Here is a 72089-nt window from a genome sequence, read left to right as displayed (position 1 = left end):
AGAATATAAGAAACCAAAAATTACAAGTAGTGTGTAATCAGATAAGTACAATAGAGATAAAGAGTGCTTTGAGGATCCCATGAATGTTTCCCAAAAGATTGAAACGGCCGACTCTTATTTTCCTAAGAATACATATGATTTTAAAAATGTCCACATAAAGTTGGTAAATTCACAGGTTTGTATATTTGTATCAACGTATTTTTTATTCAAAAAGAAAAATTATAGATATTTTTATTGTATATAAGTATTTTCAAACTTATATTATATGTGTACTTTATTTCCAAAAGTACTTGTTTTATTGTATATAAGTATTTTCAAACTTATATTTTTATGTGATTTTAGGGGTGATTATCAATGTTACATGAGTTCCCTTAATCGAGCTACTGACGAGTTGTTGCCCCTCACAACGCTTCATCGAACGTTGTATTGTTTAGACAGTTATCATCCGTGACTTGACCATCGATGGTTCTAGCTAGCAACCGCAGGTGGAGGTGTCATCCTGTATAGACCTATACATAACTTTCTCGCTCACGTAAGATTTAATGATTATAGGTATTGCAGTTAGGTGATGAATGTGTCTCATGTAAACCCTTGAATGTGTAGTACTAAAAGTTGTAGTCTTTTAACCATGCATCTTTATGTTTACCAGTTTATGTTATATAATTATAAAAAGATTTTTATTATTATATCGTTAAATAATTTTGTAAAACTTAAATAGCAGAGTAACAGCAGTATGTAATAATTTATTCATAGATTAAATGCAATGCATTATATAGTTTTATATTATGTAGGTAGAGTAACGACAATGCATAATATAATTCATATTATGTGGGCAGACTACGACAATGCATAATATAATTACATATTATGTGAGTAGCGTAGCGACAATGTTTACTAAATTTATATAAACGATTATTTTAACAGTAAATTGCTATAACGATTATATAACTAAATAATATAAGCGATAAAAACAATTTACGATTTATATAAACAAATAATATATATATATATATATATATATTCCCCCGAAAAAGGATAAAAACATTAAAATGGAGGCGTGAAATTACTTTCTAAGAGTGCTTTTATGATAAACTTCTATTAGAAAGCGGTCAGAAACTTGGATAATCAGCCTCAAGGGGTGAGGTGAATTTCAGAGAGTTGCGATTTTTTATGTAAAGAAAATGGAATCGTTTGCATTCTATTTATACTAAATTTTTAACCGCCTTACATACATTTTAAATGTTTAGTTGTTTCTTTCGATACATATCCATTTTGCGTGAGTTACTAATAAAATTGTTGCTTACACTATTTTATTAATAACTAGGTGTAAAACTTGTGTATTACACGGGTTGATTAAAAAAATAAAATATTAAAATGTAAATAATAAATATTTTTTTAAATAAAATTTTTAAATAAAGAATAAAGAACATTAATTGCAATTTGTTATAACATTTATTACATTTGAAACTTTACATATATATACGTATAAGATTTTGGGGTTTTTTTAATTTTAAAAATTAACAAAAGCCATAAATTGACATGTGGATATTATTTATTTTAAAAATATAACAAAATGACATGTGTCAAAATTTATTAGAGAATGACATGTGACAAAATTATTTTCATTTATTATAGTAGATATGGATGTAATACGTACTACATATGTAATCGAAGTGAGTAACCTTTTGTTTTGATAGAATTTATAAGGTTCAATGTAATAAATCATCCTTGGTCACCGTATTAAATTTGTTATCATAATATCTATAGTTGATGAAAGCAATTTATTAAATATGAATATAAACATACGTTTATTTCAATATATATATATATATATATATATATATATATATATATATATATATATATATATATATATATATATTAGATTTTGAAGCTTGAGAGCAAGTATCACAAGTGTAATACCTCTAATCACTACCTTTATGGTGCCCGGTGTACCATATACACAGACCATAAAAGCCTGAAGTACCTTATGGATCAGCCCAACCTGAGTATGACACAGAGGAGATGGTTGGATGTAGTGAAAGACTACGATTGTGAGATTTTGTATCGCCCTGGCAAGGCTAATGTGGTAACCAAAGCCCTGATTCATCGAGCTTTAAGTGCTCCGATCCGAAACGTGTGCATGAGGATGACGGTGATGACTCCAGTCTTAGATAGCATCGGAGACACCTAGGTGGTGGCCGTGAGACCAAAGAACCGTAAGAGAGAGCGGGTGATCGGGCAGATTTCTAAGTTTGGGACGGATAGTCGGGGGGCTTATGACCTTCTGTGCGCGGATATGGGTGCCATATACGGGTGGAGCTCGACGTATTTTGACGAAGGAGGCCCATAGGTCGAGATTCTCGATCCATCCGGGAGCCACCAAGATTTATTTGGACTTAAAAAGGGATTATTGGTGGCCCTACATGAAGAGGGATGTGGCATGGGTAGTCGAGAGATGCTTGACCTGTCGTCAGGTCAGGCGGAGCACCAACATCCACAAGGCCCGTTGCAGCCTTTAGAGATTCCCCAATAGAAGTGGGAACATATTTCCATGGATTTTATCACCAAATTACTGAGGACCGTGCGAGGTGTCAATGCGGTATGGGTGATTGTAGACCGGTTGACGAAGAGTGCTCACTTTCTGGCTATCAGTGAGAGCTCTTTTGCAAAGAAATTAGTCGAGATCTACGTTCGAGAAGTGGTGGCACGGCATGGGGTGCCGACATCGATAGTGTCAGATCAATATGTGTGTTTTACTTTCAGGTTCTGGAAGAAATTTCATGAGGATTTGGGTACCCGGTTGCACTTAAGTACCACATATTACCCACAGACAGACGGGCAGAGCGAACGGACGATTCAGACACTCGAGGACATGCTACGTACATGTGTTATGGACTTCGGTGGAAGTTGGGACACTTACTTGCCCTTAGATGAGTTTTCATACAACAGTAACCATCATTCCAGTATCGATATGCCTCCCTTTGAGCTCTTATATGGGAGGAGGTGTCAAACTCCCATCTGTTGGGGAGAGGTAGGGCAGCGAGTGATAGGGGCACTGAGATAGTGTTCAAGACGACAAAGCAGATCTAGCAGGTCAGAAAGAGGTTACTGACATCCTTGAGTCGCCAAAAGAGTTACGCAGACCGGCGACGTTAGGAGTTAGAGTTTCAGGTCGGATATTTTGTCCTCCTAAAGGTATCCCCATAGAAAGGGATGATCTGATTTAGGAAGCGGGGCAAGCTGGGCCCTTGATACATTGGTCCTTTCAGAGTGATCGCTCGAGTGGGTAAAGTAGCTTATCGGTTGGAGCTGCCTGCAGAGTTGAGCCAGATTCATAACACCTTCTATGTGTCCCAGTTGAGGAAATGTGTAGCCAATGAGACGGCAATGGTCCCTCTGGAGGACATTCAGGTTGACGAAAGCCTGAATTACATTGAGAAGCTAATAGCGATCTTGGATAGGAAGGTGAAGGTCTTGAGAAATAAAGAGGTGCCCTTGGTTCAGGTTCAGTGGCAACATTGAAAGGGATCCAAGTGGACTTAGGAGCCGGAGTCCGAGATACGGGAGTAGTACTCAGAGTTGTTTCCAGAGGATGACTTCGAGGGAGAAGTTTGATTCTAGTAGGGGAGAATTGTAACATCCCGACTCCCAGGTATAATGTTTAATTAATTTACATTCATAATGTCAGAGCAACTCGACGAGTTGGATGCCCCAACTCGCCGAGTAGATGAGTTAATGATCGCGTGATTTTTAGAGTCTACTCGACGAGTTGGAGGACCCCAACTCGACGAGTAGGAGCTGAGTGAGAAAACCCTAATTTTCAGTGTTTGTGTCCTATTTAAAGGACCTTAAGCCTTCATTTCCGCCTCCCTTATCATCTTAACACTCTGAGAGAAATCCTAATCGAGCTATTTCCTTGTATGAGAGAAATAGAGGCTAATATTGCAGATTTTAGTGCATTTTTGGAGGAAGATTGAGGAGCAAAATGCTTAGGATGAGATAGAGCTCTTGGATCCGGTGTTCATTCATTCCTAGCTTCTGTTTGAAGGTAAAAAGCTACCACATTGCTCATTGTTTGGTTAGATCTCTTTTCTAGGGAGTTTGGGGCCTTTTCCATCATTCTTTGAGTTCCAGAGTTGTTTGAGCTTTCCATGGAGTTGAGACTTCGAATATGGACAATATGAAGTCCCTTGACCCCAAAGATCCAAGCTTTATCAGGCGAGTGGCAAGCTTTTAGGCATTAAACCCCATATAGAGCTTGTTCTGGCATTTCGAGCCCTAGATGCCATGCAAGGACGTAAATCTTGCAGCTGTATGTGGTATTTCATCCTTGGGAGGCTAGATCTAGAGTTTGAGACATTATTTCTGCCTAGAATCATCGGAAAGATAATTGGTCTAGAGGGACTCAATAGTGCATGAGCCAACTCGACGAGTCAGCTAGGGTTTTCGTCGATAGACTGGACACACTACAACTCGGCGAGTTGACAAGACAACTCGACGAGTTAACGAGACAACTCGACGACTTGAGTTGGACTTCCCCGATACTTTAGAGATAACGAAAGAACTCGACGAGTCGCATAGATGCACTCGACGAGTTTAGTCAACATGGATTGTTGACTTGAGCATTGACTTATGTTGACTTTTAGGGTTTGGTCAACTGTGGACCTTGGAGACCATGGAGGGGCAAAATGGTCATTTCATCCTTTTTGAGATTTAGTGGAGGAGTTAGCTTAACATCTCGGAGTGGTTATTACTAATTGTTTATTACAGATAATTATATTATGTAGGCGGATTCTAGACTGTTCATGGGGTACGAGATCTACTTGCTTACTTACGAGATGAGTCTTCTCACTATACTTACCTGAGTGGTAATACTGTGTGACCGTACGGTCTTATTTGAGTTATTGACCGGAGGGACCTATGTGCATATACTGAGTTATGTGATATTATGCATTTTGTCTTTATGATATATGCTATATTATTTTGTGCCTTACTGAGTTAGGACCGGAGGGTCCAAAACGAGTTGTGAGACCGGAGGGTCTTCATTGAGATACATGACTAGAGGGTCCAACCCGAGCTGTAATACCGAAAGGTCTTCATTGAGACACATGGCCAGAGGGTCCACACCGAGCCGTGAGACCAGAGGGTCCTCACCGAGACGCATGACCAGAGGGTCCATGCCGAGCTATAGCCATGATAGGCCTATTATTTGTGTATGTGGTTTTTTAGGGAACTCACTAAGCTTCGTGCTTACCGTTTTGTGTGTTATGTATTTTAGGTACTTCTTAGGATCGATGGAAGGCGCCAGCTTGATTGTACACACCTGTTTGAGATTATGTTTGAGGATTTTGGGATATTATCAGTTGTTTTGTTGATGTGTGTTTTTGACAATTGATACATTATGGTTTTGAGAAAATGTGATATTGAGTTTTATGTGATTTAAAAACGATTTTTTTTTGAAAATTTAGAGTGTTAAAGAGTTTCCTTATCGATTTTAGCGGGTCAAAGACACCAATGTCGGCCCATGTTTATGTTACACTAATAGAATGCTAGCTGTCTTTTTGACTCTTGCATGGACCTATGTTTATATGCTATTAGACTAAGGTCCGATGTCGGGCGAAGCCCGATGACTGTCTGTATGCTGTTTATATTACATGTGTATGTGTTTATATGCTTTCCGAGCTCAGCTCGATGTCCGGCTGGGGCCCGATGACCCGACTGGATCCGATGATCGGGCTCGATGACTGGACGAGGACTACTATATGTTTGGTATGTGGTATTTTGGGGGAACTCACCATTGGGATTTTGTTATGATATTTTACTCTGACTTGTGACAAATTGATACATTGGTTTATTACAAATGTTTAGATGATATGGAAGTTTACTATTTTATTTATTATTTAAATCGAAAATGTTTGGGACCATATTTTTTGATGTTTCAACAAAAGCATGGAAATCCCACATCTCATATATGTAAACAAGTGGAAACTAATACCATTGTTGGGATATGAGGGTATTTTAGGCAACAAAAGAGACAACGGAAGCATGCATATAATCAAAAATCATAACTCATATAGGAACATTGTTCAACCAGATCTAGACAACTAATATAAAACTAAAATAAGAGGGACAGAAAAACATACACTTGTGTTCTTCGATTTCTTTGATTTATCCAGGTGATCGGACTTTGAGGATCCAACGGAAAATTCCTCTTTCGTGATTGCACCGAAGAAGCAAACAATAGACCGGAAAACACCTAAACAGAAAGCACTCTAAAAACTAGAATGATTTGAATATGGAACACGGCTACGCGGTGCGTGAGTTGAGCTACACGCTGTGTGAAGCTGCTTTTAGGGTTTTTCTGGATCTCAAGAGCACCACCGAATTTCTTAGGGTTTTGGCTAATTTTTCTAATGTATGAGATGAGCTACACACCTCTTTATTTATAGGGCAAAGAGTTAAACCCTAAAACATAAATATCATGGCTCAGTATAATTATCTTTAATTTTGGTAATTATCTGATATTCAAATCCTTTTATTTGGAACATTCCAGAACTCCATGTTTCATTTAGTTAATTAATTAACAAATTGAACCTTATAATCTAATATTTTTTCCAGTTATACTAATATTTGTTCTTACGTGTAATACAAAAAGATATTGGTGTTTGTAATAATATTGTCGATTTGTTGTGACTATGGGCACCATCTTCCAAGATTTGGTCCCTAATATATTTTTTTCACTCGGACCATCCTTGTTGTAGATTTCGTTGCATTTTTTGTCCCCATCACATGTAAAAAGACTATTTTTGCCTTACTAAATTTTTTAAAACTATTATATTTATTAATGTTATGTTTTATATAAATATTAAATACCTTGGCCTACTCCACATCTAATAATCTTCTTTATTCTCTTTCTACTTTTCTCTTCCAAGAAGACCATCAATCCATCTTTTTCTTTCTGACACCAGAGATGCCGCCATAGTCACAGTTATCGCCAACCCTGTCACAACATCACCACCTACATCCACCTGCATACTGCTTTTAACTATTTCTTATTCCTGTCGTCTCTCTCGACACCATCTACTTCAAAAAACAACCTGCCATCTCCTTAGGGCAGATGTACATTATATTCATTGCCTCTATTCCATTAGAGATCTTATTTGCTTCAAAAAATGCATATTAGGAGCTAAAGAACCCATATGTAAACTTACGATTCAAATAAATCATATACCAAACCTCTCATCTTCCTCGTTTCTACCCTTTCCATATTTGCTTGTTTGAAAAATCGAGCTTAAATACCCACTAGAAAACCTAACAGTCTCTTTGAAGCATATTTGCTTTTTCCTCCATCTCTCCCTCCCCCTCTCTCTCTAGATCTAGGTTTTTTGTGAATGTTTAAGCATCATTAGGGTAGATTGTTGGCAATGGTGATTAATGATTGTCGATGACAGATATGGTGGTGCATGATGATGGTGGTGATTAATGCTAAATTTTCTTGGATTTGATTTCAGGTTTCTCAAGTAGGTGTGTTGGTGAATTTGATTCAGGTTTCCCTAAAGATTTCTCTAGAATGTTTCGGTGGCAGGTGTGGTGGTGGTTGTTAGTGACTCATGGGGTAGTGGTCGTCGGTGTTTGGTGGTATTGTGGTTGTCGGTGACTGGTGTTAGTGGTGGTGGGTAGGAATGGGAGTGAGTCCCTTCTACGTATAAATATATTTTTTTAATTTAATAAATAATAAACAAATAATAAAATACTAAAAAATAAATATAATGGATAATTTAGTCTTTTCATGTTTGTACGAAACAAAAAACATAAACCACATGGATGATCTACATGCAAAGAAAAAGAACAATCATACATTTTAATCAAGGATAATTATTGAAAGTTTGAAGAGAAAATTCGGTAAATGACCAAAAAAGAGGGGTTCTTTGAAAAAAATGACCATGAAAAAATGGATTTCAGAATCTGACCATAGGATCCGCAGAGCACCCTCTGCGGATCGAGTAATCCCTTTGAGGAAATGGAACATCTCTATGGATCTTGGTTTTTTTCGTTTATTAATATTATTTTTTTTAATCATATAAGATATGATGTGATTATTATGTAAAAATTTTGACAAAAAAAGATAAAAATAATGAACTTATGTTTAATATCAGTCCACAAAACTATTTGGGAATCCACATAACTGTTATTAGCGGATCAATGTACAGCTCTACGAATCAGTGTACACCTCTAGAGATCAGTGTATAAATTGTCATATCGGTTAAATATTGTATCAACTTACCTCGGTATTGAAAAATATAGAAATGACCTCCAATTCACAAACTTCTACGAATGCAAATATAGAAATTTGAAGATGAACTCATATTATAAAAAAATGCAACTCTTTACGAAAATTGAATGAATGAAGTTTATTTTAAAATGTGTTTATTATGAAGTTTGTATAAGACAAAAAAACTAGTATTCCTACAAAGTACTGTTAATTCCACAGCAAAGTACTATTAATTCTGCAACACTGGTTCGATATGCATTACTATTTCATCAACTCCGCAGCAAAGTACTGTTAATTCCGCAATACTGTTTCGTCTACTCTGTATCAAATAGTGTTCAATCCACAGTACTAATATTTTACTATAAATTCACTTTAGACGCGTATGATTTCATCTAATTTTCACCCTTTCTTTCATTCACTTTTCTGGACACCATCAAATTTTCACTCACTTTGGGTTCCAGACCATGGAGAACTGAGGAGATCGTACGTCTAACACGTGCGTATATTACTGTGTACAAGAGCATCAGTGTGAATGATTCAAGTTTTTCAACCCATTTAACTTATACCTACAACGCTGATCCTCAAACCGCTGCAGGAAACTATCGTAACATCGTTGTTTTCACGGCTAAACGGTATGAAGTAAAAACAGAAATTTTGTTATTCAACAATCTTTATAACAAAATTGATGATGAACGACTCAATGAAGATGAGGAAGTGATATTGGAGGCGGCGAAATAGGAATACAAATCCATTAGCGATGAGTCAGAATTCGAGTATGAAGCCCATTGGAATCTTATAAAAGATCTCCCGTACTTTTAATGTTTTTGTAGTATGTTATTTTGATGTAGTTGGTTTTTATTATGTTATTTAGATGTATTTGGTTATTTTAAGGTTATTTATATGTACTTCTTTGTATAAGGTTATTTTTATGTAATTGGTTTTTATTAGGTTATTTTCATCGTCTGCGTAATACATGGAAACAAATACAAAAACTTGATTCCTTAAACTACAAACACTAGAAATACATGGAAACAGATTAGACAACCCTTACAAATAATAAGATAAAGAAGTAGCAAACATTACGCATAAAATATTACAGTCTACATGAAATGTTGGTTTTTTTCACTACATTCCAAACATCATCATATTCGAACTCACTTCCATCATGCTCCATCATGTAATGCTCTTTAACAACTTGTAAAAGTTCTTTTTCATCTGCGTAAAAACGTGGCATATTTTTAATATAATTATACCATCGGTTGAATTATGTGACTTTTTCCTTTAATTCCGTCCACTTAGTAACATCTTCTTTAAGGCGGTGTTGTCCTTCTCCCATCTCATGGTTGAACAAACATGTTATGCGGGTCAATTCATCACCTAAAAGGCAATGAGGCGGAGCTATTGGTGTCACACCCTCGTTAATGTTCATCCAACATCGTGTTAGGACTATCACCTCTGTTGTCGACCATGGACGTGGAGCATCTGCTGATGTCGCTGCATTTGAAGAAGTTGGTACATTAGTGGCTATTTCAGAATAAAGGTGTGAGTTTATTGAAGAATGAATGATGATTTAAATAATATAAATGACTCTGCGGATTGACAAACAGCTATACAGACTGACAATAAGCTCTGTAGACTTGCAAACAGCTTTGTGGACTGACAAACAGCTCTGCGGACTAACAACAAGCTCTGTAGACTTGCAAACAGGTCTGTGAAATGACAAAAAAAACTCTGCGGACTGACAAACAACTATGCGGATTAGGATACAAATTTCATTTAAATTGGACAAGCCTTTTAATTTTGAGAAGTTGTGAAAATGTGTTCCTTCAATGAGGTTTTAAAAAAAAGTTTCTCCAACCTACCGATTTTCTATCATAATCTGCAAATAACCAATCCTAACACCTTCACGTGCATTAAGAAAGATATGTACGATCATTTCTGTGACAACCCGAAATTTTCATTCGGTCAAACCCTAAAAGTCAACCACTTCGTATCATAAATTAATATCATTATTTCTTATTTTTAAGAAATATAAAGTTCGTTTGATTATTTTAATATTATTTTTAAACGAACGGGTGAAAGAAAGTGTCGTCTTGGGTTTTCATTTTTGAAAACCGCAAACACTTCGCGTATTAGAATCACCCGACCAAACTTTTATGTTTTGGGTTTAGGAATCACCCAAAAACCGTAAACTCATGCCTATGTATGAGTTTACTCCCCAAGAAACTAGTCATTTGTGTTTACTCCCCAATAGTCAAAAGAGTAAACTCTAAAAACTCTCTCAAGTATCATCCAACATTTAATTCCAAATCTTCGATCTTGTAAGTGTTCTAACCATTTCAAGTTAGTAAAACACTTAATATAGTGTTTGTGTATCTATTTATCCATTCATTTATGTATTTTGTTTAGATTTTCTAAAACACCAAGAACACACACTAAGTGTTCTTGGCCTTTTAGCTCAAATCAAGCTTCATTATCGTAAGTACTTCCATCCTTGAGTGCTTGTAAGCTAGTATTTCAATTAAACACCAAGAAAATCGGTCAAGAACACCTTGCTTGAGGTGTTCACGGTCCAAGGTGATGCTTGGGTCGTAAACACCATAAAGACCCCCAAAATGAACCTAAGTCCCATGTTTAGCCCTAGTTTGATGTTTAAGACTTACCTTAACATGTTTAAACCTTCCATTGATGTGTTTAAGCCTTGAAAAACACCAAATGCTAATATTATTAGGTGTTTACGGTCTAAGGATCTCCCAAAACCGTAAACACCCTAAAAGGTGTTTAAATGGGTCATTTTCCTTCCTTAGACCTAAAAGCTAACATAGACATTTACCTAGTTGTGTTAAGGACTTGAAATCATGGCAATATCCTTTCCCATAAGGGTTTACGGTAGTAAACCCAAAGGAAAATGCCCTTAGGCCGTAAACTCCTCAAAGAGGGTGTTTTGTGGCCCTAGTCCATTCCAAAGGCTAAACCACTTAGTAGGATTGCTTCAAAGGACTTGTTAAACCTCCAAACAACACATGGTTGCAAGGAGTGGAGTTTAGACCGTAAACCCTTGAGTTTACTACCGTAAACTCCTAGGGTAAATGTCATTTAGACCGTAAACTCCCAAGGAGTTTACCCTTGGACCCCAAACACCCTAGTTTTGCCCTACTAACACTTGGATGCAATCCTTGTGATCTTTAACACTTGAAACAAAGTGTTTTCATGTTCTAGAGTGTCCCAACTCGTTTTATTAGTTATAATAAGGCTAATTAGTTATATATATGTTCATTATATGATAACTAGGCTCGTGCGTGTGTACAAGTCTTCTATTGTCACCTAGCACCGTAACCGACACTTCAATCCAATCCACTCACCACAAGTGAGTTTATACCCCTTTAATTAACCTTTGAAATACTTTTAAATGTTTTAAATGCTTTTATGGGGGGGGGGAATACAAGTTGAATACTTATAGTTATTACATCAATCACATGTGATTAATAACTATAAAACCAATGATTTTATTACTGTTCAAACTGTTTATCAAACTGTTTTACTTCAAACTGCTTTGCAAACTCTTTTACTTATCAAATACTTTTATTTAAACTTTATTATATAAGCAATGTTTAAAAGGCTTAGGAAGGCCGTCCGCCCTATTTCCTTTTCCTCGATTTGGATGTGGTTTGGTGGGATGTCGGGTAGCCGTCCGAGGGTCATTTCAATATTAATTATATATCATATGTGCATATATAGACATAAAAGTACTTCCATATTCATACGTATCAGTTACATCATTAGTAAGTTACCATCGGGGTAACACAGGATTACACTTATACTATTGCTAGATCAATGAGTCAGTTCATTCATGAGTCAGTACTTAGTACTATGAGAACATATACATTACATTACTATGAGAACATATACATTACATTACTATGAGAGCATATACAACTATACTAGAAGAAGAACATATACAACTATACTAGAGAAAGAACATATGCAACTATACTAGAAAGAGAACATATACAACGACACTAGAACAAGTAACAATACATTACATATACATATATACATTGACAAAATTGTGGTCCACTGTATCGGAGCATGCCTTAAATGTCATGGCCCGAGTTGTAGCCAGAGTCTCTTGGAGGGAGAGCATGAGTTTGCGTATATATCTATACTGGATTGACTATCCTACACCTTGCTGCTAGCTACAGCCGGACCTGCAGATCTGCGGGTGCCAAACGTCATTTCTTTTTACGACCATCTGTATGTCGTTACCAATCAATAGTATGGTGCAATTAATCACATGATACCTTAATATAAATCCGGTTTAAGGTAGTTAGTACAGTAGTAGTTCCTATATTACAACACTACAGTACTACAGTAGTTTATCCTTTATATACATTTTGTGATCATTTCACTTAAACAAAAATGTACAAACTATATTTTGATAATGATAGTTACACTTGGGAAAATTACACACTTTTACGATAAACGAACATACAAAACAGTGAAGCCTTGGTAGAAGGCTACTTTAATTAGAAAATATAGGTTTTTCTGAGAGATTCAAACTTTTACAAACACGTACAAACATTCACATACTTTTATTACCAATATTTACAAGCTATTGTTTAAAACGATGTTCAAACGTTTTGATACAAACAACGACACTAAAATACTTATGAACTCACCAACTTAATGTTGATAAACTCTTTCAAAATAACTTGTATTCTCAGGTCATCAGTAGACAGGTACCGAAGCCAGCTTGTGAGAAGATGGAGCGCATCCAAGACTCATCTTATTATTTTGATTCACATTATTTTTGGTGTCTATAACTGTACAGACACGCTTGTATTAAAATTATATATTTAATGCAATGGATGATGTTGTTTGCTTGTTTACTTTTACTGTGTTGTGATACTTTACATGACGTCCTCCGCCCCATAACGTTTCCGCCGTTCTTGGTTTTGGGGTGTGACAGATTGGTATCAGAGCATTGTTTATAGTGAATTAAGTATATCAACCTATAAAAGATATACTAACTATAAACCCATTTGGGATTAAAACACTCTGACCAAGAGTCTATACTTTAAATACTAAAATATTTAATTAAGTATACTAGTCTGCATTCATACTAAAATCAGTGTCACAATGACAAGAACAAAAGTATTACGATTGTTAAATATCACAGGTAAGCTCAGGGATGTATGGTCAGTCCTGGGAATGGCATAGCCTGATCAACTATGCTGATCCGAGGAGTGATTAGCATATGCCCTAGAATGGTTGTGATATGTTAACAAGTCTAAAAACTTACCAACAATACCACAAGTAGATCAGTAGAACCTAAACTTAAAATACTATAGGAGTATTTTGTACTACTACAAGCTACTTATATACTATATTCTTATACCTCTCTTCTCACATAGATTCAAGATGGTTGGATTTCATCATGGCGACCCGTACTTTCCAAATGAAGGCAACGCAGGATGGCTCGAAGCAGAGTCCGATGATGAGCACCAAATCCCGTTGGATGATCATCAAGCAGAAGGCTTCTCGGATGGATCTGACTCTGAGCCCGAAGTCAACAACCTACCTCCAGTAGGTCAAGCCCCAAACAACAACCCTCGACCAACTTTTCTAGGTCCCACTCCCTTGTGGGTAAACAACTTGAATCGTTGGAGTGACGAACAGGGTCAACCCTTACCTTACTTTGGGGACCGAACCTTTTACCACGTTAGCGAAGGTGGCTCTGTGGATCGAGCTCTGCCCGTCATCATCCGCAGAATATCTCGTAATGCTGAGCAAGGTCGAGCGGCCATCGACCGGGTCATGGAGATTGATGCCAACTCTGGTGTCAACACAGTCCGCATCCGCCGTCTTGAAGAAGACATGGAACGGACCCAGAGAACCAATGAAACCCTACAGCAACAACTGGCTGCCTCCCGAGCTGAAGTTATGGAACTTCGAGCCCGTCAAAGGGCTCATGAGCGACACCTTCAAGAGGTGATTCGTCAAGTGGCAGACCTCAGGGTTCGCCCGAGGAATTCCCATCGCCGTTAGAAGATGTCTAGTACATCTTTGTCTTTTGATTAAGGAATAGCCTATAGTATATGTGCTCTAAGTAGCGCTTGTCTGTAAAATATTCCTAACTTTCAGTACTCTAACTAGGAATCTAGAAACTGTCAAACTTTTTCGTATGGTATGATGTAAGGCCTACTGTTAGGTCGATTTTCCTTGAACTTATTACATCAGTAATACCATTAATATTGACAGCTATCTAATCTGTGGGAAAATCTGTACACTTGTGTTTTCCTACTATTATTCCCTATTGTGATCTCAATTCGTACGCTCATTCAATTATTGGACTATGGCTATTTAGTCCACGTGTCACTCTCACCCTACCTACGATTGATTCTTACCACTTTGTTTAATCTTTATAAACTAATAGCTGAAAGATGCCTCCACGCAAGTCAACAAGGCGAAACCCTGCACCACCTCCACCTCCTCCTCCGGTCATCGATACTGCAGCCTTGAATGTTGCCGTAGCTGCAACAGTGGCAACTGCCATGGCTCAGTATCACAATACTGATGCCAGCAGAGGTGGAACCCCTATTGAATCAATTCCGGTTGAAACCCCTATGCGCTCGAGAGAGTGCTCCTACAAGGATTTCACCAACTGTAAGCCGAAGTCCTTTCATGGGACCGGTGGAGTCATTGCCCTCTCGCAATGGTTCGAGAAGACTGAATCGGTCTTCGAAATTTGTTCATGCCCTGCAGCGAGCAAGGTTAAATATGCCGCCTGAACCTTTGAAGGAAAAGCCCTGACATGGTGGAACGGCCACGTTAAAGCTCTAACTCTCGTTGGAGCCAACGACATGGGCTGGGAAACGATGAAAGACCTCATGATTGAGGAGTACTGCCCGAGGGGCGAAATTCAGAAATTGGAGCAGGAGCTATGGAGCCTGACCATGAAGGGCTCCAACATAGTCGCTTATACCGCCAGGTTCAGTGAAGTGGTGGCTCTCTGCCCCAATATGGTTCCCACTGAAGGGAAAAAGATCGAACGGTACATCTGGGGGATGGTGCCTCCGTATCAAGGAAATGTCCTATCATCAAACCCTGCTACTTTCGACAGTGCCAAACGACTGGCACATCGACTCATTGACCATGGAGTCAAATCCCCAACAGCAACAACAACCGTAGCCATCCCGGAACCTTCCAAATGCGCTGACACTAAGCAGAAGTTCTGGGAGGAGAAAAAGAAACAAAGGGCTGCCAAAAAGCAGCAAGTTGTGGCAGTGCATGCCGCAATAACCCCTACTGCTGCTACTGCTCCGTTGAAGCAGTATGCTGGAAGTTTGCCTAAGTGCAACAAATGCAACTTCCACCACAACGGCCCCTGCCGTGAAATGCAGTGTTCTAACTGCGAAAAGAAAGGACACACTGTCCGTTTCTGTAGATCTCCGGCAAGACCGATCACTCAAGTCCCTGGCTCTAGCGCGAGCCCGACCTGCTATGGATGTGGAGAAGCAGGCCACTATAAGAGGGACTGCCCCAAAGCTAAGAATGTTGGCGGAGCGGGAAGGGTACTAGCAATAGGCCATGGGGAAGCAGTTGCTGACCCGACGGTGGTGACTGGTACATTCCTCCTTGATAACTCCTATGCATGCATTCTGTTTGATAGTGGAGTGGAGTGAAGCTTCGTGAATCATAAATTTACTCGCATGCTTAAACAACCACCACATGCACTCAAAGAACAATTCACAGTAGAAATGGCTAATGGAAAAACAGAAAGCACAAATAGCATATACTTAGGCTGTACCCTAAATCTAGATAACCATTCATTCCCAATCGACCTTATGTCGGTCTCGATTAAACGTTTCGACGTTATCATCGGCATGGATTGGTTAAGTCTTCATCGCACCGACATCATGTGCTTTGAGAAAGCAGTCCGTCTAAACTTCCCGTCTAACGAAACTCTTATAGTCTACGGCGACAAACCCGGTGTGAGTCTTTGTATTATATCAAGTATTCAAGCACAAAAGTATCTACGTAAAGAATACCATGCATTCCTTGCTCACGTCGTCGATATGAGCCTCGAAACGAAAGAACTAAAGAACATACCAGTAGTGAGCAACTTTCCCGACATTTTCCCAGAAGAGCTACCAGTATTACCTCCGCAACGACAGGTCGAGTTCAGAATCGACTTAGTTCCAGGAGCTACCCCAGTAGCCAAGTCGCCCTACCGATTAGCACCAGCAGAGATGCAGGAACTATCTGGTCAACTTAACGAACTGCTCAGCAAGGGCTTTATAAGACCAAGTTTCTCACCTTGGGGAGCACCGGTCTTGTTTGTTAAGAAGAAAGACGGATCATTCCGTATGTGTATTGACTACAAAGAACTCAACAAACTGACGGTCAAGAATCGTTACCCTCTGCCTCACATAGAAGATCTATTTGACCAACTGCAAGGGGCGAACTACTTTTCCAAAATTGATCTAAGATCCGGATATCACCAGTTACGAGTGCTAGAGGAGGATGTTCCGAAGACAGCCTTCCGAACTCGTTACGGACACTATGAGTTCGTGGTGTTGCCATTCGGATTGACCAATGCGCCCGCAGTTTTCATGGATCTGATGAATAGAGTATGCTGACCGTACTTGGATCAGTTCGTCATTGTTTTTATTGACGACATCTTGATCTACTCCCGAAGTAAGGAAGAGCATGGCGATCACCTGCGACAAGTTCTAGGAACTTTACGAACGGAGAAACTCTATGCGAAGTTCTCTAAATGTGAATTTTGGATCCGAAGAGTCGAATTTTTAGGACACGTGGTAAGCGGAGAGGGAATCCACGTGGACCCATCCAAAATTAAGGCCATTGAGAACTGGTCAGCACTGAAGACGCCTACAGAAATTCGTCAATTTCTAGGCCTCGCTGGCTACTACCGCAGGTTCATACAAAACTTCTCCCGAATTGCGAAACCTCTTACAACCCTGGCCCAGAAAGGCGTGGCCTTTGACTGGGAAGAGAAACAGGAGAGAGCGTTCCAAACGCTCAAGCGAGCCTTGTGCACCACACCAATACTATCCCTCCCCGAAGGGATAGAAGACTTCGTAGTCTATTGCGATGCATCGAATCAAGGGCTCGGGTGTGTTCTGATGCAGCGAGGTAAGGTCATCGCCTACGCCTCGAGATAACTGAAGACACACGAAGTTAACTACACGACCCACGATCTTGAGCTAGGAGCAGTCGTATTTGCTCTGAAGATCTGGAGACATTACTTGTACGGAACGAAAAGTACTATCTTTACCGACCACAAGAGTTTACAACACATATTCGATCAGAAAGAGCTCAACATGAGACAACGACGGTGGGTCGAGCTACTCAGTGACTACGAAGGCAAAATTCGTTATCATCCGGGTAAAGCCAACGTAGTAGCGGACGCCCTAAGTCGGAAGGAATATTTTGGTCGAAGAGTCAAGTCATTGACAATAACTATCCATTCACACTTGTCTAAGCAAATTCAGGCAGCCCAGCTTGAAGCTATGAAACCTGAACGGGTGGCGAGTGAATCCCTCAGAGGAATGGATAAGAATTTGGAAGTCAAGGGTGGCGGAGCCCTATATTTCATGGACCGGATCTGGACCCCGAAACACGGTGGGTTCCGAGAATTGGTCATGATCTAGGTGCACAACACTCGGTATTCCGTCCACCCAGGTTCGGATAAGATGTATTTGGATCTTAAAAAGCTATACTGGTGACCTAATATGAAAGCAGAGATTGCTACCTTCGTAAGTAAATGCCTTACTTGCGCAAAGGTCAAGGTCGAATACCAGAAGCCCTCTGGTTTACTACAACAACCTGAGATTCCAGAATGGAAGTGGGAGCGGATCACTATGGATTTCATAACCAAGTTGCCCAAGACAACGGGTGGACTTGATACCATATGGGTCATCGTCAATAGATTTACCAAATCTGCACACTTCCTGCCTATCAAAGAAACTGACAAGATGGAGAAGCTTACGAGAACATACATTAGGGAGATTGTACGACTACATGGTGTACCTATATCCATTATCTCCGATAGAGATAGTAGGTTCACCTCAAGATTCTGGCAATCACTACAACACTCCCTGGGAACAAAGCTGGACATGAGCACAGCCTACCATCCACAGACCGATGGACAAAGTGAGAGAACAATCCAGATCTTAGAAGATATGTTGTGTGCCTGTGTAATTGACTTTGGAAATGCTTGGGATACCTATTTACCCCTCGTCGAATTTTCCTACAACAACAGTTATCACACGAGCATAAAGGCAGCTTCATTCGAGGCCCTCTATGGCCGAAAGTGCAGATCCCCTCTGTGCTGGGCTGAGGTGGGTGATACCCAGTTAGCTAAGTGATGAGTTCCCGAAAGCACTCTCACAGGTCTGGAGATCATTCGGGAAACGACAGAGAAGATCGTTCAAATTCGTGAACGATTGAAAGCCTCTAGAGACCGACAGAAGAGCTACGCTGATAAGCGAAGGAAACCTTTGGAATTCCAGGTGGGAGACCGAGTCCTTCTCAAAGTCTTACCCTGGAAGGGCTTGATATGCTTCGGTAAGCGTAGGAGGCTTAATCCAAGATATATAGGACCCTTCGAGATCCTCGCAAGGATCGGCCCCGTGGCTTACAAACTCAACCTGCCCGACGAACTTCGTAATGTACATTCTACATTCCACATATCTAACTTGAAAAAGTGTTTTTCTGACGAGACTCTCGTAATCCCACTCGATGAGATCGAGATCAACGAGAGCCTCAACTTCGTGGAAGAACCAGTAGAGGTCATGGACCGAGAAGTCAAGAAGACGAAGCAAAGCCGTATCCCGATTGTGAAGGTCCGCTGGAACGCCAAGCGAGGACCGGAATACACTTGGGAGCGTGAGGATCAGATGAAACTAAAATACCCTCATCTTTTTGCTTAGTTATGTGTAACTACTTTATTTTTTTAGACTTTAATTTCGGGACGAAATTCCCTTTAACAGGGGGATGATGTGGCAACCCGAAATTTTCATTCGGTCAAACCCTAAAAGTCAACCACTTCGTATCATAAATTAATATCATTATTTCATATTTTTAAGAAATATAAAGTTCGTTTGATTATTTTAATATTATTTTTAAACGAACGGGTGAAAGAAAGTGTCGTCTCGGGTTTTCATTTTTGAAAACCGCAAACACTTCGCGTATTAGAATCACCCGACCAAACTTTTATGTTTTGGGTTTAGGAATCACCCAAAAACCGTAAACTCGTGCCTATGTATGAGTTTACTCCCCAAGAAACTAGTCATTTGTGTTTACTCCCCAATAGTCAAAAGAGTAAACTCTAAAAACTCTCTCAAGTATCATCCAACATTTAATTCCAAATCTTCGATCTTGTAAGTGTTCTAACCATTTCAAGTTAGTAAAACACTTAATATAGTGTTTGTGTATCTATTTATCCATTCATTTATGTATTTTGTTTAGATTTTCTAAAACACCAAGAACACACACTAAGTGTTCTTGGCCTTTTAGCTCAAATCAAGCTTCATTATCGTAAGTACTTCCATCCTTGAGTGCTTGTAAGCTAGTATTTCAATTAAACACCAAGAAAATCGGTCAAGAACACCTTGCTTGAGGTGTTCACGGTCCAAGGTGATGCTTGGGTCGTAAACACCATAAAGACCCCCAAAATGAACCTAAGTCCCATGTTTAGCCCTAGTTTGATGTTTAAGACTTACCTTAACATGTTTAAACCTTCCATTGATGTGTTTAAGCCTTGAAAAACACCAAATGCTAATATTATTAGGTGTTTACGGTCTAAGGATCTCCCAAAACCGTAAACACCCTAAAAGGTGTTTAAATGGGTCATTTTCCTTCCTTAGACCTAAAAGCTAACATAGACATTTACCTAGTTGTGTTAAGGACTTGAAATCATGGCAATATCCTTTCCCATAAGGGTTTACGGTAGTAAACCCAAAGGAAAATGCCCTTAGGCCGTAAACTCCTCAAAGAGGGTGTTTTGTGGCCCTAGTCCATTCCAAAGGCTAAACCACTTAGTAGGATTGCTTCAAAGGACTTGTTAAACCTCCAAACAACACATGGTTGCAAGGAGTGGAGTTTAGACCGTAAACCCTTGAGTTTACTACCGTAAACTCCTAGGGTAAATGTCATTTAGACCGTAAACTCCCAAGGAGTTTACCCTTGGACCCCAAACACCCTAGTTTTGCCCTACTAACACTTGGATGCAATCCTTGTGATCTTTAACACTTGAAACAAAGTGTTTTCATGTTCTAGAGTGTCCCAACTCGTTTTATTAGTTATAATAAGGCTAATTAGTTATATATATGTTCATTATATGATAACTAGGCTCGTGCGTGTGTACAAGTCTTCTATTGTCACCTAGCACCGTAACCGACACTTCAATCCAATCCACTCACCACAAGTGAGTTTATACCCCTTTAATTAACCTTTGAAATACTTTTAAATGTTTTAAATGCTTTTATGGGGGGGGGGGGGGGGAATACAAGTTGAATACTTATAGTTATTACATCAATCACATGTGATTAATAACTATAAAACCAATGATTTTATTACTGTTCAAACTGTTTATCAAACTGTTTTACTTCAAACTGCTTTGCAAACTCTTTTACTTATCAAATACTTTTATTTAAACTTTATTATACTTCTTATAAATTGCATGCCCATATATGTATAGATATATAAGCAATGTTTAAAAGGCTTAGGAAGGCCGTCCGCCCTATTTCCTTTTCCTCGATTTGGATGTGGTTTGGTGGGATGTCGGGTAGCCGTCCAAGGGTCATTTCAATATTAATTATATATCATATGTGCATATATAGACATAAAAGTACTTCCATATTCATACGTATCAGTTACATCATTAGTAAGTTACCATCGGGGTAACACAGGATTACACTTATACTATTGCTAGATCAATGAGTAAGTTCATTCATGAGTCAGTACTTAGTACTATGAGAACATATACATTACATTACTATGAGAACGTATACATTACATTACTATGAGAGCATATACAACTATACTAGAAGAAGAACATATACAACTATACTAGAGAAAGAACATATACAACTATACTAGAAAGAGAACATATACAACGACACTAGAACAAGTAACAATAGATTACATATACATATATACATTGACAAAATTGTGATCCACTGTATCGGAGCATGCCTTAAATGTCATGGCCCGAGTTGTAGCCAGAGTCTCTTGGAGGGAGAGCATGAGTTTGCGTATATATCTATACTGGATTGACTATCCTACACCTTGCTGCTAGCTACAGCCGGACCTGCAGGTCTGCGGGTGCCAAACGTCATTTCTTTTTACGACCATCTGTATGTCGTTACCAATCAATAGTATGGTGCAATTAATCACATAATACCTTAATATAAATCCGGTTTAAGGTAGTTATGTCACACCCCAAAACCAAGAACGGCGGAAACGTTCTGGGGCGGAGGACGTCATGTACAGTATCACAACACAGTAAATGTAAATAAGCAAACAACATCATCCATTGCATTAAATATATAATTTTAATACAAGTGTGTTCTGTACAGTTTTAGACACCAAAAATATAATGTAAATCAAAATAATATGATGAGTCTTGAAGGCGCTCCATCTTCTCAAAAGCTGGCATCGGTACCTGTCTACTGATGACCTGAGAATACAAGTTATTTTGAAAGAGTTTATCAGCATTAAGCTGGTGAGTTCATAAGTATTTTAGTGTCGATGTTTGTTATCAAAACGTTTGAACGTGTCTCAAGTATAAGTTTGTAAAATGTATGTAAGTGTTTGTAAAAGTTTGAATCTCTCAGAAAATCCTATATTTTCTATTAAAGTAGCCTTCTACCAAGGCTTTACTGTTTTGTATGCTCGTTTGTTGTAAAAGTGTGTAATTTCCCAAGTGTAACTATCATTTAACAAATATAGTTTGTACATTAATGTTTAAGTGAGGTTATCACTAAAAATATGTAATGGGTAAATCATTGTAGTACTTTAGTTTTGTATTATAGGAACTACTGTTGTACTAACTACCTTAAACCGGATTTATATTAAGGTATAATGTGATAATTGCACCATACTATCGACTGGTAACAACGACATATGAATGGTCGTAATAACGGAATGACGTTTGGCACCCGCAGACCTGCAGGTCCGACTGTAGCTAGCAGCAAGGTGTAGGATAGTCAATCCAGTATAGATCTATACGCAAACTCACGCTCTCCCTCCAAGAGAATTCTGGCTACAACTCGGGCCATGACATTTAAGGCATGCTCCGATACAGTGGATCACAATTGTTAACGTATTCTTGTATATGTAATGTAATGTTTCTCGTTCTAGTATAGTTGTATATGTTCTCCTCCTAGTATAGTTGTATATGTTTTAGTAGTAATGTAATGTATAGACTCATGAATGAACTGACTCATTGATCTAACAGTTGTAGTAGTATGATCCTGTGTTACCCCGATGGTAACTTACTAGTAATGTGTATAGTACGCATGAATATGGAAGTACTTTTATGTCTATATATGTATAATTGGTATATAACTAATATTGAAATGACCTTCGGATGGTCACCCGAAATCCCACCAGACCACATCCAAATCGAGAAAAAGGAAATAGGGCGGATGGCCTTCCTAAGCCCTTTAAACATTTCTTATATATCTATACATACATGGGCATGCAATTTATAAGAAGTATAACAAAGTTTAAACAATATTATTTGGTAAGTAAAAGAGTTTGTAAAACATTTCAAAGTAAAGCAGTTTGATACACAGTTTGAACAGTGATAAAATCATTGGTTTTCTAGTTATTAATCACATGTGATTAATGCAATCACATGTGATTGGTTTCAATAACTATAAGCATTGAACTTGTATTCCCCCCCCCCATAAAGTATTTAAAACATTTAAAATCATTTCAAAGGTTAATTAAAGGGGGTATGAACTCACATGTGGTGAGTGGTTTGGATTGTAGTGTCTGATACCGTGCTAGGTGGCAAACGGAGACTTGTTCACACGCACGGGCCTAGTTATCATATAATAAGCATATATATAACTAATTAGCCAAATAATAACCTAATGAAATAAGTTGGGACACTTAGGAACATGTAAACACTTTGTATAAGTGTTATAGGTCCTAATGGTTGCATCTAAGTTGCTACGGGACAAGGCTAAAGGGGTTTAATGTACCAAATGACCTTGTATATGAGTTTACCACCCAACAAACCCCACCTTTGGAGTTTACGGTCGTAAACCCTTGAGTTTACGGCCGTGAACTCTTGACTTGGTGGTTTTGGGTGTTTTGAAGTGTTAAATGAATTCTAGAATAAGCCTAGCATTGGTGGTTTAATCCTTTAGGTAGTTTAGGGCCTTAGAATGCTCCTTTGAGGAGTTTACGGCCTAAAGACCATATCCCCTAGATTTTACGGCCATAAACTCCTATGGGGTGGGTGTTTTAATTCTTTTAAGCCTCTTGCACACAAAGGATAAATCCTAGACTTTTGTTTAAGGCTAAAGGGGACTTTAGGCACACTTTGGTGCCTTTACTTGGAGTTTACGGCCCAAGAGTATTTCTTGGCCATAAACTCCCCTTTAGGGATGATTTTGATGTAATTTACTCCCCATTCAAGTTACAAGTATTAGAGGGTTATTGTCTAAAGCCTTAAGGGGTGTTTAGGGCACTTTAAGCCCTTGAAAAATGGTGTTTACGGTCCAAGAAACTCTTGGGCCGTAAACTCCAAAAGCTAAGTGTTCTTGATTGTGTTCTAGCCTTAAAAGATCATACATAATGTCCTTATCTAGTTACCTAACAAGGAAATGGGACTAGGTAGCTTTTAGGCTTCGTTTTGGAGTTTACTCCCCAAGAACGTTCTTGGGCGGTAAACTCCCGGATCTTACAATTTTGACAACTAAACTATGTTATTAAGCATATAACATGCATTAAAACACATCTAGGAAAGTAGACTCACGATTTGGGATGAAAACCCGAAGATCCGTGAGAGAGAAATTGGCTTTTCTCTAGTTGGAAATGTGAATAATGAAATATTTAGTTCAGAAATCTATTTATAGTCCTGAAATATTTTGGCAGAAAATATTTTATTCTGGAATTGGACTCTAACATGATGAAGTGTTGAAATGCTCAAGTTTCACAAACTCATGAGCATCCACTCTCCTGATATCTCCTTAATTGTAAACCCTAATGTACACAAACTTATTCGGAAAAGTCTGAAGTTCATTGAAACTGGACTAGCTTCTATTGAATAGTCAAGGTTCGTACAAAATGGAAATTTCGGATTGTCACAAGTTAGTACAGTAGTAGTTCCTATATTACAACACTACAGTACTACAGTAGTTTATCCTTTATATACATTTTGTGATCATTTCACTTAAACAAAAATGTACAAACTATATTTTGATAATGATAATTACACTTGGGAAAATTACACACTTTTACGATAAACGAACGTACAAAACAGTGAAGCCTTGGTAGAAGGCTACTTTAATTAGAAAATATAGGTTTTTCTGAGAGATTCAAACTTTTACAAACACGTACAAACATTCACATACTTTTATTACCAATGTTTACAAGCTATTGTTTAAAACGATGTTCAAACATTTTGATACAAACAACGACACTAAAATACTTATGAACTCACCAGCTTAATGCTGATAAACTCTTTCAAAATAACTTGTATTCTCAGGTCATCAGTGGACAGGTACCGAAGCCAGCTTTTGAGAAGATGGAGCGCATCCAAGACTCATCTTATTATTTTGATTCACATTATTTTTGGTGTCTATAACTATACAGACACGCTTGTATTAAAATTATATATTTAATGCAATGGATGATGTTGTTTGCTTGTTTACTTTTACTATGTTGTGATACTTTACATGACGTCCTCCGCCCCAGAACGTTTCCGCCGTTCTTGGTTTTGAGGTGTGACAATTTCCAATTTTGGTTTGTGGCATTGGGATGTGTGGTATGTAATCCGTTATACTAAATTTTTGGTTATTTGAAGTTGTTAACTAGCTACTATTCTTATCTTTTATTACAGCTTCGTACGTTTCTCACGTCTAGGGATGAGCAATTTGTCCCAAATCCCGATCCCGTATCGATACCGTATTGGAACCGGTACCGAACCGTACCGAATTTAAAAATATGGAATGGTATTTGGTACTCCAAATATATGAAATTCGGGAATCGGTACCACCGATACCGGTACTAGTACCTAAATCGGTACCATTCCTAGTACCGGTACTCGTGATGTTAATTCGGTTCGATACTCGAGATTGACTTCCGATCAAATTCGATATTCAGGAAATCGGGAACGGGACGGGTCGGTACCGGTTCCGTCCCACGCTCATGCCTACTCACGTCTATGATACCAATCATATTCGTTTGTCACGTACCTCTAATTGGGACTTACATAGCATTCATGTACATTGCGGTTGCTTTAGATGGAAATCATGAAACCCTACTTATAGTAGTTGCTTTGGGAACCATAAACTGTGATGAGTCATGGGTATGGTTCATGAGAAGGTTGAAAGAATGTTTAGGTGACAATATGGAAGTTGGTTTCATAAGCCATATGTCTGACTCTATAGACTTCGCAGTACAGAGAGTATATCCTGATTCACATCATGGTTATTGTTGTAAAAATATAGCTGAGAAAATATGGGCTTCCACCGGAAACAATATAGTTGTGGAGCAGTTGTTCTGGAAGACATGCAAAAGGTATAATGTGTTTGATTTTTATGGGAGTTTGAACACCTTACAAAATGAGGTGAATGAGAATGATCTTCACTGGCTTGACAATATTGCCATTGCAAAATGGGTACGGGCATTTTTCCCTAAAGTACGTTTCAATGTGAAATTCATTGGCATTCCCGATGTCGTCAATTGGATAATGACAAACAAGCATGAGTTACCAATAACAACAATCATTCAAATGGTCCATGACTTCATGCAAGGAGTGTATGGTCAACGTGCTGCATTCGGAAGTAATAATGATATGTTTTAATATAAATTATTGCATCATAATTTTATTTGGTGATTCAGTTAATTTCAAATGGGAATTTTATGGTCTTCTGACCCCTTATGCACCTAAGGTGCTTCAAAAAGGATTTATCAACTCCGATGGTTGTAGGGTTAGGCATATTGTTGGCGACATATATGAAGTGAGTAAGTATTTAACCACCGAATCCGTGCAATTAGATCGTGACATTTGTACTTGCGGGAAATGGCAAAAGTGTAGCATACCTTGTCATCACGCTATAACATCACTACAAAGGTTTGAAATTGAAGAAATCCAACTTATGGTAAATTATAAGTTAACTACTGCGGTGTATCAAAATGCTTATCAAACTGAGATGGTGAATCCTATTCCAAACCTTATGCATTGGAAAATATCAGTTAAAAGTGTTGTTGTCTTACCTCCATGACAATTTACTTGAATTGTAATGCATGGATGACAACTAATATTAGTTTCTATTTACTTTTATGTTAACCTTAGTTTTGGTCCGTTGACGTTGTTATATTTTAATAAATACTGTGTACCTTTTAATTATTAATATTTACCTTTTAATAAAAAAATTTAATACATGGATCACAATTATTGGTTAAAGATAGCTCTACGGACGGACAAAAAACTCTAAGGAGTTGACGAGTGTATAAATAGTCATAGATGATCGTTGATTTTTTTATAAAGAGTTGCATTTTTTTTATTTATAATATGAGTTCATCTTCAAGTTTCTATATTTGCATTGAAGTTGGTGCATTGGAGGCCGTTTCTATATTTTTCAATACCGGAGTGAGTTGATACAATATTTAACCGGTATGACAATTTATACACTGGTCCGTAGATGTGTACACTGATCCGCTGATAACAGTTATGTGGATTCCCAAACAGTTCTGTGGACTGATATTAAACATAAGTTCATTATTTTTAACATTTTTTTGTCAAATTTTTACATAATAATCACATAATACCTTATGTGATTAAAAAAATTAATATTAAAAAACGAAAAAAAAAATTAAAAACCCAAGATCCGCAGAGATGATCCATTTCCTCAGAGGGCTTACTCGATCCGCAGAGGGTGCTCTGGAGATACTATGGTCAGATTCCGAAATCCTTATTTTCATGGTCTTTTTTTTTTTTTTTTTTTTTTTTTTTTTTTTTTTTTTGTCATTTACCGAATTTTCTCAAGTTTGAATGTGTATCCGACCCGTTGTTTTGAATCCGAACATTCCCATCCATAATATAAAGTAAAGGCCGTGAACTACGCGTTTTGATTCTTTTCAATTTTTGATCGACAAAATAAAGCAATAAGGAGTCATCGTCTCTCCTCTTTTCCCAAACGCAAACCCTAGAAAGAGGAAAAGAGAAAAGAGTCTCCTTTGTGGAGAGCCGAGAGAGCGAAGATGGTGTTCTACTTCAAAGCCCGACCAGAAGCCGGAGACTACACCATCTTCATGGGTCTTGACAAATTCGAGAACGAAGAACTCATCAAATACGGGTTTCCGGAAGATATATGGTATACACCCTCCCCCTCTCTATCTCTTTCATTAACTTCGTAATTCACATAATTTAAAACGTTAAGGAATCAGTATCTGTGGGTGAGGGTCTACGCTTATGTAAACTGGATGATTGTTCATTAATGTTCTTGATCCGATTGCTTCTATGTGTACTGAATTGTCCATTTTAATCGGTATGGATACGCATGTCGATCAAATTTACTATTTCTTTAGCTTTTGTGAAGGTAATAGTATTGTTGGAAAGGGATTGTGAAATTGTGCTCTTACATTACCCAAATTGCAATAAGTAGCAAGCTTCTTAGACTCATTTCTAATTTCTAATATGGTCGGGTTTGTAAATGATTACTAACACATCCTCAATCCACAACTCACAGAGGTGAATGTAGTCAGTAAAGTTTATTTCTTTGTTACATCACATAATTCAGTTTAATGAAGATGTTAATGTTTCTTTCTTTGTTAAAAAGTTAAAATTATTTTTTTTAGTAAATTGAATATCAAAAGATTTTAAGTCATATGAATGTCTTACAGTTTCTGATTGTTGTAATCTCTTTTATCTTACAATCTTCTTTTCTTTTATATTCTTTAGCACAACACAATAGAATCAAGATTTAATTTGCTAACATACCTACATCTTTTTGTTGTTCTTTTTGACTCAATGCAGAAAGAACGACTTAATAAAGGAAACTAGGGAAATGAGATTTTCCTTTAAGGCTTTAACTATACAAATTTCTTGGGTCTAATTCGGGCACAAAAACTAGAAATTTCTTTTTTTGGATTAATTATTTTCACCTTATATCTAGTTTATCATACAGGGTTTTTTCTACCTCAGGTTCCATGTGGACAAAATGTCTTCTGCCCATGTTTATCTAAGGATGCGTAAAGGTCAAACAATTGATGACATTTCTGAAGGACTTCTTGAAGATTGTGTTCAACTTGTCAAAGCAAATTCCATCCAAGGCAAGTCCAGTCTTATATAACAATCAAACATTTTTATTATTACCCATATTACCCTTTACTTTATCATAAATTTTATTTTCTTTACATATTTTTTTTGACAGGAAATAAAGTGAACAACATTGATGTTGTTTATACTCCTTGGCAAAACTTAAAGAAGACTCCATCCATGGATGTAGGTCAAGTTGGCTTCCATAACAATAAAGCTGTGAGTCACTTCATTTCTATTTTTATTTTTGATTAAAAAAAACACATCAAAGTTACTAAAAATAGAAAGTTTTTTTTGTGTGTGTGTGTTTAGGTGCGCACTGTGAGGGTGGAGAAGCGAATAAATGAGGTAGTTAATAGATTGAACAGGACAAAAGTGGAAAGAAAACCTGATCTGAAAGGTACTTAAAATAGCAACATACTTCCACTCTTTATTTCTAGTTTAGTTATTTTAACAGAAATTTTATCAAGATAATCAATTTTAAAAAAAATATGTTGGTTTTAGTAAAATGAATAGTAAAAGGTGTACTTAAGAATATTGTTATTTTCATTATAATTTAATCATTTATGTTGTCATGAGTTAATTTTCATGTTGTTTGTTTGTAGCTGAGCGTGAAGCAGTTAATGCTGCAGAAAGGGCAGAGAGGAAGCAGCAGCTGAGAGACAAAGTGAGTATATTAATAACATGTGGAATTATATTTTACATAAAAGCCCTTGAACTTTCACCGTTTTATCGATTTAGACGCTTAAATGATAAAGTGGTGAAAGTACAAGTGCTTTTCTTTGATATTTGTACAGAAAAGGAGAGAGGAGATGGAAAGGCTTGAAAAAGAGAGACAAGCGGAGGTGAGGAGCTACAAAAATCTAATGGTGGCTGACAAAATGACTTCCAATAAAGAGATTGCATCAACCCACAAGTCCTTACAAGAACTCGAAGAGGATTTCATGTAAAACATATCTTTCAAAAATACAACAACAACCAAACTGTTTTCTGACCATTTTGACCAATGGTTTTGGTTTTGGTTTTGGTTTTATTGATTGATGTAGACTTGTGGATTTCAAGTGTTATGATTATGATGATGATGCCCTGAGTCTCTTGGTTTTTGTGGATGTTTAATAAAAAGGTAAAATGGCCGGAATTCCACAATTCCAAGAGGGAGGGAAGCTTGGTTTGTATGAATTTGTTGTTTGCTACTTTTTTTTTTTTATGATATCATGATGATAAAGTTATCTTAAATTCTTGGTATGATGTTTGTGTATTTGCATTAAGTTATCTTGATATGCATGGTATGATTAGAATATCCTCATAGAAGTGATGTTCATGTTGTTTGAACTTGAGACTTCATTCAAATTGCTTTTGTTATGAAGGATGATGGTTTGAACAAGTTTTCTGAAGCTATTTTCGATGATAAAGATGAAAGGGGTATTTATGTCTTTACTTTGAACTGTGTGTGTATGTTGTTAGACTTCGGGACTTCACTTTATGAGATTGTTTTCAATGATAATGATGAAAGCGAGATTTACGTTTTACATGTTTGAACTTGGACTTGTTACAAAGGACAACGAAATAAATTAGTTTTTAGGGTTATTTTTAATGTTTAGGATGAAAAAAGGCATTTATGTTTTTACACTAGTATGTGATGCCTGAATGTGGCATTTAACTTAGATTGTGGTTGTTACAAAGGACAACGGACTAAACAAGTTTTCTAAGACTATTCTCATTGGCGGATTTCTTTCAAGTTGGTGTTAGACCATCACGTATATTCGTCATGATCCGGTTCGTGGTCTACATGGCCATAAAAGTGGTCCGTGCACGCCACCCCCGTATCTCATGGTCGGTCGTGCTAGTTGAGCCTCGTGCTCCAGGTAACGAACGCAAACGACGAATGGGAGAAGAGGAAGCAATTTAGCTAGTGAACGGTTACATTTTTTAAACATTTTTTTTAAATAACTTCTATTTTTACCAATAAATACCACATTTTTACATTCAATTTTTACACCATTCTTTTCTTTCTCTATACACAATACACACACAACAATTTCATATCAATCAAATGGATCCCAACCAACCCCCCCCCCCCCCCCCCCCCCCCCCCCTCACCAAAAAAAAAAAAACTTTAGAAATCGCAAACCCGATAACGCCTTTGGGTTAGACACAACCCCTCACCAATTCCAGACCATGGAATCATCTCAAGGTGGTTTTCTCAATTTGCTTCAAACCGGTTCCCCTATCCAACAAACAACATTTTTCCAACACCAATATTAACCTTTCTCGGCCTTCCAACAACAACACCTCACCTGCTAAAGTCCCATAGATAAAACTCTAGCCGCTGGATGGCGAGTCCTCGAACTGTCAATCATCAAATAACACCCGATCAGTAATTGGGTTTCCAAATATGTCTATAAGTCCAGGCTTGGGGTAGAAGACTACTTTACCCTTATCTTAGCTTGATTCAAGCTCCAGGCCCAATCCAAAGGCCCAAAGGTCAAACTGTGAATCAAAGCCCAACATATGGCCCAATTTTCCAAATTGGACCCAAACCTTTACATGGTCTTATTCAAAGGCTCAACCATTTAGTCCACTCCAACATTTGGCATTTCTAATGGCCCAATATCTCATAATCATGAAGGCCCAAACTATGACCCATTTATGGTCTAATTTTCCAAATTGGGCCCAAACCCCTTACACAGGCCTTACCCTAAAGCCCATTAAACTATTCTAGTCCATATACTTGATTTTGGATGGCCCATTTAATAGCCTAATCACCAAATCCCAATAGAAAGTCCCAACATAAAGCCCAAGTGAAAGTTGGGTTTTACATAAAATGACAATTAGGGTTAAGTGTTTCTCACTTAACCCATTAAGGACTTAATCCATTAAGTCCATCACTCTTCTAAATAAATCATATGGTGTAATTGGGTGCAATTTATAATTCCATTCCAATGGCCCAAATATGGGTCCCGATAAGTCCAAGGCTCATATATCCAAAATTAGGGTTTTCTAAACCCTAATTAGGGTTTCCAATCCAATCTCAACCCAATAGGCCCAATACCAAGTCCTTAGATCAATTAGGGTTTGTTAGGCCCATCAGGGTTTTGTTAGGCCCATTAGGGTTTTAGTCAATTTATCCAAACATCCCAACGAATCAAAACACAACAAGCACACCGCCACCCAACACGCCGGCTGGTGGCGGCAGGGGGCGACAGTCACCACCTCACGGTGGTGGTTTTGAGTTTTCTTTCCATTATTATAGCCACTATTACAAATTTACAATGAAATAACCCAAAATAAACACACACTCAAAATAATCACACCACACACACACATAACCACCCTTGTGGTGGCCGGTGGTGGTGGTGGCTATTCTCGATTTTCCGGCTACACAAAACACACACACATATACTTCAGATTGCATACTACACTCCAGCCACCAACTTGGTGGCTCACGCCAACGACAACAACAATTTGCGATAACAGCCACCACCTCATGGTGGTGGCGGCAGTTCTTTTGATTCCCAGACAGAAACACACGGCCACACGAACATGCTCGAAAAACGGCGGAACAGTAGCGTTACAATGGAGCTTATGTGAATGAGTTTGTATCGGTGTCGGCCTTCTTTTTCTAATGGCAAGCAATGGTCGGATGCAGCCCGATCGTGACGAACACTTGGTGATGGCGTCGGCGGTCGCGAACTGTCATGTTGCGACGGGAGAAACGGAGGAAGGAACAACATCAGCCATAGCAAACGCAACCCAACGCTCTGAACATCATGTCGGGGAAACGGCTCCCCCTCTTCGTTGGCAGTGAGACGGCGACGACGCTTCTGGTGGTCTTCGGCCTTAACGGCGGCGGTGATGACCTCAACGGAGGTGGTGGTGTGGCGTCGGAAATCTCGAGAGTGGAGGTGGTGGTTGGACTCACAACTAGGGTTAGGGTTACTCAGTAGAATATATACCCGACCACTCTATCAAACTTATCCCATAATGCCACCTTCGACTCCTCCCTTCCCTTTTTCTTTCAACTCAGCCCATATTTTACCTTTTTAACCCTGCCCTTTGAAATTCTTTTCAAATCAAGCCCAAAACTTACACTTTAACCCCTGGCCCCATAAAATCTTTTCAACTTTAATCCAATATTTACCAAACTGTCCCTGTCTTCGAAAATCCCTTCATAATAAGCCCATAATTTACTAAACATCCCTCAACCAGTGGCGATGCTATCGTAACTTAAGGTGGGTCATTTGACCCACCTAAAGAAAAAAATTGTGTTACAAGTAATTAATAAAAAAATTATAACCTACCTTAAAATTTGTAGATGACCCACCTTAATTTATTTGTCATGGACTTTTAGCCATATTTTGTATTTGAATTGTCTAATTTTAGTTTATTTCAAATATTTTCCATCAAAAAGTAACCCAATACCTTTTAAAATTAAATAAAGAAAAAATATACAAACTGAATGTGAATTGCTCGTTCGTTTCTAGCAAATATGCATGATGCAATCACACAAATCGTAAGGAACCAACAAAAGTCACTCTTATCGATCACTCGTTCAGGCCATATGTTTGCTTCCCTCCAGATGCTGACAACCTCACATTCATATTAGTCCCGACCCACAATCCGCATTGATTTCTTCTTCACATCGAGTTTTAACTTTGAAGGTTCTCAATTGTGAACTTGTGATTGATAATGATTGTCTTCAACGGGTTTACACTTCTTCTAATCTTCTTCATAGTTACGAATAAATATAATTAAATCAAAAGTTCAAGATATAATCAATTTAATACGTAATCTCTAATCTTGGTGCCATTGATAAGAGCATCTATTTTGACTTCTGCACAATAGGTTTTGTATGGTAGGTTTCATCACTTCATGTGGTATGTTTTAATACAGATTGCCTTTGATTCAATCTATCGTGAAATCAATATAGTTTTATTTGATGGTTTTTTTCCCAACTTAGTGGATAGTTTAGTGCCATATATTGAAAAAGTGTTTTAGATAGTATAAGTAATGATATGATTGTGGACATATATCAAGATATTAGACCTCTTCGGGTACAATTGTAATATCTTTAAAAAAATTGCTTATATGAATCGACCCATTACTAGTATTTTTTTTTAGCCATGTCATTTCTATCGGGATCACTTAAATAGTGACCCACGTAGGTTGCTGTTCTAGACTCGCCACTGCCCTCAACCTTCGAAATACTTTACAAACAAATTCAGAAATTACATTTTAACCCCCCCCCCCCCCCCCCCGGTAAACTTTCAATTATAACTTTTTAACCCACAAAACTAACTCCTTGCTACACTATTCCGCTTTTAGGGCTATTATTCATTTATTAATTCGTCTATTTATTTATTAAATAAACGGAGTGTTACAACTCTCCCCTACTTAAATTAGATTTCATCCTCGAAATCATTCCTTATCATTCCTTACACGCCCAACCACTCTAGTAACATGGTCACCATATTGGGCACACCCTAGCCTTCCCAGGGTAATTGTGACCAATCTTTGTAAAGCCCTAAAATCCGCAGGTGAACAAATTCCTCGCAACAAGATCACATGTACTCTGTCCAAAATTTGTTGTCTCGAGATGGTCTGAATCCCTGACAAACCACTCATCCTGAATCATTATCGTTGAACCCAGTCCGTTTATCCCTCAACTGACTACTCAGCTTCTGATAGCTTGAGTTTCCCACTATAAAACAGGATCATAGACCTAATTATCCCTCCATATCACTTATACCTGGTCAGGGCTCAGTTGATCCCGTTGTGAGTGACTTGTCACTTCCCAATCAACCAGCTATTATGTCCGTATTTGCAACTAAAAACACAAATACTAACACTGCGCAAATGCTAAAACTGTTCGAACACTGAACTGCCTGAAGCTTTCCATAATCTACCGAGACCTGCCTGGTCTCAATTCGTTCGCCAACCATCTAAAATATCGATTTCCGACCCGACTGCGAAGCCAAAGGACCCACAGGCAGTCGCTCCACGCGATTTCTGAACGAAATCCTTGTCTGTCAATAGTTGCCATTAGTTATCTTACCACTATGGCTCTAACAACCTCCTGATCCAATTGATCGGGTCCATGCATCGAATCTTGACGTCTCCAAACCCAGGGCTAAGAGTGATGGCTACATGACTAATGGTAGCCTTATATCATACACGAACCTAAGCAATACATTGCTTCCCTAATCTCATAAATGTAGTGGCGTCCCTACAGTCTTATCAATGGCTCCACTAGATCTAATCCATTTGGGTAATTCCATAATCCAATCCATGGATTTCCATATCCTCACTGCTGCACCCGAACTGGTGGGTACTCATGTTCCTTTCGCGTCCTAACAATGCTCATGATATCTACCAACCTAGTGAATGTTACGGCTACACCCGCAGACTTACAACACTCTAGCACTAACTGCCAACCCTTGTGAATGCTACGGCTACACCCACCGACTTACAACACTTCCCACGCTACCTGACCGCTAATGAATGCTACAGCTACACCACCAGTCTTACAACACTCTCCATACTATCTGATCGCTAGTGAATGTTACGACTACCCCCGCAGTCTTACGACACTTTCCATACTACCTGATCGCTAGTGAATGCTACGGCTACCCCTGCAGTCTTACGACACTTTCCATACTACCTGATCGCTAGTGAAGGCTACGGCTACCCCCACGGTCTTACAACACTTTCCATACTACCTGATCGCTAGTGAATGCTACGGCTACCCCCGCAGTCTTACAACACCTTCCATACAACCTGATCGTTAGCGAATGCTACGGCTACCCCCGCAGTCTTACAACACTTTCCATACTTGTCGAACACGCACTCGACCTAACACACAACTGAACTTAAGTCCTAACTAGAGCTCTAACATGGTTCCCGAAACTTGTTGTTTGAGAGTCTCGAAGGTTGTCTGTTGCTCAGGCCCCCAGCAAAAGGCCACCGACTTCTTGGTCGGTCGGGTCAAGGAACCGTAATCTCAGAGAAGTCTCGTATAAATCTCTGGTAATAACCCGTTAGACCCAAGAAACTCTGAATCTCATTTGGATACCTTGGAATCTCCCACTGCATCACGGCCTCTATCTTGGCCGAATCGACCAGAATATCCTTCTGGTTGACAAGGTGCCTAAGAGGTTTCACCTCGTTCAACCAGAACTCATGTTTGGAGAACTTTAAAAGAAGTCTTTCCCCCACTTAGATTCGACTAAGTCTTCACTACACATGAGAGTTGAAGGGTTCCCAGTCCTTCTTACTTCTAATAGTCCACTGTCAATAATCTGAGCTTACCAATGCTAACGATCAATTACCAGTCAAACCTCAAGATCGCCTATTATTTGAAATCCTAAAGAGTAACCTTGAGATCTAGTCCAGTATGACACCTCAATCCATCTCCCATGCTGACAACTAGAGGCCTTAATATTCACTCTGGCTGACGAGTCCTCGTTCCCACAGCACCACTGAACTCTAATCGGACACATCCCATGCGAGAAATGCAATTCTCTTGAACATCCAATGACCAAACACCCATGCATCTAACACTCACAACTGACTCCACTATCTTCATGCTACCAATCATCCCCTAGCAACGATAGTGCCTTGAACTCCGAAGTTCATTCCTAGACAATTGTCGACCATACCTAAACCATGATAAAACCACTAAACTCTGACTTCACTGGAGAACTATCGCTCTAACCCTGGCCGACTATCCTTTAAATAATACTCCTGCACAAATCCTGACAAAGATCCGAAATGATAACGATGCACGCGGAACCCACTCCGCAAGATGCATCCCTCTGTGGGTTCATCAAGGACTTTTCGACATGCATAATGGCATATATGATCCTTGATAACCCAGACGCTAGCAGGAAACCGACCCGAGATCTGACTTATCCAATCTCACTCACGATTCCAAATGTAACAGCCCAAAATCTCAAGTATTGTTAAGTTGCATTTTGGGGGTGTTTTAAGGGGAGACTCGACGAGTTGGAGCCAGACTCGCCGAGTAGGGTCGCAGGTTTGGTCGCGGGTTCACGACTGGACTCGACGAGTCCAGATATGGACTCGGCGAGTCGACGCTGTTCAGCGGAAACCCTAGCCGTTCAGTATTGGGTCGTATATAAGGGTTATTATGCCGTCATTTCACGACTTTGGATCGATTGGGAAGAACCCTAGGCGACTGGGGCGGCTAGAGCAAGTTTGAAGGCCATTGGTGACCTTGAAGGAATTGTTGTGCAAGGATGAGAAGGGTTTTGGCTAAAGGAACTACAGGGAGTTCGAGTTCTGAAGTTTGGGGACATGGAAGGTGCATCATTCAGGTAATAATTCGGATTACATTCTCCTGTGATTGATGTGTATATAGATTTAGGGTTTATGGAACCCATTTGGAGTCTAGATGGATTGTTGTGTTGTTATTCAACGTTTATAACCTTGTATTAGGACCCTTAGAGGTCCAGAAGGTCCCATGTTTGTTTATTCGAGAATATATGTATCCCAGGAAGCAGTTCGATCGACTGCATGGCGTGGACTCGCCGAGTCGGAGGATCAGACTCGGCGAGTAGCTTGAAGATTTACTGGGACTCGCCGAGTTGTTCTTCAGACTCGGCGAGTGGAGTCGGGGTGGCCCCGCGATTCTTCCAGGAGTGACTCGTCGAGTCAAAGAGGATACTCGACGAGTAGAAGGGGAATCTTAGAGGATTGAAGGACGACCAGACTCGCCGAGTCGCCAGGGAACTCGCCGAGTCCTGTCGAGCTGACAATGGACTGTTGACTAGAGTTGACTGGTGTGATTTCTTAGGGTCAGTTAACGTGGAAGATAGAAGTATTAAAAAGAGATATATGATGAGACAGGGAGCTTGTAGCTCGGAGGATCAAGTGCAAGAGATTTCAGGAGTTGCTATCTTCCAGTGTCCGCAAGGTGAGTCTTCTCACTATACTGTACCCGGAAGGGTTTGACTGTGTGACCGGAAGGTCGGATATGATATGTGATATGTATGCTATATGTGGTAAGTTATTTGTTATGTGTGCTATGTATGTTATGGGCCGGAAGGCGATTATATTATGGGCCGGAAGGCGATATGATGTGTGATGGACCGGAAGGTCGGCGTGGGTAAGGCCGGAAGGTTTACCCAGCAGGGACGGAAGTCCCCTGAGACACATGGACCGAAAGGTCCGGGCCGGAAGGCAATATTATGTGGACCGAAAGGTCCGGGCCGGAAGGCAATGTTATGTGGACCGAGAGGTCCGGGCCGGAAGGCGTATGTGCGTAAGGTATATTGGGGAACTCACTAAGCTTCGTGCTTACGTTGTTTATGTTATGTTGTTTCAGGATCTTACAGTAACGCGGGATGGCAACGGTTCGATTGTACACACCGAGGAAAGAGTTGTATTTTGGAGGATCCTGGTTGTCTATTCAAATGAAAATGGAACTATGTTTTGTAATTCGAATATGAATAAGATTTTAAACAAGTGTTTTAATATTAAATTGATTATTTAAATGAAAAATTTTGTTTTTGGAAATCACGGTGTTACACCAAAGCGATACGTATTCCCAACATCCATTTAGCAGCAGTAGAGGGTGACATACCCGCAACATCTGGAGGAATACTGATCACCTTCAGTTGACATGATCAACCCTGCCACACCTGTAGTAGCCTAAGCCCTTGGAGCGACAAACTCCCTTGTGCACTTTCCCGTATGTACTGCACTGACTCCGGCCCTACAGTCCTTTCACCCGATGATCAAAAGTCATGGGTCTCTTCCCGGGACCCTCTATTATACACACTTGGCACGACCCTCTTTTCTCAAAGTGCTCCAAATCGATCTCGCATCCTCGGACTTAAAAGTCATATCTTCCAGGGTCTGACACCCTGTCACGCTCACTAGGTCACTTGCCAATGGCTAAGCTGCAACAACTGGGACATCCACTGTCCCCAAATCGGGTCACAAACTTCTCCCTGAAGCTTCGTAGATTCTCCAAGACTCTCACCGATTCGAGTTTGGATCCTATGATTTCAGTAGTACTGGCCCAATACTACCTTCCACACCTATCCATACTTTCCTCATCAATCCCCCCGAATCCTCCAAGTCGCTTCCTCAAACTGATGCACCCAAGTCTCACTAAACCTCACTACTAACCCACTAAAGCATATCCTAGGCTTTCCTAGGTTCCCGAACGCACCCAATCCTTAGCTGTTGAAAGATTCCTAGCAATGTCAACTAGCTACCTCATGAATATAGCCACATGCAACATGGATTAGATAATCCTTCGAGTAAGAGACCTATACCTAAAATGGTTGGACTCAGAAAAGAGTTGCGTAATAGGGTCAAATCCATCACTCTGAGATTATCCAACCTACATCCCATGTGACTTAGCATATTCACTTAGTAGCTAACTCACATAACCAAGAGTCCCACAAAGTACAAAGCAAACAACATTTAAACAATGTAAAAATCTAACCATCATAATCCAATCAAACCGTTCTATCCTCTAATCAGGAATCTGTACATGCAATTCAAAGGCTCATACAATCAGGCATAACCTAAACAGGCCATCCTATCACTGACTGATCAGTACTAGCATGCAAGTCTACAAACATATACAATAAGCATATAAGCCATCCTCCTAGATCCTCAACCCTAATCTAGCATGCAGTTCTCATAATCATATCATAACATAACACATTATAACATGTATGGGTATCTTGGGGAAAACTTACTTGAGCTCGGTTGATTGCATGAAACACACCTTGTTCTTTTCAAAGTTCTTTTCTCTTTTCAAACTTCTTTTTATAAAACGATTTTACTTTTGAAAATTTTTCATACCAAGTCCTTAGTTTGAGTCCAGACACACCCAAGAGTATGCCCGAATCCCTTAAACCAAAGCTCTAATACCAACTTGTAACATCCCAAAATTTAAGACCAAAAATTTCATTTTTTAAAATTAAGTTATTATAAAACCATAAGTATAAAAACATCCATAATAACATCTCATGTCAATAGTTAAACATGTTATCATAAAGTAATATCAGAGTGTAATCCTAAAGATCTCATGTGCGGAAGACATAGTGTGATGCGCTACAATCAACCCGACTCCTTTCCTTTGAAAACGAAGTACCTGAAACAAAAACTGAAAATCGTAAGCACGAAGCTTAGCGACTTACCCCATCATACCACACACCATACAATAACATCCTGCCAGGCAATTCTGGGGGGCCTGACCTACCTATGTCAAGCCATTCCGGGGTGCTCGACTTACGTAGGTCAAGCCATTATGGGGTGCTTGACTTACCCGTTGGTCCATCTCAACCGACTATTGGGGACTATTTCACCCCTACCACTACCACATAATAACATAACATAAACATACTGCCAAGTAATTCTGGGATGCTTGACCTACCCATGTCAAGCCATTATAGGGTGCTTAACTTACCCGTTGGTTTATCTCAACCGACTACTGGGGACTATTTCACCCTTACCACTACCACATAATAACATAACATAGACATACTGCCAGGCAATTCTGGGGTGCCTAACCTACCCATGTCAAGCCATTATGGGGTGCTTGACGTACCCGTCGGTTTATCTCAACTGACTACTAGGGACTATTTCACCCCTACTACTACCACATAAACATAGCATAAACATATTGTCGGTGTATCTGGGATGCCCAACCTACCCTTCGACCCTAACAACCGAACTTGGGGACTATTCCCCCTACTATCGCTATCACATATAACATATCATGCTAGCACATAAACATATCAGGTAGTAGCAAACCAAACAATTATCACAAAGAAAATCATCTCAACTATAATCAACTACTAGTGGGCCGACATTGGTGCCTTCGATCCACTTCTACTAGAAGGTAACTCACCTCACACTGCTAAAGTCTAGTAGACAAAACTCTAGCCGCTGGATGATAGGTCCTCAAACTGTCAATCATCAAATAACACCCAATCAATAACTGGATTTCTAGATATGTCTATAAGTCCATGCTAGGGGTAGAAGACTACTTTACCCCTATCTTAGCTTGATTTAAGCTCTAGGCCCAATCCAAAGGCCCAAAGGTCAAACTGTGAAACAAAGCCCAACATATGGCCCAATTTTCCAAATTGGGCCCAAACCTTTACATGGTCTTATTCAAAGGCCCAACCATTTAGTCCAGTCGAACATTTGGCATTTCTAATGGCCTAATATCTCATAATCATGAAGGCCCAAACTATGGCCCATATATTTCCCAATTTTCCAAATTAGGCCTAAACCCCTTACATGGGCCTTACCCTAAAGCCCATTAAATTATTCTAGTCCATATACTTGATTTTGGATGGCCCATTAATAACCCAATCACCAAATCCCAATAGAAAGTCCCAACATAAAGCCCAAGTGAAATTAGGGTTTTACATAAAATGACAATTAAGGTTAAGTGTTTCTCACTTAACCCATTAAGGACTTAATCCATTAAGTCCATCACTCTTCTAAATAAATCATATGGTGTGATTGGGTGCAATTCACAATTTCGTTCTAATGGCCCAAATGTGGGTCCCGATAAGTCCAAGGCCCATATATCCAAAATTAGGGTTTCCAACCCAATCTGTGACAACGTCAAATTCCAGTCAAGTCAAAGTCAACTAAAGTCAACAAGTCAAACCGATCGACTCAATTAACCTTTGTGTACTAGGGCTTACGTTAGGTAATTGCTATACAACTCGCTATGCTAATGAGAAAACAATGTTGCATACTCATCGGGAGCGTGTGAGGTCCTTGAACATGGCTTAACGGGGCTTACGGACCTTGTGTTGCGGAGCCAAACACTCACAAATGTCACACACGAAACCTCTCTCAATCGTTTTCACTCTATCCTTCTTTATCTCAAATCTCTCCCAAATCTCTCTAAGTATGCCAAATCTCTCCAAGAATGTGAAATCTCTCCCAAATCTCTCTTTGTATGAGAATCTCTCCAAGAATGTGGAATCTCTCCCAAATCTCTCTCCGTATGAGAAATCTCTCCAAGTATGTCAAATCTCTCCCAATTCTCTCCAAGAATGTGAAATCTCTCTCAAAAGTTCCTTAAACTTTTTGTAGTCTTTCGGGCCATCCCGACCCTTAACCAGGTCAAAAACCGCTTAAAACAGGGTAAAAACGGATAAAATAGACTTAAGGACCCGAAACCCCTCTTAAGGAGCTGAACCCTCTTAAGGACCTGAAACCCCTCTTAGGAACCGAACTTGTCAGAAGTGAACTTGTCAGAAGCGAACTTGTCAAAAGCGAACTTGTCAGAAGCGAAGGTGTCAGAAGCGAAATGCACATCTCGGACCGAACCCTCTCAGGAATCGAAGGTCCCTTCGGACCGAACCTCGCATAGGCCGAACCCTACCTTCGGGCCATTTCGCCTCGTACCCCTTTCGCTCCATTTTGCCTTTGGCCCAGCTGCAGAAGGGACCGAACCTCAGCCTAGGACCGAGAGGTCTCGCAGGAAGCTCTTTTTCACCCGGTTTTCGACTAGTTTTGCATTTTAGGCCCGTTTTTAATTGTTTTAACGTGAGATTTTCACCCAAAACTTTATTTTAACATATAAGGCCCCATATTTATTAATAACTCACGTTTTTGAGGATAAAACCTTATCCATGAAGAGTGGGTGAAGTACAAAGGTTGAGTGTTGACTTTCTTTGTATTATGACACAAGCAACCACCATACCCACTCCATGACTAACACACACTCCTCCCCACCATCCCTAGTCACTTCCTTGTACCTTTTCATCAATCATCAGCCATTTCCCACATTTTTAGAGATGGAACATCCATCCTCTCTCCTCACACTTCATTCATTCTCTCATTTTCCACCAAAAGATGAAACACTTTTTTTCTCAAACTTTTTCTCTCTATTTCGAGACTCCAAGGTTGATCATCAAGATTTATTATACTCTTGGTAAGTATAATTCATCCTCCTTGTGATTATTACACTTCATTCTACTCAAATCATTGATTGCTTACTCAAACTCCATCACTTTGATGTTAGATTCTCGAAAATCTTCAAGGCATCTTCAAGTGTTCTTGAGTTGAACACTTCCTTTCTACAACATTCATCTACTGAAATCACATAAGGTGAGTTCATACCCCTTACATTTTCATGTTTTCTTAAGTTTTTATGGGGGTATACAAGTTAAAACACCAAGAACATAACTAAACTTTTCTAACAGCTTTCATCAGAAAAGTTGGACTCCATTCACGGACTGTTTTGGACAACTTAAACATTTTAGTTTACAAAAATATATTAGGTCAAAATAGCTCAAGTTCTTAGCTTTAAAATGACTACTTTCACATCTCCATACAATTTTTCTACGATTTATGGTGATTTTTACAAAAATGCCTATCATTTCAAACATCAACCCGGACCAGTCTGTGATTATGGACTTTTCACACAAGTTGGAGGTCATTAAATCTCATAATAAAAATTATGAACAAACTAGAATCATTTCCCAAACTCTTAGAATTTACGGATTCTGATTTGGACCTTTGATGATTTTTCTATGAATTTTCTAAGAACAGTAAATGAAAATATTAACAACAGAAAAATGCTATCAATTTCTTTTCACCTTGTAACATGTTGAGCAAGGTGTATATCTTTATGTGAATATATGTTTTTGCAAATAGATGACATTTTGACTTAGTATATAGTCATACACCAGAAAAAAAATGGAGTTTGCTAGATGAAGCATAGAAATAATGATTTGTTATAATCAAAGCACACCTATTACGTATAAACATTTGAATAAACTATGTTAGGTATAGTTTATGATACATCACAAAGGCATATATACATATCGGTAAACAAAAGGGTTTTTACCTTCACAAATACAGTAGTTAACCATAATAACAAAGTTATACCTATTGCATTCAAACGTTTTGATAAACTATAATAGGTATGGTTTATGTTTCCATTAACACAACAAACACATTTCGGGAGGTTTTATTCCCACATAAAAAGGTTTTACAGTCACGCACACCACACGTAAATTTGTTAACTTAGGTTGTGAGACATTCTCTCCCCGTACGTCTGAGTACGGGATCCAAATTCCTGGTAGCTATATCCAGAGTCTCTTGTAGGGAGAACGTGATAGTTGTGTATAGATCTATATTGGGTTAGACACCCCACACCTGAGTTGCATGCAACAGCTAGACCGACAGGTCTGTGGTGACAAGTGTCATATCAGTTTTGCGACGCCTGAGAAACGTCGTGGGAGGTTCATTCAGTCATAGTATGGTTATAGCGACTCACATAGGAAGTTAACAACTCATAAAGTTTATGGGAATTTTGATATTCAAAAGGGGTTTTATGTCAATTTAAAATCACTTTCTATCTCAATACGTACGGATATTACTGTACACTTTCCGTCTTGGTATTTAAGACTACACGTCATTCATTATGGGATTTTCCCTCAAATCAAAAAGGGTTTTATGCCAATTTAAAACCACGGTTATATCATTAAGTATGGAAAATACTTGTTTATTCTTGGTCCTGGGATTTAGGACCACATAACTTTTAAAAGGAAAATATTGGATTTTTCTTGGTGACACACAACACATTACAAAGAACGGTTTCCAAACTCCTTATCTCAAAAACTTATGAACTCACCAACCTTTGTGTTGATACTTTTTCAAACAACTTGTATTCTCAGGAAATCAGTGAAACAGGAAAACCAACAGCATTTTGAGGATGGGACGTTGAATCGTCAAACAGTTCATTTTGTCATCATAATGTAATTGATTTGAAACATGTAAACATATACTTTGGTGTAACCTTTTCAATTATTTATGATGGTTGTATTTACTTTGAGCACTATTATACTCGTTGTTGTGATACTATACATGAAGTCCGCCACCCCCGGACGTTTCTGCCATCCTTGGTTTGGGGGTGTGACACAATCTCAACCCAATAGGCCCAATACCAAGTCCTTAGATCAATTAGGGTTTGTTAGGCCCATTAGGGTTTTATTAGGCCCATTAGGGTTTTAGTCAATTTATCCAAACATCCCAACGAATCAAAACACAACAAGCACACCACCTGGTGCCGGCAGGAGGCGACAGTCACCACCTCACGGTGGAGGTTTTGAGTTTTCTTTCCATTATTATAGCCACTATTACAAATTTACAATGAAATAACCCAAAATAAACACACACACTCAAAATAATCACACACATAACCACCCTTGTGTGGCAGGTGGTGACAGCCACCACCTCACGGTGGTGGTGGTGGTGGTGGCTGTTCTCGATTTTCTAGCTAGAAAAAACACACACACATATACTTCAGATTGCATACTGCACTCCAACCACCCACCTGGTGGCTCACGGCGGCGACAACAACAATTTGCGATAACAACCACCATGTAACGCCCCGATTCTCGAATACCAATTTATGGTCATAAATTCTCGTGAATTTAAGATCTACTCGACGAGTTGGTTGCCTGACTCGTCGAGTAGCAGCGGGTTTGGGCCATGTGTTTAAGTAACCAACTCGCCGAGTCAGAAGAGTGACTCGATGAGTTGGAGCTGGAGGGTGAAGCCCTAATTTCCGGGGTTTCACACCCTATTTAAGGGATCATTAGCCTCCTTTAGTCCCGTTGCAGCCTATTAGGAGTCCAGAAAACCTAATTTGTGTGAGTGTGCTCCATTTGTGTGTTTTAAAGCTTTGGAAGGTGTATCATTGTAAGAAGAACTTGAAGAGAAAGTGACTAGGAGCAAAGGACATGTGGGGATCTGATATCTACCTCAAATGACATCTCTTTGAAGGTATCAAGTCGTTGCCTTGACCTCATTTCATTCTAGATCTCATTGGTTAAAGTTTTGGGCTTTTCTAGCATATTATGAAGCTATTGTGGGTATGAGCTCAGATCTGAAGTTGTAACTTCAGATCTGAACTCTCCTTGGTCTCTAAATCCATAAAGCTATCAGCTTGGGCAAGTATGAGCCCCTCCTTAAGTGTAAAACCCCATTTCAAGCTTGGTATTGGAATTTTGAGTCATTAGAGCTTTGCAAGAACGTAAAGTTTGCAACTTTATGTGATAAGCATGCCTTGGGAAGTTGGATCTGTAGTATGGAGCCTTAGCATGGCTTAAAAAGCATCTGTATGGATGAAGGACTGAAGGGACTCAGTGAGTCGCATCGTAGACTCGGCGAGTCACATGAAGATGGTTATGAACTCGACGAGTTGGATGAACAACTCGGCGAATCCGATGAAGATTGCCTTGGGATCGGCGAATGGCATGGTGACTCGGTGAGTTGGCAAGTTATGCAAGGAACTCGGCGAGTAGCTGAGGGTAATCGACGAGTTGAGGTCAACATGGACTATTGACCTTGATAGTTGACTTTGACTTTGACTAAGGGTTGACCGTTTTGACTTTTGAGGATAATTGGTAAGCGGGTATTTATGAATTGGATATTTGATGGTTATGGGTGTTGGAGTTTGGGGCAGTGTTTCGGGAGTGTGATTTCGTGGTTCAGTCCAGCATTGCAAGGTGAGTTATCGTCACTATATCAACAGGGTCTAAGACACCAAGGTCGGCCCTTTCTCGGATTGCATATTTGTATTTTTTTGATATGCTTATTGATCTGTTAGATCGGCGTCCTGGTAAATTAGGACGATATTATGTTAGTGACCTGGTTTAGGTCGGTATCCTGGTTAGGATTGTTGCTATGCTTTGTGATCTGTTAGATCAATTTGACTGTTATATATATGCATGATAGCGTTATATGATATCTATGTGCACATGATTGTCCTGGTTATAAGATGATGCTATGTTAGTGACCGGTTAGGTCTGTATCGTGATTATTGGGATGTTGCAATGATTTGTGATTTGTTAGATCGGTTTGAGTGTTACATGATATGATCTAGAGTATGATACTTATGTGCGCATGTTTGTTTGGTTGGGGGTTGGTTTGAGGTGGACCTGCTTTGAGTTGTAGGCCAACATACCCGATGAGCGGTCCGGATAGGTTGTAGGCCCTGCGAGGTGGTCCAGTCATGCCGAAGGCTCGGGAGCGGTCCAAATACGCTGTAGGCCCTGCGAGGCGGTCCATTCAGGCTGAAGGCTCATTATGCATGTTGTTCTGTATTGTTTGATATGGTATGATTATGATTATAGTTATATGAGGTTGATATTTTGGGGGTAACTCACTAAGCTTTCAGGCTTACAGTTTTAGTTTATTGTTTCAGGTTCAACGGATGGCCGCGAGTAGGCGAAGGCGTGACCGTACACTTCCTCGATTGACGATTATGATTTCTGGGAACTCTGATGTATAAACTATTTTGAAAACAAATTGTAATAATTGAATGGTTTCAGTTGATTTAAAAAGTTTTAAATTGGCTGGAATTTTATGGGTGTTACAAGTTGGTATCAGAGCCTTGGTTTGAGTGAATTGGAGGAACACTCGTGTGAATCCAGTCTCAAATCAAGGAAAGATTTTCAAAATGATTTAAATGGTTTTCAAAATAAGTAAACGAGGATGCGAAGTGTACGATCAGCCGGAGCCAGTAATTAGGCCCCAAATACCATACGGTTATTTGATATTGTTGATGTGTTTTAGCCATAAGAACATCATATGTGCTCATGCAAACCCTAATGCTTGGATCTAGGTTTCTCTATTGTACATGCAATTCATCCAGGATTTTAAACCCTAGTTCTAGCATACAATTAATCATATTAACATAAGAATGGGTTTTTAGATCTTACCTTGATTGTTATGTAGCAATAACAATCACAAATCCTCCTTGTAATGACTTTAGAAAGCTTAGAGTCACAAATGTCACTCCTCTAATGGTTCACAAACACCAAGAGCAAGAAGATGAAGAATAAGGAGAGGGGAGGCTGCCCAAAACATGTGGAAACCCTAAGGAATAAGTTCACCACGTTTTTGAGTCTCAAGGGTCCTTTAAATAGTGAGGCTATTAGGGTTATCTAACAAGGAAACCCTAATTTGGATACTTAGGCCCTAAGCAACCCATGGACTCCCTCCTTAGAGGCCTAGGACGATTTCTAATGGGTTTTCCCATAGAACTCGTCCACCCCTCTAATATGGAGTCCATTAGCCCAATATTCAACTTATCATACAATTGACAGTTCTAGTCCCTTAAGTTTAATTAATGTCTTTTAGCCACAAAGTTAATTCTTATTAATTCTTGACTAATATTAATTAAACAATATGATTTCTCCTTTAATATATTATTCTCATAATATATTAATAAATCATAATTACTCCTCTCTCTCCATAATTCATCCTATCAAGTTGCTTTGGTGAAGGCAACCCAAAAGGACCATGCACTATCGGGTCAAGTACATACCAAAATAGTTATGGACTTAGACACTAATCCAACAGTCTTCCACTTAGATAAGTCTAATAACTATTATGCATATGACTTCAGATCCTGATCTGCAATCGTAGCTTTCAAAAACCGTTGTCAACTCTGATCTCATCAGATACGCGTGTCCTTTAGATAAGGGATCAAATATTCCTCCATTCTAGATATCGTATATACGTGAGACATGGATTTCAATCATTCTCTCTATACTGTTTCCCGATTTCCGATTTATGACGACTGACAACAGACTACATTTGAACACATCAAATTAGTCTCGGCTTGGCCAAGCACTTAGGTGCCATCACTAAATCATCGAGGGGCCCACGGATATCGCTTTCATCCCACTTTGGATAAAAGGAACGGATAAACTTTGATTCAATGCTTGCTTGCACCCACTCACCGAATCACACACAACAATATGTTTTATGACACCAAGTTACTGGTGCGTTTGCATATTATCAATGTATAACCGACTCGCAAGATACAACTCACACATCTCAGTTTCAAGAATATAAGATGTTATCGTCTCACCAATCACTCGTGATAAAATCCATGAAGTGATCAAAGTGAGCGTGGGTTTAATCCAATGCTCAAACTCATATTCATAAGCACTCATGAACGTTGCATCAAACATTTGCTTATGTCTAATACACTTTAGACAATCCACACACCAATTCACGACAGTCTTCATTCATACCTACTTCCAACATATGAACGACAGTGGTCCGTTCAAATAATTTGATTGTTCTGAACCAATTTAATTATTCAGGAAGTCAAAACATGCAAAGTGAAACACAAGAATAATACTAATCCCATATGGACCCAAACTCTGGGTATAAATAAAACATTTTATTTAATCACTATATTGATTACTCATTATTTGTTATTTCGGGTAATCAACTTCATACTTGAATTATTACTACACTTGTCCCATGCTCTCAGCATGCACACAATGTTTACCTACGGTCCTTAATTTGTGAAATAGAACAAATGAACACATTTCCAATCATACTCATTTCACAACTCCCAATAAGTATAAGAATATCAAATTCTTGTTACTTATAGAATATGCTAGATTCTAACATTTTATGCAATGATCCTTTCGTAAAGTCACAGCTCAAAATCATCAAGACTTGGCTAATCTCTATCAGAAACAATTCTATAGATATGATGTCTCTCACTCAAAGTACATTCCTTTGAACATCCGTCTTGCATAAAAGTTTCTAATCTAGATATAGATTCTCAATATCCAACTCCCAATATGGAAACATTTCCATATTTGCCATATTACAATTCATTCTTAATAGAATCTTATCTTATTCATAATAATGCCGATATGGTCCATCCAATACCATACTTCCAACTACTCACAAGCGACCAATCCTTAGCGAGCTTTAGATCGTCCTTTGATAGTTGTTTAATTATTTTAGTCAAAATCAATTCTAGTCCTTTTTCCCTCTAAATGTGCTAGACATTTGGAAAATTTTAGAATGGTCAAATATTATAGCATTTGCAACCGATCCTATACCCGAAGCGTATGGGACACGATGCATAATGTCTTACATAAAGATCTGATACTTTATCAACCTTCTGCCATAATTTTTAATGTGTCACGTTCTCACAATTCGAACTATGAAGAGGGATGCCATAATCATAATCGAAATTTTGAGAATGCACTATGTATCCTTGACTAAATCTATTAACATTCCACAACCTAAGCCTTTAGATTTGAAATGAAGTACAATATTCTCTCCCTTAATTATAGCAAAACAACTATTCAACCCTTGCGACTTTGCAAAGTATAACTCTTGTTTTCTATAATTAATATTGCTAGCTTGCAATACTTGTCTTAATAATCATACAAGCACAACATTTATGCTCCCATTATCATGATTATTATCATATAAGCATAACACTTATGCTCCCACTAGCTTTGACATGTATTCAGAAAACAACTTAACTTCCAGAAAAACAATACCTATTGAATTTCTTAAGTTCATATTTCTAATACTTAATGCTTTGATAATCTTTTATCTAAGCTTCTTAATCTCATACACCTTTGTCTAAGATAGCTCATATGTGTGTCTAAACAATTCAGACTAATTGCCAAATCTCACAATTCGGATCATGGAAAGGGATACCGTAACCATAATCGAATTCGAGAATACAATTTCACAATCACTATCTTCATAAAATATCTCTGTAACATCCAAAATTTCAAAACAAATAAAACTTTTCAAAATCACCCATTTTATTAACATCGTTGCAAAAAGGTTTTCAATACATTATTAAACAGAGTAATTTCCCAGGTTCAATTCATAAAACACCAACGCGAGGAACGGTACGATCACGCCTTTGCCTTGCCGCAGACTCTTGAAAACCTGAAACATAAAACCACAACTGTAAGCCCGAAAGCTTAGTGAGATACCCCCAGAATACCAACCACGTATACGCCTTTCCAGGCCCTGACCTTCCGGTCCATGTGTCTCAGGGGACTTCCGTCCCTGCTGGGTAAACCTTCCGGTCCTACCCACGCCGACCTTCCGGTCCATCACACAACATAATCGCCTTCCGGCCCATAACATATTGCCTTCCGGCCCATAACATATCGCCTTCCGGCCCATAAGCATATAATGCATATATAAAATAACAACCAATCATATAGCAGTTCATAGACAACAATCGATAGCATTACTCTAACAATCACATATCATAGCATTACTCTAACAAGATACCGGTCTAGCTGGTCACTATCATAACATTACCCTATGAATCAGTCAACATACTAAATGCATACATACGCCTTTCCAGGCCATGACCTTCCGGTCCACATAGTAATGCCTTCCGGCCTGTAACATATAATGACAACTACCCGGATTTCCATCCGGTAAAAAGGGTCGGCCTTGGTGCCATAAACCCTAGCGATATAGTGAGGATAACTCACCTCGAAACTGCCGACTGAACAGATAGCTCAAGCTGCTCCGATCACTGATACGATCTCCACCTCTGGATAGTCACCAATGCACTGAACTCAAACGATAACCACAATTACCAAAATACCCCTGGAACCACTGGTAAATCCTTGGTCAAAGACAAGGTCAAAGTCAACCCCTGACTGACCCTACTCGCCGAGTCAACCCTAAGACTCGCCGAGTCCCCAGGCTCAGAACTTCACTCAACCCGCGACCTAACTCGCCGAGTCACCCCAAGACTCGCCGAGTTCAACGACTCTGAGTCCACTCGCCCTTAACTCACCGATTCCTTAAGACACCCTTTCTACACGTCGAGTATCCCCTTTTTACTCGACGAGTTCCTCCTGGAAGAATCGCGGGGCCACCCCGACTCAACTCGCCGAGTCTGAAGAACAACTCGACGAGTCCCAGTTATTCTTCAAACTACTCGCCGAGTCTGTTCATCAGACTCGTCGAGTCCATGCCATGCAGTCGATCAAACTGCTTCCTGAGATAAGTATTTCCCCGAAATACACAAGCATGGGACCTTCTGGACCTCTAAGGTCCTAATACAGGGTTATAGTCGTTTGGGTAACAAGGGTAACACTTAATCTAATCACAAAGGGGTTCCATAAACCCTAATTCCATAACACATCAACATAGCAGAGGATAATTCGAGTTCTTACCTGAATAATGTGCCCTCTGTGTCCCCAAATCCTCAGAACGTGACTCCCTTGCTGTTCCTTTAGCCAAGCCCTTCTCTTCCTTGCACCACAACCCTTCCAAGATCAACAATGGCCCTTAAACTTTGCTCCAGATGCACCCAAACGATTTAGGGTTCTTCTCAGAAGGCCAAAATGAACAATGACGACCAATAAGTGCCTCTTATACGTCCCAACCTGAACGGTTAGGGTTTCCGTTGAACAGCGTCGACTCGCCGAGTCCATATCTGGACTCGTCGAGTCCAGTCGCGATCCCGCGACCAAGTCTGCGATCCTACTCGGCGAGTCTAGGCTCCAACTCGCCGAGTCCCCTCTTAAAACACCCCCAAATCATAATTATATCAATATTTGAAATTCCGGGCTGTTACAATCTCTTAGTGAAAGCATTTCCTCACAATCATCTTCATGAAGGAGGAAATCTTATGACACTTAGATTTTAATGGTTTATGTGTTCCTATCCATGTAAATTTGTCAAAACCAAAGTTTGCGACAAATCTAAACTCATATGGACCGAACACTCTTAATTTTGATTTCTTACCTTATGGTAACATGAGTGCCTACCATGTCTTCCAAGTAGTTAAGCAGCTCACCCTTTTCTTATCAATGTACTTTTCATTGATCAAGGTGCTTGCCTTTTATGCATTCAAATGAGAACTCATAGAACTCACATGCATAATTAACTCAATTGGAATCGCACAGAAACAAGATAGTGTCAACACGATAGGTTGTAAACCTCAAGTCGTTTGCTAGTGATGATTGATAAGGTTTATTCTTGATTAGTTCTTGAAACTTTTCAAGACCATTAAGACTCCCACTGACTCCTTGACATATAAGATTCTTTTGTCAATAAACATTTCTTGACAAACAAATATTCAAGAGTTAGTGTAGCTTTTATCAAGACAGAACACTTCATAAAATTGGTCCTAGTTGGTCTCTGTCTTATCCAAGACATCACAACTTTCCACATTTGATGATTGTTATAAACCTTCTTAAGACTTGTCACTCAATGTCACAATCTTAACTCTAAGATTTGTTTTTGGAACGAAGTATGATTAACTTCTTGATTTAACCATTTCTTCAATTCTTGATTCCTCTTCTCAGACATACAATTGCACTAAGAATCATTTAGAGGATTAATTAAGATATGGTTCTTAATCATTAAGACCTATCATAAAACATAATAAAAGGTACTCTCCCTTCTTCTTAGAATAGAGAAACTTTTATCTTTCTGCCTACTTGATTCTTCTTATTCGTTCTGCTATTGATTTAAACTCTTTCAAATCAACTCGGAATTACACTTAATATTATAAGTATAATCATATCCACTAAGCCTTTAGTAATTCATGATGAATATCTTTGTCACTCTTGTGGTGGACTTGATCAACACACAACCTTGTGTACTTGATCTCTTAGTCCATCACTTGACTCTTCGTCAACGAATTAGTCTAATTTCCAAAATATGAAATTTCTCATTCATCATGCAACCAAGTCGTATGATTCCAAGTTTCTATCCAATTGAAACTTGGATGATGAGAAACTCTCCCTATTTGGTAAATTCTTGACATTTCCACAATTAACATAATTAAGAATCACATCCATTCATTGTAGAAATATGCAAACATCAATTTTTTTATAACGATTTCATTGCAAGGAAATAAATAAATAAATACGTCAAACAAAAATTTATTTTATTCATAAAAGTAGCAGAAAACATTTGTCCTTACAATGCAAAATCAACTAAAAAACTATGTAATCAAATATTCCTAACAACTCTATCATAACTTTCTAAGCTCAAAATCTAATCTTCGAATCCATGTGATCGAGATCCATCTCTTCGTGATCAGACTCATCTTGCTTTTCCATCAGGCTTCCTCTCTTTTCACTGAACCTGCAAAACATTCAAATGCAATCTTATCACATTATGTATTAAGAATCAATGAATAGGAACTTAATGGAGTTAGATAGTGGATTTTACCTGAAGCACATCCATACTCTTTGACTCTCCCATCTTCTGGATTCTTCAGGCTCTTAGGGCAGACTTGTATCCAACGCCCTTTCACTTGGCAGCAAACGCAGGTCGGTTCTCCTAAAATGTCCTCGGAAGCATGGTTGGTTGACTTTCCCAACAAATATGCTCCATTTCTTTGCCAAATCATTTCTGATTCAGCAGCAATGAGCATGTAAGTTAGGTCAATGAGGTTTGCGTCATGATCCATCATATAATACTTTCTTTTGAACTCATTATATGATTCAGGGAGTGACTGCAGAACCCAATCTACAGCCAACTTATCAGGGAATGACGCACCCAACATAATCAACCTATCGATGTGTGATTTCATTCCTAGAACGTGGGCACACACGGGCTTACCGTCTTCATGTTTCATTGCCAATAGGGCTTTAGTGACATTGAGCCTTTCAATTCTTCGATCTTGTAGGTTATGGAGAACAACAGGAGGAGGAGGAAGTGAAATCAAACTAGTCCACCTTGATTCTTCACTTGAATAGTGGAACAACTTATTTTCAGCAGGAACACCTTTTCCTTGAAATTTGGGAAGACCATGATTGTCATACTTTGACATCTACAAAACGGGAGAAAAATAAATTCAAGTTAGTTGATTTATTGAGTCCTTAGTAAATCACCCAAATGATATACTATGGCTAGGACCCAACACAATATTCCACAACTAGGGAGAGGGATGTCGTAACCCAAATTGCAGAACATTTGAAGGTAAGTGAATGACGATTCACTAATTTTCCACCATGAAAAACGAAAAACAGATTAAGTTTTAAATGTATTGAAAACTCCTAGATCCTTTGAGATTCATTGAACTTTTCAATGGCATGTTTAAATCTCGATATGCCCCTCTAGTTTGTGACTGGGATGCCGAGGATCACAAAGCGGGTGTGAATAACCATGCAAATCTACATGGTGCCCCCACATGTTACAGTCACCTATTCGATGTGCCGGTTAACCACACACGCTCCACTAACGGCTTCGCAAGGGCACAAAGTGTAATTTCATGGAATTGCATCAATTCACTTTTGCAAAGTAACTAAGATTGGGAATTTTGTAAAAAAAAAAAACTTTTAGTTACTTTATACTTCATTATACTTTTAATGGAAGGTTTGTGTCCTATCCTACCTGTTCGGCTAACGACCCTCCACTAGTCAAGAGTGTGGTGGGTAAGAGTGGATACCCATTCAATCGCCATTTTATAGGCAATTTCCTTAAACACCCCTTATAGACCAGCTTCGTGAATGAGGCCTACTAACGGTAAGACTGACTCTTACTCATACATATATATAATATTAGACTTTCAATGTTATATATAGTATAGGGTATATTTTACACTTTTAAAATACTAGTTGGTCAAATTTAATAATTATACTTTTAATTTAATTAAATTGTAAACCAAAACTTTTATGGATTTATTAAATCTCTCTTAATTATACACTTTAATTAATTAATAAAACCATAAGGGTGTGATTTGAACTTTTCAAAAACAATACTAGGGTTTTAGAATTTAACATTTCTAAATTAAACTTTTAATCAACTTTTAAATTCCAAAACTTGAGGGCAAGTTTTGAAACATTTCAAAACATTAGGGTTTAGAATTTAAATATTTCAAAATCAAACCTTTTAATCAAAAATTTAAATTCCAAGACTTGAGGGCAAGTTTTAAACTTTTCAAATCACAAAGGATCAAATAGCAAATAATTTAAATTAAACAATTAATTTAATGATTATCTAAATTTGACCTAAAATCAATTTCTTGCAAGATAAGTTACCCAATTAATACAAATAATCAAACTTTAATCATATAAGGAAGTTATTATCTAATAAATTGGTAATTATCTTTTGTTTAATCAAGGATATACTCAAAAATATGTTTAAAATCGGATTTTAATGACCCAAAAACAGTTAAGGCAAGTATCCATGAGTAAAACAGCAAGAAATCCCGAAACTGCCTCCTTCTGACGCTCGAACTCACCGAGTTCCTCTATGGACTCGCCGAGTAGGAGCAACTCGCCGAGTCCACATTGGAACTCGCCGAGTTCATCAGTCAGGGAGCCAAAAATCGATTTTGAAGCTTGAACAAATAACTAAGGCATCAATACAATAGAAACCAATCTAGGCTCTGATACCACTAATGGGTTTTAGCCATAAGAACATCCTATGTGCTCATGCAAAACCTAATGCTTGGATCTAGGTTTCTCTATTGTACATGCAATTCATCCAAGACTTTAAACCCTAGTTCTAGCATACAATTAATCATATTAACATAAGAATGGGTTTTTAGATCTTACCTTGATTGTTATGTAGCAATAACAATCACAAATCCTCCTTGTAATGACTTTAGAAAGCTTAGAGTCACAAATGTCACTCCTCTAATGGTTCACAAACACCAAGAGCAAGAAGATGAAGAATAAGGAGAGGGGAGGCTGCCCAAAACATGTGGAAACCCTAAGGAATAAGTTCACCACGTTTTTGAGTCTCAAGGGTCCTTTAAATAGTGAGGCTATTAGGGTTATCTAACAAGGAAACCCTAATTTGGATGCTTAGGCCCTAAGCAACCCATGGACTCCCTCCTTAGAGGCCTAGGACGATTTCTAATGGGTTTTCCCATAGAAATCGTCCACCCCTCTAATATGGAGTCCATTAGCCCAATATTCAACTTATCATACAATTGACAGTTCTAGTCCCTTAAGTTTAATTAATGTCTTTTAGCCACAAAGTTAATTCTTATTAATTCTTGACTAATATTAATTAAACAATATGATTTCTCCTTTAATATATTATTCTCATAATATATTAATAAATCATAATTACTCCTCTCTCTCCATAATTCATCCTATCAAGTTGCTTTGGTGAAGGCAACCCAAAAGGACCATGCACTATCGGGTCAAGTACATACCAAAATAGTTATGGACTTAGACACTAATCCAACAATTGTGATATGTTAGAACAACATGATAGTACTAGCCTAGGGATCTTCAGGAATTGCATGATAGAATTGCCTTAGTACATGTTGCCTGTTAGCCTAGGGTTTTCCTTCAACAATTGTAACGCCCCGTTCTTAAGAGTACCTAATTGTGAGTCCCCGGGATTTAAGAGAAATGATATTTGGTCATCTTGTGGGAAAAGTAGAAAAGGAGGGGCAAGTATGAAATTTGGGGACTCGCCGAGTACGCCCAGCGTAAGTTGGGATTACGCCCAGCGTAAGGCGTATATAGACGCGGGTGCAAGGCTGAGTACGCCCAGCGTACTCTCAGAGTTCTAAAACCCTAAATTTAGGGTCATCCACTATATAAGGAACATGTTGATGCATATCCTAGCCTCCTTAAGCTCACCCTTAACCTCAGAAACCCTAGAAACCTGTATTCCCTCCATTGTTGGGTGTGTTTGGCCTTGGAAAGCTCATTTTGGCAAAAGAAAAGCTAGAAGAAGAAATGAGAAGTTGTCAAAGAAGGAAAGGAACGGTTGGAGCTTGTAGATCTGAAGAAATATCATCCTTTGGAGCTTATTTGAGGTATAAAGCTTCTTGCTTACCATTTATTTTGCATAGATCTAAGTGTTGTGAAGTTTTAGCATCGTTCTTGTCCCAAAGTTCTCATCTTGATTCATGCTTGGTGTTGGCCGATATTACCTGTCCTTTCAGACCTTTCGAGAGGTCTTGAGTGTGAAAAATGAGGTCCTAAGGGCTGTAGTTGTTCCACGTGTGAGATATATAGGTCTTAATGGATTAAGACCTTAGATTAAGAACTTTTGGACGTCCCAAGTGATAAAGTTTGAGACTTTATGAATCTTAGGCGTATTTAGCCTAGGGATCTAAAGTTTGGGCTTAAGAGCTTAAGCCATTAAGAGGTTATAAGGACTTTATGAGTGGCGAAGTTACGCCCCGCGTAACATGGTTGTACGCCCCGCGTAGCGGGTCAGGGCCCCGATCCTCAGCTGCGTTTTAGTGTGTACGCCCCGCGTACCAAGGAGGGTATGCCCAGCGTACTCCCCCTGATTGGACCTTAATATTAGGCCTTAGAGTTTGGGCTGTTTCTGGGTAGTTGGTTTATGGGCCAAGTCTGGAAATTATGGATAGAGTGTTTTGGGCCCAATTATTGTTATGGACCTTGGATCTAGGCCCATTTGGTGAGGTGGGCCCAATTTGGTAAATTGGGCCAATATTGGACTTTGTATAAGATTTGGACTTTGGCCTTGGCCTGATAAGTGGATGAATGCTTGGCCTAATGTTTATTTTGTTATGATGGCTAGTTCGGGATTTGCGGTGAGTTGGTGATTCGAGAATCTGCTCTTCAGTTTAGAGTTTCGGCAGTGCGAGGTGAGTTATCCTCACTATATTTACAGGGTATAAGGCACCAAGGCCGGCCCTTTATCGGATTGAGATCCGGGTATCTGTTGTTATGTTATTGCTTTGATATGTTTGCATCCTAGTAGCTAGGATGGTATATGTTAGAGACCTGGTTAAGGTCGGTCCCCTGATATGTAGGGTGATGCTATGCTAGTGACCGGTTAGGTCGGTATCCTGGTTAGGAAGATGATATGTTATGTGATCTGTTTGATCGGCTTGTTGACTGTGAATTCTTATATGACTGTATGTTTATGTGCACATGGTTGTTTGGACTGGAGTTGGTTTGAGGCGAGTCCTGCTTTGTGCTGTAGGCCAAGATACCCAGGGCGGACCGGTTGTCCCGAAGGCCCAACGAGCGGTCCGGATAGGCTGTAGGCCCCAAGAGGGCGGACCAGACGTGCCGAGGCTCGGAGAGTGGACCAGGCCGACTGAAGGCCCGGTGCGGGCGGACCAGTCATACTATAGACTCAGAGAGTGGACCAGGTGAGTTGTAGGCCCGATGCGGGCAGACCAATCACACTGTAGACTCGATGTATATGGCTAGACTCGGAGGGTGGACCAGGTGGACTGTTGGCCGGTGCGGCGGACCAGTCTCACAGTAGACCCGAAGTGCATGGCTGTTCTGTGCTCTGTTATGTTATGTATGCTATGTATGATATGGGCCGGAAGGCACTATGTTATGGGCCGGAAGGCATTATGATTTGGACCGGAAGGTCGTAGCCTGGAAGGGCGTATGTGTGGTTGGTATTTTGGGGATATCTTACTAAGCTTTCGGGCTTACAGTTGTGGTTTAATGTTTTTCAGGTTCTTCAGGAGACCGTGGCAAGGCGAAGGCGTGATCGTACCGCTCCTCATGTTTATGTTGTGATGTGATTCTGGGAATACACTAAATGAATTGTATTGAAAACCTTTTTGTAATAATTTAATGAAATCAGATTGTTTTTGAAAAGTTTAAATTGGTTGAAATTTTTCGGTCGTTACAAGTTGGTATCAGAGCCTTGGTTTGAGTGAATTGGAGGAACACTCGTGTGACTGCAGTCTCAAATCGAGGAGGGTTTTCAAAAGAGAATTTAAAACGGTTTTCAAAATGAGTAAAAAGGAGGACGCGGAGGTACAATCAGCCGGAGCCAGTAAGTAACCCCAAAATACCATACATGATATTTGTTTTTGAGCTTTGATAGAACACCATGCTAGTGCTAGGCTAGGGATCTTCAGGATTTCATGATAATGTTACCTGACTTATGATGCCTGTTAACCTAGGGTTTCCTTGTGGGAGATTTCCAGTGTTCCTCTAGTAGTGAGGGTTGAGCGATTGTTATGTATGTTTTCACTAGGGTGTTGTGGTAGTACTTCATACAAATATGAGTAGGTGTGGAAGGTAGTATGGGCCTGTACTACTGAAAGCACAGGACCCATACACGTATCATGGAAACCATGACCTCTAGGGTTGGATTGAGAGTTGGTTCCCGGGATAGTGGGAAGAATCTGTGATTTTGTGGTGTTTTTCAGTATGGAGATTCCGAGGCATGCTGGAAGTGGATCCGGGTCAAGATCGGGAGCAGGAGAGGGAGTTCTGGGTGGGTCAGTGTGACAACCGTCAATTTTCAGTCAAGTCAAAGTCAACTAAAGTCAACAAGTCAAACCGGTCAACTCAATTTGCCGTGAGTACTAGAGTTTATGTTATGTAATTTCTAAACAACTCTTTATTCTAATGAGAGATCATAAATCGAAAAGTGCGTTCATCTAGATCTCCTTAACCTAAAACGGTGGTACGTGGAGAGCCAAACCGATAAAACAATGTTACATACTCATCGGGAGTATGCAAGATCCTTAATCAAGGCTTAACGGGGTTTACGGACCTTGCAGTGCGTAGCGGGACACTCAAAAAGGTCGCCAATGAAACCTCTTTCAATCATTTTCACTCCATCTCTTCGTATCAGAAATCTCTCCCAAATCTCTCTAAGTATGAGAAATCTCTCCCAAATCTCTCTTTGTTTGAGAAATCTCTCCAAGAATGTCAAATCTCTCCCAAAACTCTCTGAGTATGTGAAATCTCTCCCAAATCTCTCTTTGTATGAGAAATCTCTCCAAGAATGTCAAATCTCTCCCAAATCTCTCTAAGTATGTGAAATCTCTCCCAAATCTCTCTAAGTATGTGAAATCCCTCCCAAATCTCTCTCTGAATGAGAAATCTCTCCAAGAATGTCAAATCTCTCCCAAAACTCTCTAAGAATGTGAAATCTCTTCCAAATATCTCTTTGTATGTGAAATCTCCCCAAGTATGTCAAATCTCTCCCAAATCTCTCTGAGTATGTGGAATCTCTCTCAAATCTCTCTCGAAATCTCTCCCCAACTTTCTATAATCACTCGGGGTATCCCGACCCTCGAATTTGGCGAAAATAGCCCAAAAACGGAAGTCTACGCGAAAAACAGACCTTAGGAACCGAAACCCCTCTTAGGAACCGAAACCCCTCTTAGTAACCGAACCCTCCGAACCGAAAGTACTATTCATGAACCGAACCGAAGGTGCTGACTTATGAACCGAACCGAGAGTACTGTTCATCTTAGCCGAACCTCGCATAGAAGGAAGAACCGAACCCGAAGGTACTGTTCATTACTGTTCACTACAGTTCCTTCGGTTCTGGCTTCTCTTCGGACCGAACCTTCTGACCTTCGCTTCTGACTTCTCTTCGGACCGAGCCTTCGGACGAACCCTCGCTTCGTATCTCGCTTCCGGCTCAGCCCCTCGCTTCCGAACCATACACCCTCCTGACCGAACCTCGGCCTAGGGACCGAACCTCGGCCTAGGACCGAGAGGTCTCGCTGGGAAGCTCATTTTTCTCCCGGTTTTCGCGTAGTTTTGCGTTTAAGGCCCGTTTTTAATTATTTTAACGCGGGGTTTTCACCCAAAATCATATTTTAACATAATAAACCCTAAATATTCGCAATATTAATCATAAATTCATAAAAATCTCTATTTAAATAATAAAAGCAAGTGGGTAAAAGTACAAATAGGAGGAGTGTTGACTTTGCTTTACTTTATGACACAAGCAACCACTCCCACACCCACTCTATGACCAGCCATACCTCCCCACCTTACCTAGGTCACATCAATGTCCTTTCCACTCAATCATCACTCCTTCCCACGTTTTTGAGAGCTGGATATTCATCCTCTCTCCTCATTTTCTCTCATTTGCTCTCATTTCACAAGAAGATCAAACTCTTTTCTCTCTCACTTTCTCTCTCTAGAAATTCGAGATTCAAGGGCTGATCTTGAGTTTTTCCTCCACATTTGGTAAACATAATCCATTTCCTTTATGATTATCTCAATTATTTCCACTCAAATCATGGATATCTTACACAAACTTCATTATAATTGTGTTAGAGCTTCGAATCTTCAAGGGATTCTTCAAGTGTTCTTGGGTTGAACACTTCTCTTCTTCAACACTTATCTACTGAAATCACACAAGGTGAGTTCATACCCCTACATTTTCATGTTTTCTCGAGTTTTTAGGGGGGGGGGGGAATACAAGTTAAAACACCAAGAACATAACTAAAATTTTCTAACAGCTTTCATCAGAAAAGTTAGACTCCATTCACGGACTGTTTTGGACGACTTAAACACTTTTGTTTGAAAAAATGTTTTAGGTGTAAGTAGTTCCAGTTCTTAGCTTTAAAATGACTACTTGCACATCTCCAGACGATTTTTCTACAATTTATGGTGATTTTTACAAAACTGCCTATCATTTCAAACACCAATTCGGACCAGTCTGTGATTATGGACTTTTTCACCTAAGTTGAAGGTCATTAAAAATAATGATAAAAATTATGAGTAAACTAGACACATTTTGGGAACTCTTAGAATTTACGGATTTAGTTTTCGACTTCGTATGATTTTTCTATGGCTTTTCTAAAACAGTGCAGGAAGGTCTAATTTAGTTAACATTATATAATTTTCATAACACTTTGTATTATGTTGAGCAAAATGTATAATAATAAATTCTAAGTATTGAGTGTGTTTCTTTGCAAATTTTATCATCATAAACTGAAAATAAGTCATTCATGATAAGATTTATTCATTCATTTAGAACACGTATATAAACTATAATAAGCATAGTTTAATGGATTTCGTAATCCTAACGCTTTTTCATAAAAGAGTTCTTATATATTACAAACGTTTTGGATAAAACTATAATAGGTATAGTTTATGATACATCACATAACACACACGTACAAAAAGGGTACATTCATACAGAAAGGTTTTACACTCCCGCACACGACTTGTAAACTTGTTAACCTAAATTGTGAGACAATCTCTTTCCGTACTTCCGAGTGCGGGATATAAAATCCTGTTAGTTATAATCAGAGTCTCCTGGAGGGAGAACGTGATAGTTGTGTATAGATCTATATTGGGTTTGACACCCCACACCTTGTTGCTAGCTACAGTTGGACCTGCAGGTCTGCGGGTGACAAATGTCATTTCAGTCTTATGATGCTTGAGAAACGTCGTGGCAGGTTCATTTAGTCTTAAGTATGATTATAGCGGCTCACATAAGGATATAACAATACATAAAGTTTACGGGATTTTTATAAAACTTAAAAGGGTTTTATGTCGATTTTAAAATCACTTTTATCTCAATAAGTATAGATATTACTGTACACTTTCGGTTTTGGTAATTATGACTACACATCATGTGATACTACATTTATAACTTTAAGTATGGACAATACTTGTTATTTTCTCGGTCCTGAGATTTAGGACTACATATACATAAAGTATTAACAAACATAAGAATTTGCGGGAATTTCAGTTATTTCAAGTGCGTTCATGTCAATTTAAACACATATCATTTTCCTTTAGTAAGAGAGGTTACTTATACATTTTGGTCGTCGGTTATAAGACTACATTACATAAATTTTATAAAGAAAATATCGGATTTTCTGAATACATATCTTCTCGTTTTTACAAGGAAAACGGTTTACTTCTCCAATAAAATCTCTTATAAACTCACCAACCTTTGTGTTGACACTTTTCAAAACTACTTGTATTCTCAGGAATTCAGTGAAAACAGGAAATCAACAACGTTTTGAGGATGGGACGATAGATCTTCAAACAGTTCATTTTGTTTCATAATGTAATTGATTCGAATCATGTAAACATATACTTTGGTGTAACTTTTTCAATTATATTTATGATGGTTGTATTTACTTTGAGCACTATTATACTCATTGTTGTGATACTCTACATGAAGTCCTCCACCCCCGGACGTTTCCGCCATCCTTGGTTTGGGGGTGTGACAGTCAGTACCACCCGAGGTTTTTGGTCAGATGAACACATGCAAGTTGGATGCGAGGATTCATGAGATCCTGCATGATGAGATTGCTGCGTTGTTCCGGGCTGAGTTTCCGGAACTATTTGGGTCGATCAATACCGCCATGGTTGAGTATTTTGATGAGCGCTATGCAGCTCTCACAGAGACGGCTGTCGCGGCGGCTACAACGGCTGTAGCAGCGGCAGGGGGAGGAGCTAGTCGGGGTTTGCAGTATCGGGACTTCGATAATACGAAGCCTCCCACCTTTGATGGATTTCATGACCCGATTGTTGCTATGAGATGGTTATCGGACGTGGAGGGGTGTTTCTTCACGTGTTCATTCCCTGCTGATCAGAGGGTGAGGTGTGCTCTGAACCTGTTGAGGCTCGGGGCGAAGGATTGGTGGAGATTGACCACGGGGTCATATTCGGATGCGCAGAGGGCTGCGGTTTCATGGGATCAGTTCAGAGGGATGTTCAACACTCGTTATGTTCCGCGAGTTGAGAGAGAGAGAGAGAGAGAGAGAGATTGGCTCAGGATTTCCTTGAGCTGAAGCAGGGTTCGCAGTCGGTGACTGAGATCACCAGGATGTTCACAGAGAGGGCGATGTTCTGCCCTGAGTTCGCTTCGGAGCAGGCTCAGATGTCTCGATATCTGAGCATGCTCAAGAGGGATATCAGACAGTTTGTGTCTACGCAGAGGTGCGAGACTTTGTTGGAGTTGCAGGAGGCCGCCAGGCGGCGTGAGTTAGAGATTGAGTTGCAGTTGCGTGAGCTGAGGCAGGCTCCGGTGCAATCGCAGCCGGCGCCAAAACGGTCCAAGACCGTTGATTCTAGAGTGGGAGATTTGAGTAGCCACACTTGTGGGAAGTGTGGGAGGAGTCACACCGGAGTTTGTAGGTCCGGTGGAGCATGCCGCAAGTACGGGAAGGAGGGGCACTATGCGAGGGATTGTCGGCAGTCAGCGCCGATTCGGGATTTGAGGATTTGTTATCATTGTCATCAGGTTGGACATTTGAGGGTCAACTGTCCACAGCTCGCTGGAGGACCAGTGCAGGCTCCAGCACCGGCCACTTTGAGGATCACGGGTGGAGGTCAGGGTGGAGCGGAGCCCCCAAGGGCTCAGGGTCATGCTTTTCAGCTTGCAGCAGAGGAGGTCAGAGCAGTGCCGGATGCAGCCGTGGGTATGTTTCTTTCTTGATGTCTTGTTTATCTGCTAGTCTCATTGTGTGGTTTTCGGTGCGGTATTCGTTGTTATTTGAGGGTTATGGTTTGGTTATGGGTTAGTGTTGGGAATTTCGTTGGTTATCCTTCATGGGGGTTATTAGTGGAAATCTGGCATTGGTCTGAATGTCGGGTAGCATCTGCATTCTGAGGAGTGGTTAGCCGCAAATTGAGGTTCTTTTGAGCTCGGGTCGATCAGTGTTGATATGTGATTTTGTGAAGATTGTTAGTGCTAGTGGGAATCAGTCCGCGTGTAAGTGTTGGTTTTGTGCAGGGTTGTTTTGGGACGTCGGTGATAGCGACTGGTGGTTGATAGTCAGTGCCCTAAGTGGGGGGAGAATTGGAAATTTCTCCGGAAGATCGATGAGCATGTGAGGTTGTTTAGCTGTCTGGGATTCAGGAGTGTTTTGTCAGCCAAGAGCGTAGGCTGGTATGAGTAAGTGACAGGCATGCGGGGCGGGATACAGACCAAGGGTATTTGATTGTGGAGGGCCTGGGATCAGGCCGGGATCGAGTTTGTATGATGGAGATAGAGTTTGGAACCCCTAGAGGGCTAGAACGGTATGCATGGGAGGATTTCCCGGAGAGATAACTCGGAGTGATGAATGCTAGTTGAGCGGTCCGGATAGACTGAAGGCCGGTAGGCGTACCAGTCAGGCCGAAGGCTCGGAGAACGGTCCAGCCAGGCTGAAGGCCCTGGAGGGCGGCCCAGATTGGTTGAAGGTTCTGAGAGTGGTCCAGATTGGCTGAAGGCCTGGTAAGGCGATCCAGTCATGCTGAAGACTCTGCAGGTACTGTTAGATCGGTTCGAGGAAATGGATTGAGTATGTCACGATATGTTAGCATTGGTAGGTCTGGCCCCGGGTATTGATCTCAATTTGTGGAGATGGTGCATGGACTTGAGAGTCCTTGCGAGCAGATTCAGAGCATGTGTGTTGCATGGATAGCGGTTATGCTATAAGAGAGTGGTGTAGCATCGGGCGAGAACCGTGGCACTTGTCGCAGTGACAAGGCGGCCAAGTGGATTCCCTTGGTAGGGAAAGAGAGAGGAATATAGTTCCGAGAGTGAGTGTAAGTTCACGGAAGTGAAAACAGCAGCGCAGAGTTATGTTTGGAGTGGTCCAATTATGGTCTTTGAGCAGCATGATTGCGGCAGTAGTATGGAAACACATCCGGATGGGATGTCTGCTGAGGTTGCGGAAGGATTTCCGCGAGGGTAGAGCCAAGAGGCTCGGAAAGGATGCTGGGAGGGAGTCTTGGATTTCCAGTTTGATTCTGATCGAGGAATTGTGTATGTAGTGGTGATTCATCCTGGGGGATGTTTGGGGGTGTCATTAGTGTGGCGGGTTTTTCCATTCCGAGGGTACTAGAGCTAGTTCAGCATGTGCATCAGATTGCAAGAGGAGAACTCATGGGAGTTGCTCTGAGGCTGAAGAATGTGTTATTCTGTCAGCATGGGGATGGATAGAGTTGGACTCGAATCGGGAACCCGGTGGTTTAGGGTTATATTTAGCTCGTAAGAGCGAAGAGATTGTTGTGATCAGAATCGAGGAAGTGCCATGGAGTGGTACTCGGTTGATAAGTGTGGAGCCTGATAGGTGTGGTTATCAGAGGGTGAAGCCGGTGGCCAGCTTGAGGCGGTAGTCAGGACACCGCTAGAAAGGAGAAAGTGAGTTCCGGGTTTCGATGGTTGCGTCTTGAGGAACCTGGTTGGGTTAATGCCAAGTGGTGCGTGGCGGGAGAAGTTCTGGGGTAGAAGTGCCGAAGGCTTCGAGGGCGAAGCCTAATTTAAGTGGGGGAGAATTGTAACGCCCCGTTCCTAAGAGTACCTAATTGTGAGTCCCCGGGATTTAAGAGAAATGATATTTTGGTCATCTTGTGGGAAAAGTAGAAAAGGAGGGGCAAGTATGAAATTTGGGGACTCGCCGAGTACGCCCAGCGTAAGGCGTATATGGAAGCGGGTTCAAGGCTGAGTACGCCCAACGTACTCTCAGAGTTCTAAAACCCTAAATTTAGGGTTAGCCACTATATAAGGAACATGTTGATGCATACCCTAGCCTCCTTAAGCTCACCCTTAACCTCAGAAACCCTAGAAACCCGTATTCCCTCCATTGTTGGGTGTGTTTGGCCTTGGAAAGCTCATTTTGGCAAAAGAAAAGCTAGAAGAAGAAAGGAGAAGTTGTCAAAGAAGGAAAGGAACGGTTGGAGCTTGTAGATCTGAAGAAATATCATCCTTTGGAGCTTTTTGAGGTATAAAGCTTCTTGCTTACCATTTATTTTGCATAGATATAAGTGTTGTGAAGTTTTAGCATCGTTCTTGTCCCAAAGTTCTCATCTTGATTCATGCTTGGTGTTGGCCGAGATTACCTGTCCTTTCAGACCTTTGGAGAGGTCTTGAGTGAGAAAAATGAGGTCCCAAGGGCTGTAGTTGTTCCACGTGTGAGATATATAGGTCTTAATGGATTAAGACCTTAGATTAAGAGCTTTTAGACGTCCCAAGTGATAAAGTTTGAGACTTTATGAATCTTAGGCGTATTTAGCCTAGGGATCTGAAGTTTGGGCTTAAGAGCTCAAGCCATTAAGAGGTTATAAGGACTTTATGAGTAGCGAAGTTACGCCCCGCATAACATGGTTGTACCCCCCGCGTAGCGGGTCAGGGCCCCGATCCTCAGCTGCGTTTTAGTGTGTACGCCCCGCATACCAAGGAAGGTACGCCCAACGTACTCCCCCTGATTGGACCTTAATATTGGGCCTTAGAGTTTGGGTCGTTTATGGGTAGTTGGTTTATGGGCCAAGTCTGGAAATTATGGATAGAGTGTTTTGGGCCCAATTATTGTTATGGACCTTGGATCTAGGCCCATTTGGTGAGGTGGGCCCAATTTGGTAAATTGGGCCAATATTGGACTTTGTATAAGATTTGGACTTTGGCCTTGGCCTGATAAGTGGATGTATGCTTGGCCTAATGTTTATTTTGTTATGATGGCTAGTTCGGGATTTGCGGTGAGTTGGTGATTCGAGAATCTGCTCTTCAGTTCAGAGTTTCGGCAGTGCGAGGTGAGTTATCCTCACTATATTTACAGGGTATAAGGCACCAAGGCCGACCCTTTATCGGATTGAGATCTGGGTATCTGTTGTTATGTTATTGCTTTGATATGTTTGCATCCTAGTAGCTAGGATGGTATATGTTAGAGACCTGGTTAAGGTCGGTTCCCTGATATGTAGGGTGATGCTATGCTAGTGACCGGTTAGGTCGGTATCCTGGTTAGGAAGATGATATGTTATGTGATCTGTTTGATCGGCCTGTTGACTGTGAATTCTTATATGACTGTATGTTTATGTGCACATGGTTGTTTGGACTGGAGTTGGGTTGAGGCGAGTCCTGCTTTGTGCTGTAGGCCAAGATACCCAGGGCGGACCGGTTGTCCCGAAGGCCCAGCGAGCGGTCCGGATAGGCTGTAGGCCCCAAGAGGGCGGACCAGACGTGCCGAGGCTCGGAGAGTGGACCAGGCCGACTGAAGGCCCGGTGCGGGCGGACCAGTCATACTATAGACTCAGAGAGTGGACCAGGTGGGTTGTAGGCCCGATGCGGGCGGACCAATCACACTGTAGACTCGATGTATATGGCTAGACTCGGAGGGTGGACCAGGTGGACTGTTGGCCGGTGCGGCGGACCAGTCTCACAGTAGACCCGAAGTGCATGGCTGTTTTGTGTTCTGTTATGTTATGTATGCTATGTATGATATGGGCCGGAAGGCACTATGTTATGGGCCGGAAGGCATTATGATTTGGACCGGAAGGTCGTAGCCTGGAAGGGCGTATGTGTGGTTGGTATTTTGGAGATATCTCACTAAGCTTTCGGGCTTACAGTTGTGGTTTAATGTTTTTCAGGTTCTTCAGGAGACCGTGTGAAACGACCCAAAAATACAACCCAAAAATTTCGTTTTTCAACATAACCAAAAACCATAATCTGAGTGTCATATCATAAAACCATACATGATGTATCTCAAAATAATAATAAAACACTGTGCGGAAAAACTGTATCATATCCATGTCATATAAAATCAAGAACTAAATCAACTCCCAGGATAAAAGCTGAAGCTGTGGTGTGTGCGATGCCATCATCCCGAGCTCTTCCCTCTGCTAGCGGAAGTACCTGAAACCAAAACTAAAACTGTAAGCACGAAGCTTAGTGAGCTCCCCCAAACTACCACATACCATACAATACATATAAAGCACATACTGGGCCTTGCCCACTGCATCAGACCGAAGTCTGGGACTAGCTGCATCGGACCGAAGTCCGGAACTGACTGGGACCTTGTCCCCTGCATCGGACCAGAGTCCGGAACTAACTGCATCGGACCGAAGTCCGGAACTAACTGCATCGGACCGAAATCCGGAACTGACTGCATCGGACCGAAGTCCGGAGCTAACTGCATCGGACCGAAGTCCGGAACTGACTGATCATGACATAGCATAACACATAACAACTATTATATTCACACATACTGCATACTGCATCGGACCGAAGTCCGGAACACATAACAAAAATATGCTTGAATCACAAAGACGTCAAGCAATCTAGCTACTACATCAACCTAAAGACCAGAACTACTGATAATTACACAGACCGGCATTGTGGCCGTAGACCCGTTCCTACTGAAGGGAAACTCACCTCGTGAACTGGCTGCTGAGTGTATGGCTCTGGAAGCTAACTGCTGCTGCTCCGGTATCTCCCCGGCTACAAGTCCATAAACACACTCAATCAAATACTAAACACTGCACTGGGTAAAATGACTCTTTTACCCTTGGTCAAAGTCAACCCTCGGACAAAGTCAACTCACAGTTGACCTGACTCGCCGAGTTGGGCCGCCAACTCGCCGAGTCCCTGTTCTCACTCCTCGACCCTACTCGCTGCTACTCGTCGAGTGTGGCATCGACTCGACGAGTACTCATTCGATCCAAGAACTCAGACAATCTTCATCCGACTCGCCGAGTCATATGAACAACTCGACGAGTTGTTCTTGAGCTTAAGAAGATTGCCTTGGACTCGTTGAGTTGTATGAACAACTCGTCGAGTCCCTCCATTACTGAGTCTACCCTCAAACTCGCTGAGTCCACTCCACTACTCACTGGTCCCATTCGACACCGCGAAAAAGGAAGAAATCGGGGACTCGCGACTCGACTCGCCGAGTCGTTCTTCCGACTCGCCGAGTCACCACCATGCAACTATTCTACACTCGATTCTGCTCGAATCCAAAACATACAAATGATAGATCTGAGTCCAATAAGCTGATTTACCACGTAAAGTTTCCAACTTTACGTGTACAAACGCGTGAACAAGGGAATAAAGGCTAAAAGATGCTTAAAAGGGGTAGATCCAGGGTTAATATGCAAAATAGCTCCATAAAGGCAATAGATCTGGGCTCTACAACTCCTAGATGAACAGATCTAAGGTTATCTCGGCATAAGAAAGCTTCCATATCAACATAAGGCTTTAGAAAAGCATAAACAAGATCTAGAAAGGGTTTTAAAGCATAAAAGGGAAGGAAATCTGAAGAATACCTCAAAGAGCTCTTGCTTTCCCTTGAATCTCTGCTCTACAATCCTTCTCCTTGCTCCTTTCTTCTTCTCCTTCTTCAAGCCTTCACAATTAGCACACAAAATCACTTAGAATCACTCAAGAACGAATTAGGGTTTTCTCATAGCTTTTGAGGGTGAAGGAGGCGAGATTGGGGGCTATAAGGTGGCTTAAATAGTGGGCAACCCGGGGATTTAGGGTTTCTCCCAGACGGACAGACTCGCCGAGTCCAGAATATGGACTCGCCGAGTCGCCAACTAACACGTGCTCGAAATCCCGTCCCTACTCGGCGAGTCAGGCTATGAACTCGTCGAGTCCCTTTACAAAACTTCAAAATAAATACCAAGGAATCATCATACCGGGAACGGGTCGTTACATCGTGGCAAGGCGAAGGCGTGATCGTACCGCTCCTCATGTTTATGTTGTGATGTGATTCTGGGAATACACTAAATGAATTGTATTGAAAACCTTTTTGTAATAATTTAATGAAATCAGATTGTTTTTGAAAAGTTTAAATTGGTTGAAATTTTTCGGTCGTTACAGGTTGGGTTGGGGAGTCGGTTCCCAGTTACAGTATGGAATATTCGAGACGTCTTGAGACCGGATCCAGGTTAGGATCAGGAGAGGGCAACCATGATAGGCCAGCATTTTCAGGGGATCGTGTTAATGAGATCATCCGGGAGTAGGTGATCAAGATTGTCCGAGGGCAGTTTCTGGAGATGTCGGGTCTATTAAGACCGCCATGGTTGAGTATTTCGACGAGCGATGTGCAACCGATCTCAAGATGGTTGCCGCAACAGCTTAAACAGTTGTAACGATGGCAAAGGAGATGAGCTGGTAGAGATTTCCAGTACTGGGACTTGTTATTGATGCATATTCTGATGAGTAGAGGGCTGCAGTTATTTGGGATTGGGAGGATGATATGTACTCGTTATATTTCTGTGGGTTGAGCAGGAGAAGCTAGCATGTGGGTATCTAGATTTGAGGCTTGGGGGTTTTGCTCGAGACTGGAATGTGCGACGTGGGGACACCGGAAGGGAGAGATGGTGATGTTCAGCTAGGGATTTGTAGCTGGAGGTGGAATGGTTAGTTGATGGATTGGATTGTCGTTTTGTAGGGAAAGGTTTGTCCCCTCTCAGTTTTTCGAGCTCGAATGAGTGAGCAGGCTTGTGACCCGGGGGCAGGTTGTCTTCCAGCTTGGAGTCAGTTGGTTGCAGAGGTTGGCAACATTATTTCAGCACCGGTGAGCGCAGGTGGGTCGACGTGGCATAAGTAAGTGTGGAGTCTGATTTGCCTTGGATCTCTTGCATCGGACGGTAAGGATTGATTGTACGATCTATTGCACTTTTGGGATTGTAGATTATGTCTTGGGAGTAGTTGTAGTCTGGTTTAAGGCAGAGGTTGTTTCAGCTGCTGCAGTTCAGCTGTGGACGTTTGAACTGGTAAGTGAGTCAGGGTGCGAACCCTGAAGAGACTGATTCTAGAGCATGGGAGCGGAAAGTTTATTGGAACACCTTTGGAAAAGGGGTATTACGTGGGAAGTCTGCGGACAAGGTTTCACAGGATGGTTATTCAACATTGTCAGGACTCAGTGGTCTTAGTACCCGTCCGTGATTGACGGACAAAAACGCCAATGGAAGTGGTTCGTTGTCGAGGTATTAGTTGGAGCATTTACCTTGTGGTCTTTAGGATATGAGTGTGGGGTCGTTCAAGCAGTAGTGGCTGATGGTTTCACTGGGATTCAGGAAGCGTTCATCTAGT

General features: G+C 40.1%; 2 protein-coding genes across 3 annotated transcripts; both read left to right on the top strand.

Annotated features, from left to right (window-relative positions):
* Positions 1–25763: 25763 nt before the first annotated feature.
* Positions 25764–26769, top strand: LOC111885849 (uncharacterized). The gene is made up of 2 exons (XM_023882076.1): positions 25764–26328; positions 26387–26769. Exons 1-2 carry the CDS (start codon positions 25764–25766, stop codon positions 26767–26769), a joined length of 948 nt encoding a protein of 315 aa, XP_023737844.1.
* Positions 26770–27615: 846 nt separating this feature from the next.
* On the top strand, positions 27616–29984 carry LOC111885860 (uncharacterized). Of its 2 annotated transcripts, none has more exons than XM_023882086.2 (6): positions 27616–27861; positions 28692–28819; positions 28921–29024; positions 29118–29205; positions 29411–29472; positions 29603–29984. In XM_023882086.2, the coding sequence occupies exons 1-6, from the start codon at positions 27749–27751 to the stop codon at positions 29753–29755; spliced, it is 648 nt and encodes a 215-aa protein (XP_023737854.1). In that variant the 5' UTR covers positions 27616–27748; the 3' UTR covers positions 29756–29984. The 2 variants fall into 2 exon arrangements, with proteins under 2 accessions (XP_023737854.1, XP_052620154.1); XM_052764194.1 differs by having other exon boundaries at positions 27724–27861; positions 28675–28819.
* Positions 29985–72089: the final 42105 nt, after the last annotated feature.

Source organism: Lactuca sativa, chromosome 5 (genome assembly GCF_002870075.4).
Source record: "Lactuca sativa cultivar Salinas chromosome 5, Lsat_Salinas_v11, whole genome shotgun sequence".
NCBI lineage: Eukaryota > Viridiplantae > Streptophyta > Magnoliopsida > Asterales > Asteraceae > Lactuca > Lactuca sativa.
This window is presented reverse-complemented; position numbering and strand designations above follow the sequence as displayed.

What these genes read in the sequence shown, in the direction of transcription:
- LOC111885849 (XM_023882076.1), top strand. Translation starts at nt 25,764, where the DNA reads ATGTACATTGCGGTTGCTTTAGATGGAAATCATGAAACCCTACTTATA. An exon ending in TCAACGTGCTGCATTCGGAA is followed by an intron (nt 26,329 to 26,386) that starts GTAATAATGATA and finishes TTGGTGATTCAG; the next exon opens with TTAATTTCAAATGGGAATTT.
- LOC111885860 (XM_023882086.2), top strand. Translation starts at nt 27,749, where the DNA reads ATGGTGTTCTACTTCAAAGCCCGACCAGAAGCCGGAGACTACACCATC. An exon ending in CAAAGCAAATTCCATCCAAG is followed by an intron (nt 28,820 to 28,920) that starts GCAAGTCCAGTC and finishes TTTTTTTGACAG; the next exon opens with GAAATAAAGTGAACAACATT. An exon ending in AAGAAAACCTGATCTGAAAG is followed by an intron (nt 29,206 to 29,410) that starts GTACTTAAAATA and finishes GTTTGTTTGTAG; the next exon opens with CTGAGCGTGAAGCAGTTAAT.